Consider the following 72,089-nt stretch of genomic DNA (forward strand, 5'->3'; position numbering starts at 1 on the left):
TACATCAGGTGTCCCAATCAGAGCACCCCCTTACATCAGCTGTCCCAATCAGAGCTCCCCCTTACATCAGGTGTCCCAATCAGAGCACCCCCTTACATCAGCTGTCCTAATCAGAGCACCCCCTTACATCAGGTGTCCCAATCAGAGCACACCCTTACATCAGGTGTCCCAATCAGAGCACACCCTTACATCAGGTATACCAATCAGAGCTCCCAATACATCAGGTGTCCCAATCAGAGCTCCCCCTTACATCAGCTGTCCCAATCAGAGCACCCCCTTACATCAGGTGTCCTAATCAGAGCTCCCCCTTACATCAGGTGTCCCAATCAGAGCTCCCCCTTACATCATCTGTCCCAATCAGAGCTGCCCCTTACATCAGCTGTCCCAATCAGAGCACCCCCTTACATCAGGTGTCCTAATCAGAGCACCCCCTTACATCAGGTGTCCTAATCAGAGCACCCCCTTACATCAGGTGTCCCAATCAGAGTACCCCCTTACATCAGGTGTCCCAATCAGAGCTCCCCCTTACATCAAGTGTCCCAATTAGAGCATCCTCGTACATCAAGTGTGCTAATCAGAGCACCCCCTTACATCAGTGTCCCCATTAGATTTCCCCTTTACATGGATTGTCCCTATCAGAGTGCCTCCTTACATCAACTGTCTGCATCAGACTAGCTCATGGAACAGTGGATGCATTCTGAGGCTTGAGGGCGCACAAATCAAATTGGGGGGGGGGGCAGCACAGCCCACCCCAGCACCCCCCTAGATCCGGCCATGATCCCCACACATTTACTTCCTTGAATCCTGTGACACATATTCACTATGCCCTGGAAGAAGGATTCTGATGGGGACCCTGATGAAAGCTGGGAGTCTCATGTGGACTACAATAAAAGAAGGACCCTGATGTGAGGGGGGGATCTGCTAAGGAGTCGGACTTAAAGTGGAAGTTACCTTCCATGACTGACTTTTATCTATAGGTAAGCCTAAAATAAGGTTTACCTATAGATAGTGTAAATATCTCCTAAACGTGCACCGCTTAGGAGATATTTACTGTACATGCAGCCAGTGACATAACCGGTACATGGGATCTGAAGGAACGGCCATCCGTGCCATTCCTATAGAGCCCTGTGCCATGAACAGCAGCTCCCATGTGCGGGAGTGACATCATCACGAATCCGGCCAGTCACAGACCTGGAGTCTGTGGACCCGGAAGCAAGAAGGGTGAAGATGAAAGTGGCCTCCAGCTCTGACATCTCGGCGCAGGAGGGCTTTGTTTTAAGGTTAACATAATGTGCTAGTATACAATGCAAATTTCCCACTGTGCTATCGCAGTCCCATTATAAGTCGCCGATCTCCGCCATTACTAATATATATATAAAATCTTCTGGAGCTCAAGTGGTTAATCCAAAAGTAAAATGTTTGTTCTACAAGAATTAAGACGTGAACATGGTAGTCGAATAAAAAGTCATTCAAATTTAGTCGAGTCTATGAAGGCACTATCAAATGGTCATGTAGATCGAATATTATTTCCCCCCTTAGAGCACACACAGCCAGGCAGACAGCATTTTTTGTCATTCTTCCAGTCTAGCGGTTTCTTTTGTTTTTATTGGATGAACTTGGATAAGGATAGAGAACATGGGATACCCCCAAATTTCAAAACTTTACAACTTAAAGGACCGCTTAAAGAGGAGCTCCTTCAGAAAAAATTAAAGTCAGCAGCTACAAATACTGTTAATATTAAGACACTTATGCCGCATACACACGACCGGACTTTCCATCAGAATAAACTCTAACGGTCTTTCCGACAAAGTTCCGATCGAATGGACTTGCCTACACACGATCACACCAAAGTCCGTTCGTTTAGAACGCGATGACGTACGACGGGACTAGAAAAGGAAGTTCAATAGCCAGTAGCCAATAGCTGCCCTTGCGTCATATTTGGTCCGTCGGACCAGCATACAGACCAACGGTTTTCCCGATAGGAATTCAGTCCGCCGGAAAGATTTAACCCCTTCCCGCCGAGCGTACGCAGATGTGCATACTCGGCTTCCGGGGGGTATAGCGGGATGATGCCCGCACCTGCAGGCATCATCCCAGTACCGTTTTTTCCAGCGGGCGATTGGCTATCCAGCCATAACAACCAAAGCGCCTATTATGCCGGAGGAGCGGGAGGGGACGTCCCCCCCTCCCGCCGCTGTTACCGGTGCTCCCGCTCAATCGGGAGCACCGATTCAAGCGCCAATGCCTCTGGCTGCTGGGGAGGAACTGGAATGAAGCCGTTATTGGCTTCATTCCAGTATCCTAATAGTAAACACGGAAGCGACATCATGACGTCACTTCCCGTTTACTCGGCTGCCAATGGCGCCGGTTTTAAAAAAAATATACAGTATTCAGAATCGCCATTTTCGGCGATCTGAATACATTGAAGTGTAAAAGACCCTCATCCCTCCATAAAGAGTACCTGTCACCACCTATTACTGTCACAAGGGATGTTTACATTCCTTGTGACAGCAATAAAAGTGATCAAATTTTTATTTATTAAAAAAAAAACATTTATTCATTTTAAAATAAATTAAAAAATTTTTTTTTAAAGCGCCCGCCGTCCCTGCGAGCTCGCAAAGCAAAGAAAATGCATATGGAAGTCACGCCCGCATATGTAAACGGTGTTCAAATCACACATGTGAGGTATCGCCGCGATCCTCAGAGCGAGAGCAATAATTCTAGCACTAGACCTCCTCTGCAACGCTAACCTGGTAACTGTAAAATTTTTTAAACCGTTGCCTATTGAGATTTTTAGGTACCGTACTTTGTTGTCAATCCACGAGTGCATGCAATTATAAAGTGTTACATGTTTGGTATCTATTTACTCGGCATAACATTATCTTTCACATTATGCAAACAAATTGGGCTAATTTTACTGTTTCGTTTTTTTTTAATTCATGAAAGTGTCCCTTTTCCCAAAAAGTTGCGTTTAAAACACCGCTGCGTAAATACCGTGTGACATAAAATATTGCTCTCTAGAGTCTCTGCTAAAAAAATATATATAATGTTTGGGGGTTCCAAGTAATTTTCTAGCAAAAAATATGGATTTTAACTTGTAAACACCAAATGCCAAAAATAGGCTTAGTCATGAAAGGGTTAAAACATGTTCTATTTCTAGGTCCGTCAGACTATTTGAAAAAAAAGGTCTGCTGAAGCCCACACACAATCGGAATATCCGATGAAATGATTCCGTCTGACCTTTTCTGTCCGGAAAATCCGGTCATGTGTAATGCCGTGCTGCATTACAGTACCTGTCCTGGAATCCAGCGGTATCTTCACCCCGGCCTTTTTTCAATCGACTCTTGGGTGCTGCCGCCGCCATTCCTTGTAAGCGAAACTGGCAGTGAAGCCGGCTCCCTACTGCGCATGCGCAAAGTGCACTGTGCTTTGTAAATGGCCTGGCGGCGGGCAAAGGAGGAGGGGAGCCGAAGTTCCTGATGACTTCACCGCAGTAAAGTCACCTGGAAGTGGGGTTGGGTACCTGTCAAAACCAAATACTTTTGGCTGCTCTGCACAACTCCTATTTGTATTGCACAACTGCTGGCTGCACTTTCACAAAAAAGTCCCACAGGATCTCTGAGCTGTCTGTACTCCTCCCATAGTCTCAAAGCACCACACTGTCACTTGTGCAGCACTGGGGTCTTGTACTCATGGTTGCCTTCTTCTGATATCCACCAGGCTCTTCCTAGTAAGGCAAATGTAGACCGCCTCTGGACACCTTGGGCAATGCCCGAGTGGCCCAATGGTCAGTCCGCCCCTGCACATGTCCCAACTTTCTGAGATGGGAATGAGGGACAACCATTAGCAAAAGTATGTAGGCATTGGGCACCCCCCCCTACCACCCCCCCCCCCCCCCCCCACCCTTAACGGAGAATTGTACAAAACAGAAAGATTGGTTAAACCCACAAGTTTTTTTTTTTTTACCACTATGATTCCTTTATATTGGCTTTGGAATTTACAAATGCAGCAATTTAGAAATAAGATGAAAGGTTTAGCCCTGGGAAACACTTTTTGATAGATAAAAAGTGCATTTTATGTACAACTATATGGATCAGACCAAAATGAGGGACAAAATGAGGAGGAAAGAGGGACAGAGTTAAACCTACCCCCAAACAGGTGCCCGCAGATCCCGGACGGCAACAGATTTGTGTATGACTATCTCTGCTATTTGGGGAGCCACAGCCTGGTCTGAATAATGTGTCCAGGTGGACTGAAATCCGGACACATGAGTCAAAACCCGAACTGTCTGGGTAAATCCTGGACAGGTGGCAACCCTAGGTCTCCTGCAAATCTGGACCCGTAAACTGCTGCCCCTGCTGCTCGGGCCTAAGACCATTTAGGGGCTATTTAGGACTATTTATGGGCTCTTCTACCACCTTCTGGGTACACCTCCCCATGGATTGGCTGGAGTCCCATAAATATTCAGGCTGCAGGCTCTGCCCTTCCTCCTACTATGTTCTAGAAATCTCTAGAAGACAGGGAGAAGTAACAGAGCAGCAGTCTGTGAAGCACTGAGCAGCCTTAAGCCATACATCCCTGCTCCTCTGATTACAATGGAGCTAAACTAAATTTGGCCTAGCAGCCTACTCAACTAGGAGGGTACTACAGTCAGACAAGTGATTTTTATAATTTCTCGTCTGGACATTGAAACAAAATTCTACTGAAGGACATGACTGTGGGGGCCTGCTGGTATCCGGGACTACATGTCCCATTACCCTCTAGTTGTTAGCTTTCCAGCCATTGGCCCTGAATGTAGCCAATAGTAGTGGGCATTGCTAGTTGAATGAGAGCTGCTCGGCTTAAGGAGGAGAAGGATGGGTGGAAATCTGCCTGTGCCACTCTCTTCACAGAGCCTGTCAGTTTGTATGCCAGTGCCCTATGTGTCTGTGGCAGGAGCTGCTAGTGGAATGTGCAAGGGGGGGTTTGCATCAGGGGGAGTGCACAGTATATTGTCGCCACTGGTGAGAGATGATGTCAGCTCTCTGCTCGCTCACCTGCGATGGCCTGCCCGCTAAGTCACTATTTTCTGGGGGGAGCAATTACCTCATTGCCCCCCCTGGATCCGCCCCTGACTCCTCGTACATTACCACAAACAATTTACTAAAACTCCACAGCCAATGGGATACACACAAACATATAAAAACAGAGGGCATGTAACATAGATGCTTCACCATGGACGATAAGTCTCATTGTTAAAACATCTGGTCAGAACTGACGCATTTCGGGAGACTCACTCTCTTGCTCAGAAAGAACAATGTTGGTAATGCACGAAGAGCTTGCGTCCTGTTGTGTTGGTCTTTTGCAGTTTACTGAGGATTTGTGGAGGGTTGCATCTGAGGAAACATTACGCACCTAAGCGTCCTTGGGAGCATCTTGTATTAAGTGTTGGAGTGTTTTTGTGGATCTGTTAACTGCCCTGCTGACCCCTGTATAGAACCCTGCTGACCCCTATTCTCTGCCCTGCCAGCAGTGACCACTGTCCTCTGCCCTGCTGACCCCTGTCCATTGTCCTGTCAACCCCTGCCTTCCCCTACTGACTCCTTGCCTTCTGCCTTACTGACCCCTGTCCACTGCCCTGCTGACCCCTGTCCACTGCCCTGCCAGCAGTGACCCCTGTTCTCCGCCTTTCTGACCCCTGCCCTTGCCCTATTGACTTCTTGCCTTTCACATTACTGACCCCTGTTCTCCACCCTGCTGACCCCTATCCACTGCCCTTCTGACCCCTGTCCACTGCCCTGCCAACCGCTGCCCCTTGCCCTACTGACTCCTTGCCTTCCTCCCTACTAACCCCTGTCCTCCATCCTGCTGACCCCTGTATGCTGCCCTGCTGACCCCTGTCTTCTTCCCTACCGACTCCTTGCCTTCCTCCCTACTAATCCCTGTCCTCCACCCTGCTGATCCCTGTCCACTGCCTTGCTGACCCCTTTCCTCTGCTCTGCTGACCCCTGTCCTCTGCTCTGCCAACCCCCGCCCCTTGCCCTACTGACTTCTTGCCTTCCTACCTACTGACCCCTGTCCTCCACCCTGCTGACCTCTGTCCACTACCCTGCTGACCCTTGTCTACAGCCCTGCTGACCCCTGCCCTGACTCCTTGCCTTCCTCCCTACTAACCCCTATCCTCCACCATGCTGGTGTCCTCCACCCTCACAGTCTCTGGTCATCTCCTGTAGTCGAACTCGCAGTTTTTGGTCATCTCCTGTAGTCGCATTCGCAGTCTCTGGTCATCTCCTGTAGTCGCATTCGCAGTCTCTGGTCATCTCCTGTAGTCGCATTCGCAGTCTCTGGTCATCTCCTGTAGTCGCATCCACAGTCTCTGGCCATCTCCTGTAGTCGCATCCACAGTCTCTGGCCATCTCCTGTAGTCGCATCTGCAGTCTCTGGTCAACTTCTGTAGTCGCATCCACAGTCTCTGGCCATCTCCTGTAGTCGCATCTGCAGTCTGGTCATCTTCTGTAGTCGCATCCACAGTCTCTGGCCATCTCCTGTAGTCGCATCTGCAGTCTGGTCATCTTCTGTAGTCGCATTCGCAGTCTCTGGTTATTTCCTGTAGTCGCATTCACAGTCTCTGGTCATCTCCTGTAGTCGCATCCACAGTCTCTGGTCATCTCCTGTAGTCGCATCCGCAGTCTCTGGTCAACTTCTGTAGTCGCATCTGTAATCTGGTCATCTACTGTAGTCGCATTTGCAGTCTCTGGTGATTTCCTGTAGTCGTATTCGCAGACTCTGGTCATCTTCTGTAGTCGTATCCGCAGTCTCTGGTCATCTCCTGTAGTCGCATTCGCAGTCTCTGGTCATCTCCTGTAGTCGCATTCGCAGTCTCTGGTCATCTCCTGTAGTCGCATCCACAGTTTCTGGCCATCTCCTGTAGTCGCATCTGCAATCTGGTCATCTTCTGTAGTCGCATTTGCAGTCTCTGGTGATTTCCTGTAGTCGCATTTGCAGTCTCTGGTCATCTTCTGTAGTCGTATCCGCGGTCTCTGGTCATCTCCTGTAGTCGCATTCGCAGTCTCTGGTCATCTCCTGTAGTCGCATCCACAGTCTTTGGCCATCTACTGTAGTCGCATCTGCAGTCTCTGGTCAACTTCTGTAGTCGCATCCACAGTCTCTGGTCATCTCCTGTAGTCGCATCTGCAGTCTGGTCATCTTCTGTAGTCGCATTCGCAGTCTCTGGTTATTTCCTGTAGTCGCATTCACTCTGGTCATCTCCTGTAATCGCATCCGCAGTCTCTGGTCATCTCCTGTAGTCACATCCGCAGTCTCTGGTCATCTCCTGTAGTCGCATCTGCAGTCTGGTCATCTTCTGTAGTCGCATTTGCAGTCTCTGGTGATTTCCTGTAGTCACATTCGCAGTCTCTGGTCATCTTCTGTAGTCGTATCCGCAGTCTCTAGTCATCTGCTGTAGTTGCATCTGCAGTCTGGTCATCTTCTGTAGTCGCATTTGCAGTCTCTGGTGATTTCCTGTAGTCGCATCCGCAGTCTCTGGTCATCTTCTGTAGTCATATCCACAGTCTCTGGTCATCTCCTGTAGTTGCATTCGCAGTCTCTGGTCATCTCCTGTAGTCGCATCCACAGTCTCTGGCCATCTCCTGTAGTCGCATCTGCAGTCTCTGGTCATCTCCTATAGTCGCATCCACAGTCTCTGGCCATCTCCTGTAGTCGCATCCACAGTCTCTGGCCATCTCCTGTAGTCGCATCTGCAGTCTCTGGTCATCTCCTGTAGTTGCATCCACAGTCTCTGGCCATCTCCTGTAGTCGCATCTGCAGTCTCTGGTCAACTTCTGTAGTCGCATCCACAGTCTCTGGCCATCTCCTGTAGTCGCATCTGCAGTCTGGTCATCTTCTGTAGTCGCATTTGCAGTCTCTGGTCATCTCCTGTAGTCGCATCCGCAGTTTCTGGTCATCTCCTGTAGTCGCATCTGCAGTCTGGTCATCTCCTGTAGTCGCATTTGCAGTCTCTGGTGATTTCCTGTAGTTGCATTCGCAGTCTCTGGCCATCTTCTGTAGTCGTATCTGCAGTCTCTGGTCATCTTCTGTAGTCGTATCCGCAGTCTCTGGCCATCTCCTGTAGTCGCATCTGCAGTCTGGTCCTCTTCTGTAGTCGCATTTGCAGTCTCTGGTCATCTCCTGTAGTCGCATCCGCAGTTTCTGGTCATCTCCTGTAGTCGCATCTGCAGTCTGGTCATCTCCTGTAGTCGCATTTGCAGTCTCTGGTGATTTCCTGTAGTCGCATTCGCAGTCTCTGGTCATCTTCTGTAGTCGTATTCGAAGTCTCTGGTCATCTCCTGTAGTCGCATTTGCAGTCTCTCGTCATCTCCTGTAGTCGCATCTGCAGTCTCTGGTCATCTCCTGTAGTCGCATCTGCAGTCTGGTCATCTTCTGTAGTCGCATTTGCAGTCTCTGGTGATTTCCTGTAGTCGCATTTGCAGTCTCTGGTCATCTCCTGTAGTCGCATTCGCAGTCTCTGGTCATCTCCTGTAGTCGCATCCGCAGTCTCTGGCCATCTCCTGTAGTCGCATCCGCAGTCTCTGGTTATTTCCTGTAGTCGCATCCGCAGTCTCTGGCCATCTCCTGTAGTCGCATCCGCAGTCTCTGGCCATCTCCTGTAGTCGCATCCGCAGTCTCTGGTCATCTCCTGCAGTCGCATTCGCAGTCTATTTTAATGTAGTACCTGCTGTTACACTGCACAAATCACTTTATTAAACTTTATATATAGATCTATGGCTATGCAAATTTATTGAATCCATATGGAGCACTATATTTGATTGGCTGCTAGCTTCTGCTTGGGCCTGGCACACACGCACATGATGAGTTTTAAGTCATCATCATTTGCGATCGTGCGTGTGTGCCAAGCAGAAGCAGCCAATCAAATATAGTGCTCAATATGGATTCAATAAATAGATTTTATAAATAACATGTAATAAAGTGATTTGTGCAACAAGCTCATTAGTCTACATTCAGTGGACTTTGCAGTATATGAACTTCCACTGCATGATGGACTGACCCATCTGGCACTATATATATATATATATATATATATATATAGTAAGAAATAATTTCTTTCTGTAACTGACTGACTCTTTTCTGGGCAGACAGACTAGAAGATCTGTTCTCCCCCCTGACATCCTTATCCAAAACTGACCCCCCCCCCCCCCCCGTCACTCTGTACAGTCAACGTGGAATAAACCAAACCGGATCCTTATTATTAATCACCTACAAGCAATATAACAGACCTGTATCCTCTCTTCTTCTTTAATTTAGTTAAAAACAGCCGGAATGTCGCACTGGAGGTACACCAGGGTTCTCCAATCCCCACTCTTCCTTTGGTGCCCCCCCCGTAGGGCGGTGCGGAGTGGTACGCTCCATTGAAATGCCTGCGCTGGGCTCCGGTGCGGGGGTCAGTCGGAGGAGAGCGGAGAGGAGATCGGACCGGTCCTGCCGGAGGAGAGCGGAGCGGTCACTGCAAATGGTTCTAAAAATCCCTATCCGGAGATCTGTAAGCCTGAGCCCCGAACACCAACCTACCCTCACCCATCCAGAAATGACCGGACCTACCGCCCTGAAGATGGAAGCCAATATCCTGGTGCTGGGGGCAGACGGAGTGGGCAAGTCAGGTGAGTGATGGCAAGGGGCACCTACCGTCATTGTCATCCCACAGGAGATCTTCTGTATGAATGTCATTGGCTGATACTTCCTGCAAAAGTTACAATGTATCTAATAGTGGCCACATACACTTCATCAGTTATTAATATTGTGTGTGTGTGTGTATACACATATACACACTTCTACATTTAGCGCGCGCGCGCGCGTGTGTGTGTGTGTGTGTGTGTGTGTGCGTGTGTGTGTGTGTACTATAATATAAATGTGTGTGTGTGTGTGTGTGTGTGTGTGTACACACACACACACACACACACACACACACACACACACACACTATTCTATAGCTATACACTTATATGTATATATTATTATTGTACAGGACTTGTACAGTGGCAGCAGTTTGCACAGTGCTTTACAGAAACCATTATATTTCTTTCCCAATCTCTCACTAAGGGAATAATCATTCCATTTCGATCAATAATTAGGATACCATTTTAAATTATTGATCACACCTTGGTTTCCATTATGTGCCTTTCCAAACTAAAAAAATGATTGCGTTTGTGAACAAAGTATCTCGGTGCTGCCAATCCATGCAAAACGATCAGTACCGTTTTTCACCCTAGACATTGATTTTTTTTTTTTTTTTTTTTTTTTTTTTTTTCTGATTGATCTCTGTCAGTAGAAATAATCTATGGATCTGAGACACACAGGGGAGTGGATTTTGATTGATCTGATACGATCGGAGGTTTATGTGATGATCACGCTTCAGTTTCCACCAGTAATCTCATCATCTGATCAATCAAAATGTTATCACATTCAGGGATAAAGTATCTCAGTGCTGCCAAAGTCAAACAATCAATAATTTTCCACCTTGTGGTGGCTTTGTACACCATGGAGTGTTTATGATCAATCAATGATCAATTTATTCTCCAATCACTCTCTTCTGATCAATCAATGTGAAATACATGGGGGGGGGGGGGGGGGTGGATATCAGTCAGTAGTTAGGATAGCATATTCAATTGTTGGTCGTATCTGTTTCCACCATGTCATTTCATAATCTGCTTAATCCAAATACGATCGTATTCATGAACAAAATGATCAATAATTTTTTTTCACCCAGGACAGTTGTCTTATGGTGGCCATACGAGCATCAATGAATGATCGATTTGTTTTCTGTTTGATCTCTTTCAGTAGGAATAATCTATTGATCTGAGACACACAGAGGAGTGGGTTTTGATTGATCTGACACAATCATAGGTTGATGATCAGATCTTGGTTTCCACCAGTAATCTCATCTGATTAATCAAAATATTTAGGAATAAAGTACCTCAGTGCTCCCGATCAAAGTCAAACAAACAATAATTTCCACCCTGTGGTGGCCATGTACACAATCAATAAATGGTCAATTTATTTTCCAATCACTCTCTTCTGATGGGAATAATCGATCGATGTGAAATACATGGGGGAACGTGGAAGTCGATCAATAGTCAGGATAGCCTATTCAATTGTCAGTCCCAGCTCTGTTTCTAGCATGGTATTTCATAATCTGCTTCATCCAAATACGATCGTATTCATGAACAAAGTATCTCAGTGCTGCTGATCAGTGCAAAACAATTGATAATTCTCTGCCCTATGATGGCCTTACAGACTTCAATAAATAAATAATTGATGTATTTTCCAGTCGATAGCTCCTGATAGGAATAATCGGTCGATGTGCCACACGCAGGGCAAGTGGATTTCAATCGATTGTTACAATACAGTCATAATGTATGAAATGTAGCAATCCCATTTCTGTTTGCATCATGTAATCTCATAATCTGATCCAAATACGATCGTATTCATAAACAAAGCATCTTGGTTCTGCTGGTTGATACAAAGTTATCGATAATCTTCTGCCCTATGGTGTCCATAAATTCTTTGATAAATTATCGATTTCTTTTCCTGCTAAATATATGCTACACACAGGGGAAATTAAATTTGATAGTTGCAAGATACAATTATATGATCGTAAATTATCTCAGGTTCAAGCAGGCAGCCTCAACCTGTGCGATCAAAATATAATTTAATTTATGACCAAATCCACTCGGTGCAAAATGATCAATCATTTTCCACCATGGAAAATCGACTTATGGTAACCATCTACACTTCGATAAATGATCAATTTCTTTTCTGATCAATGCATGTGCGACACACGGGGAAGTGGAATTCGATCGATGATTAAGATAGGATCAGAAGTTATCCATCACATCTGTTTCCACTATATATTCTGATAGATCAAAATACGATTGTATTCATGAACAAAGTATCTCTGTGCTGCCCAGCAATAATTTTACGCCTTATGGGGGTCGTACACGCTTTGAGCTTTCCTAATAGGAATAATAATTGATCGCCGAAAAATGCACACTATATGCTACACACAGGGAAGTGGAATTTGACTGATAATTGGCAGATACAATCACAAGTTATCCATCATGCCTCTGTTGCCACCACGTGTATCTCTGTTTTTTGTTTTGATCGGCTCACACATCGATCGGATAAAAGTGCACGTGGCCACCAGAAAACAAAAAATTGTATACATTGCATCTTATTGGTCCTTTAGCCCTCGTTCACACAGGTGTGATTTGTCATGCGATTTGACAGTTACAAAGTTTGGGCTGTCAAAAATTCGAACATGCAAATAATGTGTGCGCACTGCTTTGAACCAGTCCTTCGTCTAAAAAAAAAAAAAAAAAAAAAAAAAAAATGCAGCCAGTAACTCTCTGGGTGCAGGTAAGTTGCAATATAGGGTTGCACGGCTACCGGTGCTGATACTAAGCATTTCCACAAGTACATGTACTCAATGGATGGGGTCAAATTGCACTGCAAAGAATCGCATGCGATTTGAACAAAGATGCGATGCCAGCGTCATCTAGAGCCCAAGGTGAACATGCCAAATTGTGCCCCAACCAGATGTATGAGCAAAAATCCCCTCCTCCCGAAAAAAAAACAAGCGCACATCCTCTCACAACACATTTGCCCCCAAAATCCCTCCACCCCCCCTCCCAAATTTCCCCTCCTAACACAAATCCCCTTCCCAAAAAAATTCCCCTCCAAACACAAATGCCCCCCAATCAGCACTACTGGCACAAATCCCCTTCCCAAAAATGCACACCACCCCAAATGTCCCCTCCTAGAACAATTCTTACCCTCTCCCAACACAAATCCCCCCCCCCCCCCAATCTCCTTGTGGTGCCCCCGACCCTCACATATTACCACAGTGCCCAGGGCAGCCACCCCTCCTGCCCATCCCTGTGTGGTGCGATTCCTGACCAAACTGCATGCGTTTCCCCCCAGGCTTCTCATAGTGACTTTAGCCTGGGTTCACACAGAAGCGGTGGGGGAAATCACATGCAGTTCGGACAGGAATCGCACTGCCTTCCTGTTCAAATTCCATGCAATTCTTCCATGCAAGTCTGTTTGAGCCCATTCATTTTTGTATGAGCTCAAATCAATCCTCAAAGGTATCGGTTCTCTGTATCGGTGAGTACTTGTGTACAAGTATCGGTACTCGTACTTGCCGGTAAAAAAAAAAACGTATCGGTGCAACCCTACTGCAATGTATTACATTTTTGTTCTTGGGTGTAGATACACTTTATGCCCAATACTCTGTGCCTTAGATTCATACCTATGGCATTTTTTGTGCTTTTTGCATTTTGCAGATTTGCACTACAGAACGTGTTCCATAGGACACCATGGCAAATGGACTGTAGTGTAAATCTGCAAAATGGGGGAAAAAAAAAAAAAACACTAAAAATGCATAGGTGTGAATCCAGCCTTAAGGGTGGCTTCACATTGCCCTGCCACTCTTTTGCTAAGGCACAGCCAACCTGCAGTTTTCACACGGATAGCTGTACTTTCCCATAGACTTCTATAAGATCCTGCAGTGCTGGTGGGGTTTCAGAAAGCATGGCAAAACTCCTGCATGCTGCATCTTTGGTGCGCCTACTGAAACCGCACCAAAACCGCAGGACCTCATAGAAGTCTATGGGAAAATTGCACAAAACCCACAGGGTTAGCTGGGCTTTGGCCAAAGCACAGCAGGACCACACCGGGGCAGGGTGAAGAGCCAGGAATGCGCACCTACGTGTGTTCCTATTTCTCAGACCCTGCTGTATAATTGGTCACCATACACTGTACAGTCTCCTTTAGATCCACCATCAGCTATGGAAGAAGGGCCTGCCCAGTTGGACATTTATAATAATTATTATTATTTAAGGTACTTGTATAGTACTGTCAATTTACGCCGCGCTTACATATACACTGTACATTCACATCAGTTTCTACCCTCAAGGAGCTTACAATCTAATGTCCCTAATGCATTCATATACTGGGGCCAATTTAGACAGAAGCCAATTAACCTTCCAGCATGTCTTTGGAGTAATTGAAAGTATTGTTTTCTTCGGTCTGCATATTCCATAGTGTTGGTAAATCTAAGGAGAATCAGAGAAGGACAATCAGATTGTATAGCGTATAATGCTTTCCATTTTTCAGGCGGTCCTGATCAGAAGCTCCATGTCAGTCTATGGGCAGCCTGATGTACAGTAAATGCACTTGTGTCCTGTTATATAGGATTACCCCCAAATCCACAAAAAAAACGGGGGGGGGGGGGGGGGGGAATGTCTACATCCTTTTCCTTTTTTTTTTTTTTTTTTTTTTTTTACACAACCTAAATGTGACGGATCGGAGGTAATCAGGTGACTCCATCGTCAGATTACACTTGAACACCAGATCTAAGGCTGGATTCACACCTATGGCATTTTTAGTGCTTTTTGCATTTTGCAGATTTGCACTACAGAACGTGTTCCATAGGACACAATAGTAAATGGACTGTAGTGCAAATCTGCAAAATGAAAAAAGCACTAAATATGCATAGGTGTGAATCCAGGCTAATATTGGACTGGAAAGCTCCGGATTTTAAACCGAAACACAGAAAAATTACCGCATAAAAAGGCCAAGAAGTGGTTTGAGTTCTGCCCATTTTTTTTATTTATACTTGTTTTTGTATTTTGTTTTGTTTGTTTTTGGTATTCATTTATTTATTTTAACTTTTTGTCTGAGTATAGATCTAGGTTTTCACATTGAAAAATAAAAAAATAAAAAACAAAAAAAACAGACCTCGACTTCTCCAAAATGCCATCCGTTCAGTTCAGCTCCGATTCAGCAGAGGATCTGTTCATGGTTTCCCTAATCAGACCCGACACAGGGAACTGATGCATATTGAGGCTTCTAAATTTGGTCTGGACATCTAAACTTCAATGACAGCTGGTTACAAATAAAGATGAACAAATAGCAGCACTGTGGCTAAGTGGTTAGAACTTCCAGCTAGCAGCTCTAGGGATGTCTGTTTGAATCCCAACCATGGCACTACATGCATGGAGTTTGCATGTTTTCTCTGTGCCTGCATGGGTTTCCTTCCACACTCCAGAGACATACTGGTAGGGTACTTGGCTCCTGTCTAAATTGGCTCTAGTATATGAATGTTACATAGTAAGATATAAAATGGGTGGCCTCACAAAATAAGTTATAAAGTTTCAATGTGCACCCTCATCCCAATTGTATATAAACTAGGTATGTCGAGATCTCTGGTCTCCAATCAGACGTCAAGGAGGTGTGAGAGAGGGGACTATTACGGTGTACGGTAGGTAGGTAGGTTACATAGTAAGACACAAGTCCAACCTATGTGTGTGATTATATGTCAGTATTACATTGTATATCCCTGTATGTTGCAGTTGTTCAGGTGCTTATCTAATAGTTTCTTGAAACTATCGATGCTCCCCACTGAGACCACCGCCTGTGGAAGGAAATTCCACATCCTTGCCGCTCTTGCAGTAAAGAACCCTCTACATAGTTTAAGGTTAAACCTCTTTTCTTCTAATTTTAATGATTGGTCACAAGTCTTATTAAATCCCTTTCCGTGAAAATTTTTTATCCCTATTGTGGGGTCACCAGTACTGTATTTGTATATTGAAATCATATCCCCTCTCAAGCGTCTCTTCTCCAGAGAGAATAAGTTCAGTGCTCGCAACCTTTCCTCATAACTAATATCCTCCAGACCCTATATTAGCTTTGTTTCCCTTCTTTGTACTCGCTCCATTTTCAGTACATCTTTCCTGAGGACCGGTGCCCAGAACTGGACAGCATACACCAGGTGAGGCCGGACCAGAGTCTTGTAGAGCGGGAGAATTATCGTTTTATCTCTGGAGTTGATCCCCTTTTTAATGCATGCCAATATTCTGTTTGCTTTGTTAGCAGCAGCTTGGCATTTCATGTCATTACTGAGCCTATCATCTACTAGGACCCCCAGGTCCTTTTCCATCCTAGATACCCCCAGAGGTTCTCCCCCCTGTGTATAGGTTGCATTTATATTTTTGTCACCCAAATGCATTATTTTACATTTTTCTATATTAAACCTCATTTGGCATGTAGTTGCCCTCCCCATTAATTCAGATCTTTTTTGCAAGGTTTCCACATCCTGCGGAGAAGTTATTGCCCTGCTTAGCTTTGTATCGTCAGCAAATACAGAGATTGAACTGTTTATCCCATCCTCCAGGTCATTTATCAACAAATTAAATAGGATTGGTCCCAGCACAGAACCCTGTAATGTGAGTTACGGAAATTAGATTGTAAGTTCCTTGAGGGCAGGGACTGATGTGACTGTACAATAAGCACTGCTTAACCACTTGAGACCCGCGCTATAGCCGAATGACGGCTACAGCACGGACCTCCTTTGCTGGGACTACGTCTATTGACGTCGTCCCATGCACAAGCGGCCTGCGCGCCCCCTGAGATCGGCGAGTCTGAGACTCGCCTGATCACCGATCCGAGCAAGGGGTCGATCCCGACCCCCTTATCACGTGATCAGCTGTCATTGGCTGACAGCTGATCATGTGATACAACGGAGCCGGTAATCGGCTATTCTTCCTTGCGCTGACAGCGCGAGGAGAAAAAAAAAGAGCCGATCACTGGCGGCCGTGATCGGGACATCAGTCCCGATCACGGCCAGCCCTGCCAGTGCCCACAGTGCCACCCAGCAGTGCCCACAGTGCCACCCAGCAGTGCCCACAGTCTGCCTCAACAAAGGTGCTGCACCCCAGTGCCACATATCCGTGCCCATCAGTGTCATCTACCAGTGCCACCCATCCGTTCCCATCAGTGCCGCCTTATCTGTGCCTATTAGTGCCGCCTTATCTGTGCCTATTAGTGCCGCCTTATCTGTGCCTATTAGTGCTGCCTTATCTGTGCCTATCAGTGCCGCCTCATCAGCGCACTTCAATGAAGGAGAAAAATGACCTGTTTGCAAAATTTTAACAAACTATTAAACATGATTTTATTTTATTTTTTTTGCATCTTTTTTTGGTTTAGCAAAAAATAAAACTCCCAGCTGTAATTAAATACCACCAAAAGAAAGCTCTATTTGTGGGAAAAAAATGATAAAAATGTCATTTGGGTACAGTGTTGTATGCCCGCGCAATTGTCATTCAAAGTGCATCAGTGCTGAAAGCTGAAAATTGGTCTGGGCAGGAGGGGGGGTTTAAGTGCCCAGTAAGCAAGTGGTTAAATTGATGGCGCTTCATTTATTACTTATAATAATAAATAAGAAAAAAATAAATACTCTGAGGCAGAGATTGGTGAGGCAGCAGCAGGGGGTGTACACACGCCCTGGAAAGAATTATACCCCCTAGTTCAGGGGTCTCAAACTGGGGGCCCTCCAGCTGTTGCAAAACTACAAGTCCCATGAGGCGTTACAAGGATGACTCCCACAGGCAGAGGCATGATGGGACTTGTAGTTTTGCAACAGCTGGAGGGCCGCCAGTTGGTAACCCCTGCCCTAGTTGCTTTCAGTGGATAAATGTGACCCATTCAAGTGAATGCGACCATGCTGCAAGAACGTGTAATGCACGTGGTTGTAGCATGCTATTTTGGGGATCATGGGGTTAAAAAGGGCCATGAGATGATACAATGCTTGTCAACTGCTCTCTGAAGAGCAATCTGAATGCAGCTCGCTCTTCAGAGTGCATCGCTAGGGTCAACAAGCCCTTAGGATCAGTGGACAGCGACAGCCACATGTAGTAACATATTAGATTATATCCGGAGTGTGGCACCCGGGTCTCCTGGTAGTAGTAATAACGTGTAGCAGAGATTTCAATCTCCTGTCCATTATTTATTTATTTATTTTATTTTTTATTTTTTTACTTAATGTGGATTTTTATTCTCCTCCTTGCAGCACTGACAGTTCGCTTTCTGACAAGACGCTTCATTGGAGAGTATGGAGAGCTCGGTAAGTACTTATTCTTTACATATCAAGTCCAGAGCATTATGAGATGTTTTTATGACCATCATAAATTCACTGTTTTAAGGATTAATTCACCTTTTCAGAAAAAAATGAAGCTATGAAGACCCTACACCAGCGATGGGGAACCTTGGCACCCCAGATGTTTTTGAACTAAATTTCCCATGATCAACTACACTGCAGAGTGCTTAAGCATCATGGGAAATGTAGTTCCAAAACATCTGGGGTGACAAGGTTCGCCATCACTGCCCTACCCCCCGGGTCCCCACCCACTGTCTTACCCCTGTGGGTGATGAGCTGTAAGTGCCCACACAGCCAGTGTAGCGGTCCAAGTTTTTCTTTTTTTTTTTTTTTTTATTTTTTTTTTTTTTTCTTTATCCTGCTCTTCCCCTCAATCTTTCTGCAGGGCTTATGGAATAGATCAGAGTGATTCCAAATGGTCAAAGCTGGTCATGTGCCAGCACTGACCAATCAGAATCTGATCTGTCCCTGGAAATACTACAGGGGGAGATGGGAGATTTTAAATCCATGGACTGCTTCACTGGCTGCATGGGCACTGACAGCTCATCACCCATGGAGGTATTTACAACGGGGACCGGGGCGAGGAAGGTGTAATTACAAATCTCCATAGGTGATGCTTTAAAAATTTCAACAAGTTACCAGTTTAGAGTTAGAGGGGGCCTAGTGCTAGAATTATTGCTCTCGTTCAGACATTCAGGGCGATCCCTCACGTGTGGTGCAAACACCATTAACATATGTGGATGTGACCTACTATGCATGTGTTCCCTACTGCGCGCAAGCACGTGGAGATGGAGGCACTATTCATTTAATTGCATTTTTTTATTTTTACACTGTCCCTTTAAAAAAAAAAGTAAACATCCTTTATGATTATAATACAGCATGACAGCTCCTCTTTATGGAGAGATCTCGCCTTTACCCTTAAAAGCAAAAGATCAAAATCCTCTGTTTAAGCGGCACTTTTTGGCCACCAGCGAGGCGCTTTTAAACCCCACTATCAGCAGGAGAAAGGGTTAAAAGTGCCCTTGTTGTGGCGCTGCCAAAGCTCTTTACAGGCACTTCGGCAGTACTGGCCATTCATTTCGAGGGGCGGTTTAGGAGCGCTGTATTCACCGCCCCAAAGATGCTGCTTGCAGGACTTTTTGTAACGTCTTGCAAGCACACCACCCCAGTGTGAGCGCACTCGGGCTTTTGACACTGGGGAGGCATAAGAGGCTTTTTCAGGTTCTTAACAGGTGTTATTTTAAGGCCCCTTTCACACTGGGGCGGTTCAGGCTCATTTTAGCGTTTTGGTAGTCGGCTGATAGTGGGATGGGTTTACCCCAAACCCCCCGCTAGCATCCGAGAAAGTGTTAAAACCACCGCAAAGAGCTGCTGCAGTGGCGCTTTGCTGGCGGTATAGCAGCGCTGCCCCATTTATCTCAATGGGCAGGAGCGGTGGAGGAGCGGTATACACACCGCTCCTTCACCGCTCCAAAGATGCTGCTAGTAGGACTTTTTTTTTTTTTTTTTTTTTTTTTTTACTGCCCTGCCAGCGCACCACTACACTGGAGTGTGAGGAGCGGCTCTTTCAGGGCGCTTTACAGGTGCTACTTTTAGCAAAGTGCTTCAGTATGAAGGGGGTCTCAGGGTTATGGCATCTAGCTGCAGCCATAAATTCGGTATTTATTGTCGGTCATGACAAAAATTCCCAGTAAGGCGGTCGGCAAGTGGCTAAGTACAAAACAGGACAGGGATTGTATCGTTCTGCTTGTCCTGGTTTGCAGCACTCTCCTTCAAATCAAAAGGCAGAGGTGATGTTTGCTTTTGTAACATATGGAGGCATAACAAGACAATATCCTGTAAAAGTCCTGGAATATGGGCTGCTGGTCTCTTTGTGGCTGAGTTCCCACTGATATACATAAGCACGTTGTGTTTTTATTGATCCTTCAGGATTAAAGGTCAACCTTTTGGTGAAGTCATTAAATAACTACGAGAACCCTTCTGTAAACGCCTTTTGCCTTCCCGTTGGGCAAATGCACTTTGCTATTTTGAGAGATGTTTGCAGAAAATACAATGTATCTGTTACAACAATGTGTAACAATTTGATGCATCTTATGCCCCGTACACACGATCGGACATTGATCAGACATTCCGACAACAAAATCCATGGATTTTTTCTGACAGATGTTGGCTCAAACTTGTCTTGCATACACACGGTCACACAATGTTGTCGGAAATTCCGAACGTGAAGAGCGCGGTGACGTACGACGAGCCGAGAAAAATTAAGTTCAATAGCCAGTGCGGCTCTTCTGCTTGATTCCGAGCATGCGTGGAACTTTGTGTGTTGGAATTTTGTACACACGATCGGAATTTCTGACAACAGATTTTATTGTCAGAAAATATGAGATCCAGATCTCAAATTTTGTGTCTGAATTATGTATACACGATCGGAATTTCCAACAACAGATTTTGTTGTTGGAAAATTTGAGATCCAGATCTCAAATTTTGTGTGTCGGAAATTCCTATGGAAAATGTCCAATGGAGCGTCAGACAGTCGCTATTTCCGACAAAGAGCTCCCATCAAACATTTTCCATCGGAAAATCCGACGGTGTGTACGGGGCATAACTGTGTGCAGTGTACTGCCCTAGTATATGAATGTGAGTGTGGGACCTTAGATTGTAAGCTCCTTGATGGCAGGGACTGATGTGAATGTTCACCGGTTCGTCGCAAAGTTGTGAATGCGCCAGTTTTGGAAATGCACTGCTACCGGATTACATGGTCGTTTTGTACCAATGCAATCTGGTGCTGTAAAGTGCAGTGCATTTGCGACCTGCATTTGGTGTGTCGTTAGGACTGAACTGACCCCCGCCGCAGATCGAAAGGGCAGTTCAAATGCGGTGCGTGAAGTTATTCGGTTAAAAAAAAAAGCGTAAAAAATGCTTGAAAAATGCATCTTTTTAAATCCTATGGAACTCTACACACCAGTCAGCTGCGTTTTTTTTTTTTTTTTTTTTTTTTTTAGATTTTGTTTTTAAAAGTCCTGCTTGCTGCATTTTTGGTGAAAAGGACCCAGCCTTTTGCTAGAGAATTACTTAGAAACCACACACACACACACACACACACACACACACACACCTCAATTTTAGCACAGATCCTAGAGAATAAAATGGCAGTCATTGCTATTTTTTTTATGGCACACATTTTGTGCGCGGCAGTTCTTCACACACAATTTTTATGGGAAAAAATTATGTTAATGAATTAGAACATATGCAAAAAATTGGAGTATATTTTATAACACGAAAGCTGATGTTACGCCGAGTTTAAAATTGCACGCCAAACTACGGTACTTAAAACTCTCCATGGGTGAAGGTTGCGGTGTGGTTTGAACTTCAGCAAGTTGTCTTCACTGCGTCTACATGCCTAAATGCATTGAGTTGCTGCCATGTGATTGGCTGACTAGCAATTCGATCGAACTGGTGTACCTACCTAATAAAGTGGCCAGTGAGTGTAGGTTAGGTGGAAGGAGGGGGAAGGGACAATTTTTAACAATAATTATAGATAGAATGTTCTTCCACGTTAAATACTTTGATCCATTGTCCAGGAACAAGCATACAGATAAGGGTCTCTGATTTTTTTTTTTTTTTTTTTTTTTCCCCCCCACTTTCCTGTTCTATATTGTTCCAGGTCAGAAAATATTCAAGCCAGAGGGTTTAGCCTGACAGCCGGCATTTTCAAATGTAGGTCCCCAATGACAGTCCCTGTACTTGTCTTGTAACAGGTTTCCTTTAAAATTATATATTTATTGCTATAGATTTTTACCTGTACTGTAGAAGTAATAATAGAAGTATTATGTACTAGTAGTATTTCTTGTTTAGGTCAATGGGAATTGTTTGGCTACTACAGGATCACCACCAACAACTTTTTTATTTTTATTTTTTTATTTTTTTTACCCTACGTTCACACCTATGCGCTTTTTTCTGTGTTTGTTTTTTGAAAAATGGAGAAAAAAAAAACACTACAGTCCATTTTACATGGTTTCCGATGGTACGAGTTCACATCTATGCGTTTTTCAGCCGGTGTGTTTTTGGAAAGGGTTGGGGACTTTTTTTCCCGCAGCAGATTGTTTTGCGTGTAATAGGCTTGGATGTCAAACCACTTCCTCAAACTGAATCCATCTAAAACTGAACTCTTAATATTTCCTCCCCCTACCCCCATCCCCCCCCCCCCCCCCCCCCACTTCTCTGTCAAGATCAATGGCACATCTAGCAGTCCGTCCCCACATGCCAAGGTCCTAGGGGTAACCTTAGACCAGGGGCGGACTGACAACTCATGGGGGCCCCCGGGCAATAGGAGATTATGGGGACACACACACACTATACAATCACAGTATACACAGACATGTTTCTGTTGGCTGAGAAGGTTCTGGAGAGGTGGGGCAGCTATAATCTCTGGATTTTTAGACCAAAAGGATGTCGGTAAGGGATATTTCAGAGACAGATGTAAAAAAACTGATTTTTACATACTGTCCCTGGTTTTACTGAGGCTGGCAACCCTGGTGGGGCCTCCTAGTGGCCCGGGGCCCTCAGGCAGTGCCCGAGTGGCCGAATGGTCAGTTCGCCCCTGCCTTAGACTCTGAACTGTCCTTTCAGGCCCACATCCAATCCCTGTCCAAATCATGCCGCCATAGCCTCCAACATTCCCAGAATACGACCCTTTAACTAATTACACCACCAAGCTTCTAATTCACTCCCTGGTCATCTCTCACCTCAACTACTGCAACTCCCTCCTCATCGGATTACCCTTACATAGACTATCCCCCTTCAGTCCATAATGAATGCCGCTGCAAGACTCATCCACCTTACCAGCCATTCAGTGTCCTCCACCCCTCTCTGCCAATCCCTGCACTGGCTTCCACTCGCCCAACAAATAAAATTCAAAGTACTAACAATAAATTACAAAGCCGTCCATAACTCTGCCCCCAGCTACATCACTAACCTAGTCCCAAGATACCAACCAAGCCACTCTCTTTGGTCCTCCCAAGACCTCCTGCTCTCTAGCTCCCTGGTCACCTCCTCCCATAGAATGCATTAAGGTGAAAAAACACGAAGGTTTACAACCCCTTTAAATACTGGCGTGTGGTCCACTTTAGGATAAAAGTGGTCTCCACGGCGCATTTGCCGCAAGATCACTTTTATGGTGCCCCCCCTCCCGTCGCATTCCAGTGGTCTCTGCCGCTTACCGGAGCTGTTGGAAGCAGCGGAGATGATCCTGTCCTGTGCCTGATGGGCAGGAAGTCGAGTGATGGCGTGATGTGGGGGCCCCACTCGACTCCATGCCCTTGGATGACCGGAGCACCACCAAACGTCACTTCCGCCCAATGGACTTGAAGGGACAATTTTTTTTTTTTTAAGGGGGGGATGACTTTTTTTTTTTTTTTTTTCTTTAGCTTTTAAGTGTAAATTTGAGGTATTTTGGACACCACATATCTCATAATACAGGTCCTGTCATGCTTTTTTCTATTACAAGGGATGTTTACATTCCTTGTAATAGGAATAAAAGTGATCCAAAAAAATATTTTTTAAAGGGACAGTGTTAAAATAAAGTAAAATAAATAAGAAAAAAAATAAAATAATTTTAAGCACATTGTCCCTCCGTGAAGCAAACGCACACTTAAGTCATGCCCACATATGTAAACTGTATTAATTTGTTGTTGGTCTAAAACCTAAAAGACACCCAAGACAATTTTAGCACCACATCCCAAAATAATCAAGTGGAGCTAAAGAGGGAAGGTTGGGATTTTAACGGTGCTTACATAAACTCAAAAAATAGATATATTAAAATTAAATTATTTGTTGAAAGATACAATACTGAACAGACACATAAAATTGTGAGGTAGTTTACAGAGCAATTTTATAACGGTTGGGGTCCTGAAAGTTAGTAACGGAGACATTCATTGCACATTATCCCGACATGTTTCGCTGGTAGCTTCCTCAGGGGATGTGGAAGCTATTAAAAAGTACAGCAGAAAAAGAAATTAATTATATTGACATATGCAATAAAGCTACAGGAAATATATATATATTATAATAAAGTTGCGCATTAAACAGCCAGCTCAAATATAGAGTGCTTACCCTCAGCCAAAACCCCAAAGGAAACAAGGTCTTGTTTCCTTTGGGGTTTTGGCTGAGGGTAAGCACTCGTCTTCTGGGGTCCCCCGGCAGCTCCCTCCCACATCAGATTAAAAAGGGGATTAATTCCAGAGATAAAGCGATAATTCTCCTGCTCTGCAAAACTCTGGTCTGGCCGCACCTGGAATATGCTGTCCAGTTCTGGGCACCAGTCCTCAGGAAGGATGTACTGGAAGCGAGTACATAGAAGGGCAACAAAGCTAATAAGGGACTGGAGGATATTGGCTATGAGGAAAGGTTGCGAGCACTGAACTTATTCTCTCTGGAGAAGAGACGCTTGAGGGTATATGATTGCGGGTGCTCTCCCAAGTCCAGCATTTCCGTCGATAGACAGAAATGCCGGACTCGGCCCCGCGTCATTGGATTTGTTTAAGCAGCGGGTGCCAATGGCTCCGCTGCTATCAATCTATCCAATCAAGAGCCGAGAACCCCCGACAGAGGCAGCGCACAAATCCCAGGGCTTGGGTAAGTAAAACGGGGGGGGGGGGGGGGGGGGGGGAGGCGTCACTACTAGGTGTTTTCTATGTATAGGATGCATTAAGGTGAAAAAAAACACAAACCCCTTTTAAGTGGTTCAAGGGAAGACAAAAAAAACCTGCAAAATGCATAAAAAATGCATCAAACGAGGATTTAAAAAGCACAAAACAAGCAGGAGAAACGCACCAAGCGCAGCCCGCATAGATGTGAACATAGACATATAGAGATCTATTGGGATGGAGATTATCTACTGTGCTGATTTCTTCATTAATGTCATTACTGCGGAGCGCACGGTACCCATCGTTCCCCTGTTTGAAACTAATGTCATAATAAAACTATTTTTAGATGATGCAGCTCATCTGAACTAAAGAAGCTGCCTAATTAACTTAGAAACTGCAAGATAACATAATTTGTCTGAGTTTTACTTTGGAATCTTCTGTATAGACGTAATGAAATAAAGCCAGGCCATTAGGATGAACAGAAGCAGATGTGGCTGGGTGGATGTTGATGTAGTCGGGTTGTCCCGAACACGCAAAGAAACCTTTCATGCAAACCAAACACTCGTGCAATATTCATTCCCATGGAGTGAGCTCTGTTGTGACCGCTCGAATGTTTTCTTCTTGCAGAATCTATATATAGCCACAACGTCTTGGTGGACGGAAAGGAAGTTATCTTTAATATTTGGGATTTTCCATACTCAAAGGTGAGTTTTTATAGCGGCTTACCCAACTATTTTCCACAATGTGGGCTTATGAAGATTTATGGCGTGTACTTTGTATAAGGGAAAATCTTTCATCATATTTGTCCACACGCCTGCTGAGTTTAGTGACCCTTATTAACCACTTGACCTCCAGAAGATTTACCCCTCTTCATGACCAAACCATTTTGTTTGCGATATGGCACTGCGTTATTTTAACTGACAATTGCACGATCGCGCAGCGCTGTAACCAAATAAAATTGATGTCCGCCCCCCCCCCACAAATAGAGCTTTCTTTTGTTGCTATTTGATCACCTCTGCATTTTTTTCTTTTGCGCTATGCACCGCCAATTTAAAAAAAAATTAAAAATTTTTTTTATTTTCTGGTATAAAACATATCCAATAAAATAAAAGATATTCCTCATAAATGTAGGCCAATATGTATTCGGCTACGTTTTTGGTTAAAAAAAAAAAAAAAAAAAAATCCCAATAAGCATATATTGATTGGTTTGGGCAAAACTTGTAAGATCTACAACTATGGGATATTTTTTTACTTTTTTTTTTTTTTCTTACCATTAATGGTGGCAATCAGCGATTTTACGTTGTGACAGACATTCGCACACTGACACTTTTGACACTTTTTAGGGACCAGTGACTTTAACCACTTGACGTCCGCACTATAGCCGAATGACGGCCACAGCGTGGACCTGAATTTCATATGATGGCCTCCCCTGTGCAAGATCCCTGCAGGGCGCGTGCGGAAGCATGCTGTGATCACCGAGTCACTGAGACTCGGGTGATCACCGATCCGAGTAAGGGGCCAGTTATGGCCCCTTACCATGTGATCAGCTGTCGGCCAATGACAGCTGACCACATGATGTAAACAAAAACTGACAGCGTGAGGAGAAAAAAAAGACGATCACCAGCTCATCTGCAAGGGACATCGGTCCGGAAGAGGAAATTATGCCTCATCTGTGCACACTAGTACCCCCTGCCAGTGCCACCTGCCATTGCCACCTTTCGGTGCCCACAAGTGCCACCTATCAATGCCCATCAGTGGTTCCAATCAGTGCCACCTAGAAGTGCTGCCGATCAGTGTAACCAATCAGTGCCCATCACATTAGTTTTTAAAGAGGAAGTAAACCCTGATGGGTTTTACTTCCTCTTTTGCTCGCTGCAAATGAAAAGCATAATGGGCTAGTATGCATCGCATACTAGCCCATTATGTGTCACCTGCAAAAGAATCCAGCGATGTCCCCTGTGTAGGCAGCGTCCATCTTCTGGCCCCTCTTCCTTCCAGACCGCAGACTCCGGCTCTGTGATTCGCCGAAGCCGCGTGACGTCACTCCCACACATGTGCACGGGAGCCACGATTAATGGCACAGGCTGGGGAAGAAACGGCACTTCGTTTTTGTTTCTTTCCCACGCATGCGTCACTTCCGCTACCTAATCTGATGGGTTGCAGATTCTGACTGAACACCCCCTCTGCTCTATTCAGCTACTGTCTGCTGAGTGAGGAATATATTTGGTACTTTTGGGTATAAAGAAGTATGCAGCTCACTCCATGTGACCTCACTGGGCCAATCATCAAGCCCCAGTGCTGTCACATGACTATAGTACATAGGAATGTGTAAGCTACAACTTTAAAAGCTCATAGTTTACAAGGGGTGTATTATCCTGCTGAATGGAGTGTTAGGGGAGCAAAGGAAAGAGATAGAGAGATATATATATATATATAATTATTATTATTTTAATATTATTATTATTTTAATTATTGTGCGCATGGGAATTCTTTTGCCTATACCAGGAATCTGATTAGTTGCTATGATCATCCGCTCCACTATAGCATTAGCTTTCATAAATCACTACAACACTATGATTTAAACAATGCATTTAAACTCTGCAAACACAGAACATGATACCGTATCAGTGCTTAGGGGCACTTGTGCACGCAGTCACATGACACCGACCACAATCTCGCTTAATAAGTTACCAAACACTTAATATTTTACTACTGAAGTAGCAATTATCTTACTAGGGGTCTTGCTTAATGACTTTCCTTATCCTACTTGATATTACAACATACAGAAAGTTATCACTGGGTGCTTCCCAGAGACTGCGCTTTTAGCTGATGGAAAAATACAGCTGCTTTAAAACATCTGTAGCAGTGTCTGATCATGAATAGAATGCCAAGGGAGATGAGGAGAATTCTAACCACTAGGCTGCTCTTATCTGAGTACAACTTCACAAAAAAAAGTTTAAATATTTTCCATTTTTATCTGTGATTGAGGAATGTGCTGGATTAAGCAATTGGAAAATTGTATTAAAGCAAAGAATACAGACCAGTATCTATTTAAAACAAAGCGCAAAAAAAATGTGCAAAAAACAACCCTACTGCAGCCAATCAAAAATCGCCTTTTCTTTGACCGCGATTACCTAACAAGGAAGCTTTTCCTAAACGTCGCTTTTTTTATAACTACGTATATATCATTTCTGTGCCCCTAAGAACTCATCCACACGGGCGCAGTCCTACTTGCATTGCAAACAAACTGGCATATTTTAGACCCCTTTCACACTAGGGCGGCGGTAAAGCGCTGTTAGCTTTAGCGGGGCTTTACCGATGTTATAGCGGTGCTTTTCGGCCGCTGGCGGGGCTCTTTTAACCTCTGCTAGCAGCCAAGGAAAGGGTTAATAGCTCCCGCTTTGCAGGCGCTTTGGCAGCGCTGCCAATTTATTTCAATGGGCAGGGGCGGTGAAGAAGCGGTGTATACACCGCTCCCGCACCGCCCCAAAGATGCTGCTTGCAGAACTTTTTTTTTTTTTTTTTTTTTTGTCCTGCAAGCCCACCGTCCCAGTGTCAAAGCAATCAGGCTTTCACACAGGGGTGGCTTGAGAGCCAACTTACAGAGCTAAAACGCATTAAAAGCACCTCAGTGTGAAAAGGGGTCTTAGGGTCTGGGAGCCCCTGGTGCTACATACAGCCGCCCCTAGGCATGAATGGTTGTAGGTGGCTGTAGCCTGTCTGCATTCAGGGACTTATGTCTATATGCATGCATCACTTGATGCAAGTAGCAGCGCTTTCCTGCATGCAGCTGCTTACAAGCAAGCATTGACGTCTGTGGGTGGCTGTATACAGTACCAGGGGCTCCTGGGCATTAAAATGTGCCAGTGTATTTACACTGTAAAGAGAAATGTGTCTGTGTGCACTAACAGTCATGTAGCAAGAGATTTAGGTAATAAAAGATAGGAACCAAAAAATCTCATTGGTTAAAGGGAACTTTCAAGGCACCGTACAGTTTTTTTAAGCAGCAAAACGCAATTAAAATTAACAAAATTAATCAACTATTATTCATCATTAAAGTGATTGTAAAGTCTTTTTTTAGTCTCTCTCCACTCTATCCAAAACTTAAAAAATTTGCCTTCAGTTATACTTCAACTTTGTCTATGCAGTGTATGACAGTGTATATGAAAAGACCACCCAAGACCCACTGATACTCACCTTCCTAGTGATTCCCTTCCAGTCCTTCCTCTGTCACAGCCAGCACCAGAATGCCCAATGTTGGAGCTTAGAGGGGTCGATGGTGCCACTCACTCCACCATGTGACCGTGCTCGGACCTAGTGATTTGTTGGTTGACCTGAGCGCATTACATGGGATGATGTCACATGATCCACCATATCTGGAAGTACCAGGTATTTTGTGCTGGCTGTGGTAGAGTAGGGATCTGAGGAATTGGAGGGGAGTTAAGTAGTTAAAGTGGAACGTCACTCTCTCAATCAACATTGACTAGTTTTAATCCGTATGTCCACTAGTGTTAGAAAATAGTGAAGTATATAATAATTTACTACTTTTAAACTTAATTTTTTATTTTTTATTTTTTTACATTTATTCAGTTATTTCCTGGTTTCCAGGCCTAGGCAAACAATGTCATACATCCCAGATGCTTTCTGGACAGGAAGGAGATATATTGTCAGCTAAGCACACCCTCCTTTCAGCATGCCTGAGTTAAAGACCGATGGATTCCAGGAAGTAAAATGCTACATTAATCATCTACCAATACTCAAGATGGCCACAGCCAGAAATGCTAGGGAGCATTTTTCAAAGTGATTTTATCATCAAAATATAGCATGGGGACATGAATGGATGGGTGAGATTGCGTTGAATATGAAAAATTAATGGAGTAGCATTTTTGGTTTGTGGTGTTCATAGTTTCTCTAAGTATTTTTTTTTGGGGGGGGGGGGGGGGGCGCGCGCGCTCGCTAACAGAGGGCAAAAAGTAACTTTGGTCAAAATGCACCATCTGTTTTGATAGAGTTGCCACCTCCACCTCTTCCCTTTAAACACCTTTTGAATTACACGGGTTCTGAGGCTAATTAAATGCAGATAAGGCACCAAGTGAGATTAATTACCACCTTTAATCGGCCACAGAACCTGTGTAATATGTGTTCCGGTTTAAAGGGATGAGGTGGCAACCATAGCTCCTGATCAGGAAAGGTTTTATTAAATCCATTGATCTCTACATGTTAAAATGCTGTTACTCTTAATTGACTTTTATTTTCTTAATTGCCATAGGAGCCAACTGAAGAAAGCTGCGCGGAGGAGGAGAAGCGCATTCAGTGGGCCGACGGCTTTGTCTTGGTTTACAGCATTTGTGACCGGGCCAGTTTCAACATTATCTGCCAGACTATCCAACTCATCAAAGCCTCCAAAGACTGCTTAGGACCAGAGAAACTGCCCATAGTCATTGTGGGTAATAAGCGCGACCTGCACCACCTACGAACTGTCTCCAGCGAAGAAGGGAGGCTTTTGGCTTTGTCTATGGACTGTGAATTCTATGAAGTTTCAGCAGCCGAGGCCTACCACGGTGTTCTTATGGTTTTCCATGGCTTGGTGGACAAGATTAAGGAGTCCAAGCTGGTGACCAAGAAGGGGACGGGAATACGAGGCATTGTGAAGAGCATGTCCGCAGTGTTTGCAAGGAGGAGAACGGACTCCCTGTAATGCCTGAAATGCTTGGCAGACCATGGCACATGACATGAACTCAACATCTGCAACGCTTCTGGTTTACATTCTAACCATCTGACTTGGTGGTGGAACCGACATGTATTTAGAACTTTTTGTGTTGCTCTTTTAAAACGTGAACAAAATGGTTTACTTTACAGCTTCTAAAGTTGTCGCAGTAACTTAGAAAATGAGGAGTGAAATTAAAAATAACCCCAGCTTATCACCGTGACTCTGCTTTTGTGTGATAAGCTTCGCCACACATTAGGAAGATCTAAAGAGTCTCCAGCTTTCATCTGTTCATTATCTCCTATCAGACATGTCCGCTCTTGTTGCTGCGTTCTTTCAGCTTTGCATTCTATCTCCAACTTTTGGTTTCATCATGTGGCAGATCTGCACAGTAGTGAAAGGAAAGAGTCTATCAGTGATTTACCATTGCTTATTGGAATGAATGTAGACATACTACTGTCCTGGCATTGTTTAGGTGCTCTTTTGTGTGTTCACAAGCTCCTTGGCTGTGTGCACTGGGAGGAATGCGTTTTTTATGAGGGTCGTGGAATGTGTGTAGCCGACATTCCATGCTGGGACAATACAGAAGCACCTCATTGCTAATTGCAGAAATCACAATAAACAGATCCCTGTGCTCACAGCAGTTAAGCCATAAAATGAAGTAGTTCATCAAAATCCGGGAATTTTGGGTGTGAGGAGCACATACAAGAGGACTTCTGATCTCTCCGTCAAAAACATAAAGGCCTGTGATTTTTATTTTATTTTTGCCTTTTGGACATTCGTATCCAATTATAATGCATTCTAGATGAAGTCTTATACACTTAAAGGGTTTGTAAAGGTTCATTTTTTTTTTATTTTTTTTTCAGAAAAATAACAAATGTTATACTCACCCGTTCTGTGCAACGGCTCCTCTTCTTCACTCCCTCTTCTGTGATCCTGGCCCCTCCCTCCTGTTCAGTGCCCCCCACAGCAAGCAACTTGCTATGGGGGCACCCGAGCTGAGTCACAGCTCCCTGTGTCCATTCAGACATGGAGTCCCCCCTGACCTGGGACTCCTGGCCCCTCCTCCTTGAGTGTCTCCATAGCAAGCTGTTTGCTGTTGCATCCCCGCTCTCGAGCTGCCTTTGTCTGAGACACACTTGGCCCCGCCCCTGCTCCCTTCTCACTGGCTGTGTTTGACAGCAGCAGATGCCAGTGGCTCCCCTGCTGTGTCTCAGCCAATAAGGAGGGAGGGACCTGGGAGAGCTTCTGCTCACGTGCACATCGCTGAATTGGGCTCAGGCTCAGGTAAATATAAGGGAATAGCAGGGGGTTGCTGCACACTGAAGGTTTTTTACCTTTATGCATAGAATGCATGAAGGTAAAAAAAACCTTTTGTCTTTTAGAACCACTTTAAATACACTCGGTGCCTAATTATCTCTTTTTGATCGGCACAGAGGAATAAGAATTGCCAAAAACTGGCAGCTTGGGTCTCATTCACACTGTAAAAAAAATATTGGCTGCGGCAATAATCAAGTGAATTCCTGTGGCTGGATTCACAGGTGGGGACAGCAAATAGAGGGGCGATTATCTGTCCATAAGCACAGGTAATTGCTCCATGTGTGATTACATCCAAACACCGACAGCAGCATTGCTTCTTACAGTCTCATTGCCTGCAACTATCTGCATCTACCCTATCAACCGCTCAGTGTCGGCTGCCTCTCTTTGCATATCCCTTTAATGGCTTCCAATTGCCAACAAAAATAATTCAAAATACTAACGACAACATACAAAACCAATTACCACACCCCAGCCACATCAACAATCTTTTCTTAATAGATCCCCCCACACCGTCCTATCCAGCCTCTCCCATCCTTTGGAGCTCTCTATCCCAATCTGTCCAGCTGTCTTCTACTGTTCTATTTTAGGCGATCCCTAAAACTTTTTTGGAAAGCTTATCCCGCCTTCACCCAGCAACTAAAGTTTTAAAGTGGTTCTAAAACCAGAAGGTTTTTTTTTTTTTTTTTTATCTTAATGCATTAGGATAGAAAAAACCTGTGTGCTGGAGCTCCCCTCAGCCCCCCTAATACTTACCTGAGCCCCATCTAGATCCAGCGATGTTGCACTATGGACTCGGCTGTCTGGGACTCTCCCTCATTGGCGGAGACAGAAGCCGTGCACCATTGGCTCTTGCTGCTGTCAATCAGTCAGTGAGCCAAAAAGGGGAGAGGGGCAGGGCCAAGTCGCGACTCTGTGTCTGAATGGACACACCCAGAGCAGCAGCTCGGCTCGGGTGCCCCCATAGCAAGCTGATTACTGTGGGGGAACTCGGCAGGAGAGAGGTGCCAGGAGCACAGACTGGGGACCCGGGAAGAGGATCTGGGCTGCTCTGTGCAAACCACACACAGAGCAGGTAAGTGAAACATGTTTGTAAATTTTAAACAAAAACAGAACAAGACTTTAAAGTGGAGTTCCAGTAATTTTTTTGTTTATTAAAAGTCAGCAGCTACAAAAACTGTAGCTGCTGACTGTTAAACACACACTCACCTGTCCCACGGCAGTGCACTCACCCCAGCTGTGTTCTCCCCGTGTCCTCTCTCGGTGCCACCTGTATCTCTACTACGGGCACCCGGCTGTAACAGCTTGCGGCTTCACAACCAGGTACCCACTGCGCATGCACGAGCGGCACTATGCTAAGACTGGTCCCGAAGTCTTCTAGAACCTGTCATGTGTCCCAGAAGACTTTGGGAGGGGGGAATATGAACTTCTGCTTTCGATTGCCTAAGGTGAACGGAAATGGGAGCAGGCACCTGTTAAAATCGGGTACCCCCCGAAAGCTCAGTTTCACAATCATGAGCCGCGAGGCGGCCTTAAAGTGGAAGTTCCACTTTTGGGTGGAACTCCGCTTTAACGCTACAGCTTTTCTCACAATTATCCCTTTTTATACAACTGGCCCCTTCCCTTTTAAGAATATAAGCTCTTAGAAGCAGGCTCTCGTAACCCTCTTGTATTGAATTGTATTGTTCCTGTACTGTCTCCCTTTATAATGTAAAGTGCTGCACAAACTGTTGGCGCTGTATAAAGCCTCTATAACTATAATATTAATCGATCTGTGAATCCAGCCACAGGAATCAGCAGGATTCTTGCAGCTGGGGACATTTTTGCTGCATGAATGAGAGTGTAATGTCCCAGTGGGCAGTGTTGGACTTTTGGGGGGCTGCTGTCAAACGCTGGCTTTTGCAATCATGCCCCTGGGTGCTTGAGCACAAAGCACAGCAAATGTCTGTTTGGCCTGTTTTAACTTGAACACAAATGCGATTGAATAGAACATGCTGTGCCCAAAGAAACACTACAAGCAGTTCAGAACTGTCCTCTACAGTGTTTGAAATGCACGCCAAACACAGAAAAACAACTCCCATGTATGGAAGCCCTTGCTCACATTTGTATACATGATCATATTTTTGTACTTGTGTTGCATAGAATAATCTGGATCATAGAACAGTTTGTGCCTCTATATTTCTACTCTTAGTTCAGCTATGCTTGAGCCATTTTTCACAAAGGGATAGGACCAATATGGACATCACTGGGCCATACAGGTGGCCTAGCTTTTAACAAGGACGAATCCCTTCACTACATAAGCACTGACGTAACCTGTACCCAGGCTGGGACAAAAGCCTTAGCGGGCACAGCAAACGTGACCAGAACAGGCAAACCCCTAACCCTCATCATGACCTAGGAAAACTCTGCCCATCTACAGAAGGCCTGAGACCTCCATACTTGACCATATTGGTCCTAGAGGTCATTAATCACGAATATTTGAGCCCAAATGGTTTCCATTGGTTTGTTTGATGCAAGCCAACAAGTCCAGCAAGGTTTCACCTCCTGGATTAAAAAAAAAATAAAAAGATTACAGAGAGTGAGCCCATTAACATGGTTGTAAACCTCCTGAAATAAAAAAAATGAACAAAGCATATCCTTCTATAGTGTGTATATGTACTTGCCTAAGTCTATACCAGGGATATGCAATCAGCAGACCTCCAGCTGTTGCAAAACTACAAGTCCCATCATGCCTCTGCCTCTGAGTGTCATGCTTGTGGCTGTCAGTCTTGTATACCTCATGGGAGTTGTAGTTCTGCAACAGCTGGAGGCCCACTAATTGCATATCCCTGGTCTAAAGCTATAAGTGTGGTTTCTGTCTGCTCCTCCCTCCCTCCCTCCCTCTATCTGTGAGTCCCTTCTGACAGGTTATGCCAACTCTACAGAATACAAGCAGAGGCCCCTGACCCCCCCTAACCCCAGCACACAGCAGGTGATTGACAGCCTCAGCTGCTCATGTTTCCCTATGAGATTATTATTATACAGGATTTATTTAAGCGCCAAAAGGTGCTTTACAACATGAGGGCAGGCAGTACAATTACAACGTAATTCAATACATGAGAAATCAGAGGGCCCTGCTCATTAGCGCTTACAATCTAGGAGGGAGGGTCAAGTGATACAAAAGGTGATAACTGGGGGGGGGGGGGAGTGAGCTGATGAAGAAAATAAAAGTACAGTTGTTAGGTTTGGGCAGAATAGGCTTCTTTGAAGAGTGTTTTCATAGAACGGAGAGAGAGAGAGAATAAGACAGATTGGGGTAGGGAGTTCCATAGGATTGGAGAGGCTCTGGAAAAGTCCTGGAGTCGAGCATGACAGGAGGTGACGAGGCAGCTAGAGAGCAGGAGGTCTTGGGCGGAATGAAGAGAACGATTAGGTTGGTATTTTGAGACTGGGCTAGTGATGTAGATGGGGCAGAGTTGTGGATGGCTTTGTAAGTTATTGTTAATATTTTGAATTAAATTTGTTGGGTGAGTGACATGTGATGTAGAAGAGGGGTGTGTCCATTCCCTGCTCTTAGGTGTCAGGTTACAAGTAGCTCCCTCCTGTAAGCTGTGCAGGGTGGAACATCAGATCCCCGCCCCCTGCCTTCCCTATTGGAGAAATGGCCTTTGATCTATGTACTTTGAAGTGCTTTAGAGGAGAGAAGGCTACAGATAAATAGGTACAACTTTTTAGGCGGTTATTCGTTATAGCTCTGTTTATTAACAAAGGCCAGTCACTTCACAGGGTAAATGTAATGCCTTGTACACACGGTCGTAATTTCCGACGGATCTTGTTGTCGGAAAATCCGACCGCATGTGGGCTCCATCTTACTTTTTCCGTCGGAATTTCCGAGGGAAAAAATGTGAAGGCGGAATCTAAATTTTTCCAACAAAAAAATCCGAACGGACTTTTTCCGATCGCTTGTAGAGAATTCCGATCGGACAAAGTGCCACGCATGCTCAAATCAAATTACGAGACCGAAGCTATTGGCTACTAGCCTCTACGTAGTCCTGTCCTACGCAACGAACGTCACCTCATTAAGAATGATGGACAACTTTGTCCGACCGTGTGTATGCAACACAAGTTTCAGACAAAATCCGTGGCAAAAAAATCTGATGGATTTTGTGGTCAGAATGTCCGACTGTGTACAAGGCATAAGGGTTTGCAACCACTTTAAGACCCCCCCCCCCCCCCCCCACTGTGATGTCTACCTTATCTTCAGGGTAAGGGATAATAAGGCTATGAATATTGTAAGCATTTTAAAAAGAGGCCACGCCATAATTTTGTGCAATATTTTCTTTGTAATGGTAATATTTTTGCAGTTATTGAGAGTTGTCTGTCTTTTATCTAATATTATTGGACATTTTTTTTTTTTTTCAAGATACATTTGATGTAATAAAGGTGCACAGTTATTGCTGTAGATAAGCAAAGCAAATATGTTTTATGAGCGCTATGATGCCTTCCACTGATAGAGAGCGTCCATTGTATTCCATCACAGCACTGCCTTCATTTAATACATAGATCTGTGAAAAAAATACGTCGGGTGTTATTGTGTCAATTCAGATGTACTACCAGTGTCCTCACTATGTAACATGTATATGATTTTCTGTGTAAAATATATTATGTACATTATGATTGTATATTTGTACAGTTCAGATCTCTGCCATTATATCTGTATTGCCTTCATTTGAAAATAGAAAAGTATATGTAAATAGCAAAGTAAAATCTATTTTAAATGGTTTGTATAATATATCAATAAATATTCTTTATGTGTATAAATATATCTGCTCTCTACTGTGTGGTATTTGGTATTTTTGCATTTACAGGCGCTTTGAACTCCGAAGGCCTAGAGGGACATTGAAAAACACTGGAGTTTAAACATCTTTAAGCTTAATATACATTGGGGTAGATTTACTAAAACGGGGGCACTCAAAATGTGGTGCAGCTGTTCATGGTAGCCAATCGCCTTTTAACTTCAGCTTAAACTTAAAGTGGGGTGCCCCCTAAAAAAAATAAGTCAGCAGCTACAAATACTGCAGCTGCTGACTTTTAATAACCGGACACTTACTTGTTCCAGGATGTGGGAGAACAAAGCCCCCCCTCGTTGCTCCGCTGGCGGCGCCGGCATTCTTACTGTGGGCGCCTGGCTGTGGCTTCACACCTGGGCACCCACTGCACATGTGAGAGTGGCGCAGGGCGCCGTGATATGCCGCACAGTCACCTGGGACACGAGACAGGTCCCAGATGACTGTGCGGTGCAAGGGGAAGTGATGTCACCAGCCCGGGCATTGAAGAAGGCAGACTACGAGGGACCCCCTAACAGGCATTTAGAGGTGAGTAAAAATCATTTTTTTTCCAATTATTTTTTTGGCTTTTTTTTAAATTAATTTTAAACGATTATTATTATTTTTTTTTTTTTTGGTGGCGATACCACTTCAAAGTGATACTAAAGGATTGTTTGTTTATTTTTTTAAATAACAAACACATCATACTTGGCTCCACTGTGGAGCTCTTTTTGCACAGTGTGGCCCCGAACATCCATTTCTGGGGTCCCTCGGCGGCTGTCGCAGCTCCTCCCTGCATTAGATAATCCCCTTGGAGAACCGCTCTCCTGAGGGGGTTACCTTGCGGCGTGCTCCAGAGTCCAGCATGCGGCGTCCATAGAGGCCAAATGCGGGACTCGGCCCCGCCCCCTGAAGCCCACATTGGATTTGATTGAGAGCAGCGGGAGCCAATGGCTGCGCTGCTATCCATCTATCCAATCAAGAGCTGGGAACCCAAGGGACGGCGGGGATGCGCCAATGGAAATTTGAGGGTTCAGGTAAGTAAAACGGGGGGAAGGGGGGGGGGCTAGGAGGCCGGTGACTGCAAGGTGTCTTTTCACCTTAATGCATTGGATGCAGTAAGGTGAAAAAACATGAGCCTTTACAACCCCTTTAAGCTTGTGCAAAAATAAATCTTATTAGGCTACTTCGCCTGGGAGAGACCTTGCTTGCTGTGACATGAATGTGTCTTCCAAAACCTTACTTTAGTAGCAGAGTTCGCTGTTCCTTGCCCAATTTTAAGGCTCCTACACAGCTGTTCCTGCTTTAGTTAGGCTGGCCATACATTATACAATTTCCCTTTAGATTTACCAAAACTATATAATATGAGGTCAAATCTAAACACTTTCAATTTGTATGCAATCAGGCAGGCCCTTGTGCTACATAATTGAAGTTAAATCTAAAGGAAATTGAATGAGGAAATTGTATAATATATGACCAAATTTAACCACTTGACCACTGGGCACTTAAACACCCTTAACCAGACCAATTTTCAGCTTTCGGTGCTCTCGCATTTTGAATGACAATTACTCAGTCATGCAACACTGGACCTATATGAAATTTTTGTCCTTTTTTTCACACAAATAGAGCTTTCTTTTGGTGGTATTTAATCACCGCTGGGTTTTTTTTTTTTTTGTGCTATAAAAGAAAAAATACCGAAAATTCTGTAAAAAAACGAATTTTTCTTTGTTTCTGTTAGAAAATTTAGCAGATTAGAAATTTTTTCTTCATAAATTTTGGCCAAAATTTATACTACTACATATCTTTGGTAAAAATAAGTACAAATTGGTGGATATTATTTGGTCTTTGTGAAAGTTATAGAGTCCACAAGCTATGGTGCCAATATCTGAAAATTGATCACACCGGAAGTACTGACGGCCTATTTCAATTCTTGAGACCCTAACATGCCAGAAAAGTACAAATACCCCCCAAATGACCCCTTTTTGGAAAGAAGACATTCCAAGGTATTTAGTAAGAGGCATGATGAGTTTTTTGAAGTTGTCATTTTTTCCCACAATTCTTTGCAAAATCAAGATTCTTTTTACTTTTTTTTTTTTTTTCACAAAATTGTCATATTATCAGGTTATTTCTCACACACAGCATATGCATACCACAAATTACACCCCAAAACACATTCTGCTATTACTCCCGAGTATGGTGATACCACATGTGTGAGACTTTTACACAGCGTGGCCACATACAGAGGCCCAACATGCAGGGAGCGCCATCAGGCGTTCTGGAGCACCCAGGACAATTCTGACATTTCTCTCCTACATGTAAAAATCATCATTTATTTGCTAGAAAATTACATAGAACTCCAAAACATTATATATGTTTTTTTAGCAAACACCCTGGAGAATACAATGGTGGTCTTTGCAACTTTTTATCTCGCACGGTATTTGCGCAGTAATTTTTCGAATGCTTTTTTTTGGAAAAAAAACTGTTTTGTGCTTAAAAAAAAAAAAAAACACAGTAAAGTTAGCCCAATTTTTGCATAATGTGAAAGATGAAGTTACGCTGAGTAAATAGATACCTAATATGTCACTCTTCAAAATTGCACACGCTCGTGGAATGGCGGCAAACGTCGCTACTTAAAAATCCCCATAGGCGACGATTTACATTTTTTTTACTGGTTATATGTTTTGAGTTACAGAGGAGGTCTAGGGCTAGAATTATTTCTCTCGCTCTAACGTTCGCAGCGATACCTCACATGTGTGGTTTGAACACCGTTTTCATATGTGGGCGGGACTTACGCATGCGTTCGCTTCTGCATGCGAGCACATGGGGACAGGGGCGCTTTAAAAAAAACATTTTTTTTTTATTGTTCATTTTACTTTATTTATTTTAGTTTGACATTTTTTTCCCCAAAAATAATTTTTTTGATCACTTTTATTCCTATTACAAGGAATGTAAACATCCCTTGTAATAGGAATATGGCATGACAGGTCCTCTTTACAGTGAGATGTGGGGTCAATAAGACCCACATCTCACCTCTAAGCTGGGAAGCCTGAAAAAAAAAAAGATTCTGGCTTTGATCGTATTAGCGATTCGGTAGAAGCACCGGAGGGCGGAGGGCGGCGGGAGATGTCTATGGCTGGGTATTGCAGGGTATCACCGACTATGGCTGGGTATCTCAGAGCATGGTGTTGCAGAGTACTGCGTTGCAGAGCATTGCAGGGTATTGGCGGGTGTTGCAGAGCATTGCAGAGTGTTGCAGGGTATCGGCGGGGGTTGCAGAGCATTGCAGAGTGTTGCAGGGTATCGGCGGGGGTTGCAGAGCATTGCAGAGTGTTGCAGGGTATCGGCGGGGGTTGCAGAGCATTGCAGAGTGTTGCAGGGTATTGCAGAGCGTTGCGGAGTGTTGCAGGGCATTGCGGAGTGTTGCAGGGCATTGCAGAGTGTTGCAGGGCATTGCGGAGTGTTGCAGGGCATTGCGGAGTGTTGCAGGGCATTGCGGAGTGTTGCAGGGCAATGCAGAGTGTTGCAGGGCAATGCAGAGTGTTGCAGGGCAATGCAGAGTGTTGCAGGGCATTGCAGAGTATTTGCAGGGAATTGCAGAGTATTTGCAGGGAATTGCAGAGTAATGCAGAGTATTTGCAGGGAATTGCAGAGTAATGCAGAGTATTTGCAGGGAATTGCAGAGTAATGCAGAGTATTTGCAGGGAATTGCAGAGTAATGCAGAGTATTTGCAGGGAATTGCAGAGTAATGCAGAGTATTTGCAGGGATTTGAGGGGTTAATTTTCGGTGAGCAGCGATGTGGGCACTGCAGATGCAGCCCACATCGCTGCTGACACCGATCTCTTCCCCCTCCGCTGTACCGATCGGTACAGAGAGGGGGAGGGAGGAACCGGCGTCATAACATGACGCCGGCTTGTTTACAAGTGATCACTCCGTCATTTGACGGAGCGATCACGTGGTAAACGGCCGCGATGAGCGGCCGTTTACCGTGATTCGTGATGCGCCGGGGTCCACTGGACCCAGCGGTCACGGATGCTCTCGTGTGCGCGCCCCAGGGGGCGCGCGAGAGCAGAATTCTAGGAGGCCGTTAATTAACGGCCTCTTAGAGTTAAACAACCGCCCTGATGCCGTTAATCGGCAATGGGCGGTTGTTAAGTGGTTAATGACTGCGTTTAAACGTACATATGAAATTGTGATCATTAGCACCTGCTTGGTATAATTGGTTAATCAACACCTGAATCTAATCCTTCAAAATCCCTGACATTGTGCAAGTGTAAGAATTGATGGTTTGAAGCCAAAGGGCGGTCGCACCAAATATTATTTTATATATGTTTCGATTTTTATTCTATTCCCTCACTTGGCATTTTGTAAATTAATAAAAAATAAACAATTTAACCACTTCCAACTTCAGCCCCGGAAGGATTTGCCCCCTTAATGACCAGGGCATTTTTTTTTTGCGATACGGCACTACGTCGTTTTAACTGACAATTGCGTGGTCATGCGACGCTGTACCCAAACAAAATTGACGTCCTTTTTTACCCACAAATAGAGGTGGTATTTGATCACCTCTGCAGTCTTTATTTTTTGCACTATAATCAAAAAAACAAGACCGACAATTTTGAAAAAAATTCTATAATTTTTTTTTACTTTCCGCTATAATACATATCCAAAATATATATATAGTATAGTTTAGGCCGATATATATTCTACATATTTTGGTTAAAGTATGGTTTGGTTAAAGTATATTGATTGGTTTGCGCAAAAGTTATCGCGTCTACAAACTACGGGATAGATTTAGTGACTTTTTTTTTTTTATGTTTTTTTTTTTACTGGTAATGGCGGCTATCTGCAATTTTTAGTGGGGTTGCGACATTGTGGCGGATAAATCTGACCCCAAATTCGGGGACCAGTGACATTAATGACACTGACAGGGAAGGGGTTAACACTAGGGAGTGATCAAGGAGTTAAGTGTGTTCCCTCAGCGTGTTCTAACTATAGGGGGGGGATGGGCTGCCAGGAACATGACAGAGATCACTGTTCCCGATCACTAGGAACAGAAGATCTGTCATGTCACTAGGCAGAACCAGAAAATGCAGTGACGGGCGCGTGCCCACTATTCTTTTACGAACCGGTATACAGGTACGCCAGTTCGCACAGGAGAGCCGGTCTGCCGCAGTATATCTGCGTGAGCAGGTTGGTAAGTGGTTAAAATATATATTTTGGAATGCATTCTTAATTTAACCCCTTCCCGCCGACTGCACTGGGCTTTTTTCCATGTGGCCACATATATGCGTATCTCCCTTTGTACTGGGAGCGCACAGCAAAATGACCGGGGTCTCCCGATTCTGGGTGACCTAATCACTGTGGTAGCCTCTGATTGGCTACCACAGTGATCAGTCACTGTGAAGCCTGCCCCTGTGTTTTTCTTTTTCTGTGAATGGAGAGGAAAGATACAATGTATCTTTCTTTTTCCTTGCAGAGAGGTAAAAAAAAGAAAAAATACCTAGATCAAAGTTTGATCTAGGTCAGTTTCAGGGTTAGTGTTTGGGTCAAGTAAGGGTCAAAGGTCAGGGTCAGTATATTTTGGGCGGGATTTTATTTTTTTTATTGGCATCAGTATCAGTAAAGGCCCGTACACACCATACAAATATCGGATGGAAAAACTCATACGACGATCTGTCTGGTGATTTTCGGATCGTTAGTACGATGCTTTCGACAGTCGATTTTGCTTTTTCATCAGACAAAAGCTGGATGGGCAGACTAAATTTGAATTTGACGTTCAATTTTCGTTTCATTAGCACGGGTTTGGTACGAAAAAAATCGTAAGGGCAAGACTACGCAGACTCAGAAACAAAAGAATACATGCAAAACTTTTCAACATATTACGTCACTTCTGACTTTGAATTCTGTCGTCTGAAAATTTTCGTATTGCGAGTAACCTCTTCACTTTCGACATGAGATTAGCATGCCACAAAAAAAACGGACATTCGGTCGTCTGAAAATCTGATCGTGCATGCGAGGCTTTAGTGTCGGTGTCTTTTAGGTAGGTTGTACTACGGGTACATACAACAACTATCATACATATATCTGGTATCGCTGCGATCGTCAGGTGCAGGAGAATTTATTTTGGGTTGTTCTTTGGTGGTAGGTGGTAGGTTATGGTAGTAACAAGAAATATACAGCTAAATTTTGCAAAAAAATATATATATTTTTACTATTTTGGGCCAGTTTTCATTTGATAATAAAAAACAAAATCAAGAGATGTCTAAAACTATTTACTACCAAATGAAAGCCCAATTTGTCCTGAAGAAAAACAAGGTGTATTTTACCTGGATTCACAAAGTAGTTGTGATGATAGTAAAATCGTACCTAACACATGTCAAAATTACAAAGTTGTGCTTAGGCATTAAAGTGGAGTACTACCCAAAAAAATAAATTTCATTAATGTGCAGGAAAAAAAATTTTTTTTATTTTTTTTCTTTTACTTACCTTATAATGCCTGTTGCTATGTGGTCCCTCAAAATCTGCCTCCTTCAGCGCCTGGGCTCCTGATGTCACTTCCCTTGGTGCAGGAAGGGAGATCACCTCTCCCCCCTCCCTCTAGGCAATCATCTGGGACACGTGACAGGTCCCAGATGATTGCGCGGCCAGTCAAGGCATGCAGCGCGGCTCGCACATGTGCAGTGGGTGCCCAGCTGTGAAGTCACAGCCGGGCGCCCACAGTTAAAATGCAGGTGCCGCCGAGAGGAGGGGGAGGACGAGCTGGGCTTCGATCCCCCGCATCGCTGGACCCTGAGACAGGTAAGTGTCTGATTATTAAAAGTCAGCAGCTGCAGTATTTGTAGCTGCTGACTTTTATTTTTATTTTTTTAAGCGGAACTCCACTTTAAGATTTGTTTCATCCTTAGGCGTGAAGGGGTTAAAGCCTTTCTTTACACCTGCCTGAAACTATGGCACAGTACATTAGATACAGTCCTGAGTCCTATCAGGCTTTTGTTACAGAAAAAAATGCAATGGTGAGCTAACACTGGACACCCCGTCCCCGGGTCCTGCTGTACCCTTCTACGGTGTTGCTGGGCTGGCACTCCAGGGATTTCAAATCTCCCAATCTTCTCCATCAGCACTTTTGGGATAGATACGATCGATTCACTTGAATATAGAAGTATGTGGCGCTAACTCAAAGTGTAAAATAATCAAAATAATAAACAGAAATAAATTGTGATAAGCACACTCAATGGATAATGGTAATAAACAATCATCAATTCTAGTAAAGTGCAAACGAAGTAGTAAAGTGCAAAGGTGCTCCAAACAGTGCTAATAGTGCAATCAAAGTCCAATAAAAATTAAAATAATCTCCAAGTGACAGTTCATATAAAACAAATAAAGTGCATGTGCAGCAGAGCCGAACAAAATCTACTTTATCCGGTTACTATCACCGACCCTGGTGCGCCACTCGTTTGCCCCAGCCTCTCACCTCATAGAAAGACCCCTATGGGCCAAGTTGAGCCTTGGTATGGATATAACCTGGATCCTCAGCAATCGATTGATTTCCACATTCACAGCGGTACCGGAACCAGGATAAACTTCAGGCTCACCCGCTAAGTGTGGTCATTTAATAAAGAGGGGGGCTCCATAGTGCAGTATTTTAATCCAATCTATTAAAACAACAAGTAGTAACTTACAGTTACAGCTATGTAAGGTATTTCTGGTCTCGGCCGCGACCAAAAGTGACGACACCTGGCCCCTCTCTGGCGCGTTGCGTCACTGAACACGTGACTTCATCAAAGGGCACTGTGATGGCACTTGGCAATCAGAATCGATCTGGTCTGTCCTGGAAGTGCTGCACAGAGAAGAGCAGGAATTTCAAATCCCTGAATTGCTGGGGCAACTACAGGGGTGCTGACAGCTTGGCAACCCCAGAGGTTGGTACACTGGTGACCGAGGTGTTGGGTCAATTTTACATATTTTTTTCTGTAGGGTATACCAAGGCCGCGTACACACGGGCGGACTGTTCGCCCAACTTAGTTTGTCAAACAATCCGACAAACAGTCCGCTCAAAATTTGCATGAGCGGACTTGACCACACACGATGAACGAACAGTCCGCTGAAAGCGTGCGCGATGACGTGAACGGCACGTACGATGGGACTAGAAAAACGACGTCCTATACACTGCAATGCAACCTTCGCCGTGTAAATTCTTTCTGAGCATGCGCGAGACTTAGTTTGTCGAACAAGCCTACACACGAGCGGACTGTCCGCTCAAACCAAGTTTCAGCGGACTGTCTTACGGGAATTCCGAAAAACTTTGTTCGTCAGACTGTCCGCTGAAACTGTCCGCTGAAGCGCACACACGAGCGGACTGTCCGCTGAAACACTGTTCAGCGGACAAAGTTGGGCGAACAGTCCGCCCGTGTGTACGCGGCCTAACACTTTAATATTTGCTTACATAGAAAGGTTTTCTGCACTAAATATTACTCTGCGTGACTCGCTGGTCTATAAACAAATGGATAGCATGCAGAATATCTATGTTTATAGCATATATATGAAAAGACGAGAGTGTGAAACGTTCTAATCTCAGTCGGAATCAGTTACAGATGTGAGCAGGCACAGCTCCCATAAAACAAAATGCCGGGCCTACAAGTGGAGGCAAAGGTTCTTGTTTACTTTTGGCGTCATTATTGCAGAACCAAACTGTGAAAACAAGGCCTTCTTATGACTGCATTCAACAACCATCTGACATCTTCCTATAAATTCAGCATTGCTCAGGAAGGTTTGTAAATAGAAGACTGCAGAGCGGGGATGTCTGGAAGTAAAAGGCACTTTAGCCCTGAGTGCAGAGCTGTCGTGACAATGGGTAGTTAATTTGCTCCAAAAAAAAAAAAAACGCAACAAAAATCAACAAACACAGCCGTGACAGAAATGTTTATTCACAGCGGAGATGGAGACTTGCTCTGTCTTAACAGGATTTTAATGTCTGGCATGCGTCATCCAGTTAGATGTTATTAGACCTGTAGTAGACACATTTAGGAACACTTGAGGCTTCAATAAAGCCAAAATCCAGGAATCTTCTCCCCCAGACCTTTAACCCGCACCCCAATCTAACTAATTGGGTCTGGATAATGTGCAGAGTGCAGGAGTCAGACGTATGTAATGTACATAGTACAAATAAAACAAAAATTCTCAGCGCTGCCCTAGCCTGTCAGGATCCTCCACAAAGCCCATTCAGGCACAGACTATCTCACTGCATACACCATGTGAGTTGAACCTGTCACTATGTTTTTTATGAACACCTAATAAACCGATTTACACTATTGGCTGCTTGGTGCCTTTTCTCCTTCCCCTCTTCTTTTGTAATGTACATAGTACATGAGGTGGTTAATGTGCATAGTACAGGAGTCAGAAGTATGTAACATAAATAGTGCAGGGGTCTGGGGTGGGTAACATACATAGAGCAGGGGTCTGGGGTAGGTAACATACATAGTGCAGGGGTCTGGGGTGGGTAACATACATAGTGCAGGGGTCTGGGGTGGGTAACATACATAGTGCAGGGGTCTGGGGTGGGGTGCATACATAGCGCAGGGGTCTGGGGTGGGTAACATACATAGTGCAGGGGTCTGGGGTGGGTTACATACATAGTGCAGGAGTCAGAAGTATGTAATATACATAATGTAGGGGTCTGGGGTGGGTAACATGCATAGTGCAGGGGTCTATGGTGGGTTACATACATAGTGCAGGGGTTTGGGGTGGGTTACATACATAGTGCAGGGGTCTGGGGTGGGTAACATACATAGTGCAGGAGTCAGAAGTATGCAACATACATAATGCAGGGGTCTGGGTTCGATACCGTACATAGTACAGGGGTCATGTATATGTAACGTACATAGTGCAAGGGCCAGAATTATACAAAGCCCAGTGCACAGCACCCCCTGTGATTCTTTTCACCTCCACCCTCTTACAACAGCAGTACCACAGATGTATACACAACCAAACTCCATACATGCATACACACTGCATACAATATACATACATATACTGTACGTACAACATACAGTACATACACAATGCATACACAAATATATAACATATATGTAACATACACACTGCATTGCTTTCCCCTTCTCCTTTTCCTCTGGTGGCAGCTGGTATTTACTGGCAGAGAACAGCATGCATGACTCAGTAAAATGACATCACACTGCACTTTGTTTACATCTCCAGAATTAAAATTCCCGGGATGTAAGATTGCCTAGCAACCGGAGCTAAATTCTGGTATTGCCCTGTCAAAACAGGCAAATTCCCAGCCATGGCGCTGATGGATGGATCTTCCACTGAGGCTAATGTAGTGTGACGTCTGGTGCTGGCGGCTGTCAGAATACAGTTGGCGATGGAAAACATTGATTGTAGCAAATTGGCTGCAGCCGCTGTTCAGCCCAAAATTTCCTGCCTAGCTTCTTCAACTTTCAGGACAAAGGATGTAGAGCGGTAGGGTGCCAACAGGGTTACCCACTGGTTGAATGTTGGCTGGTTCATCAGAAACCAGCCAAAATTTGATCATTGTATGGCCAGTGTTTGGGTCCTTTTTTTTCCCATGATGGCCGACTCAAGTTAAAAAAAAAATGCTAGTGAGTTCTTTTGGTGGGAAGGAGGTAGGGGGCACAACATTTGCACAAAGATCGACTTCAAGTGTATCTAAAACCAAATGGGGAAACCTTCCAGTGGGGACATATTTTCCGGTGACAAATGTCTAAAAGGAGATTTCCTATCATGTTCTCTACAGCACTGAAAGGAAATCATCCCGGTGGGGTACAGATAGGAAAAACAAGCCTGACAATTGCTAACTCTGTCTAAAATTTTAAAAATAAAATGATTTTTCTTTGAATTTAATTTAAAGAATATCTCCAGTCAACATATATTTTTTAATTAGGAAATGTAGAACCTCTATAAAGCAAGCAAATGAGACACATGCAGCAATGACAGGTGCTCTAACCTCAACCCTAAACCAGGGGTCTCCAATCTTTATACACAAAGGGCCAGTTTACTGTCCTTCAAACTTTAGGAGGCCTGTCTTTGACCAGTGGGGAAAGAAAATGTCATGGCATCAGTGGGTGTAAACAATGCCCCATGATTGGTATTAGCTGGAGTAATAGTGCCCCATCGTTAATGTCAGTGGGAGATATAGTACCCCCTCATTGGTGTCAGTGGGAGGAATAGTGTCCCTTTGTTGGTGTCAGTATTGTTGTTCCAACATTGGTGTCAGTGGGAGGAATAGTGCCCTATCATTGGTGTCAGTGGGAGGATTAGTGTCCCTTTGTTGGTGTAAGTATTATTGTTCCAACATTGGTGTCAGTGGGAGGAATAGTGCCCTATCATTTGTGTCAGTGGGAGGAATAGTGTCCCATCATTGGTGTCAGTGGAAGGAATAGTTCCTCATCATTGGTGTCCATGGGAGGAATTGTGCCCCCTCATTGGTGTCAGTGGGAGGAATAGTTCCTCATCAATGGTGTCAGTAGGAGGAATAGTTCCTCATAATTGGTGTCAGTGGGAGGAATAGTGCCTCATCATTGGTGTCAGTGAGAGAAATAGTGCCCCGTCATTGGTGTCAGTGGGAGGAATAGTGCACCATCATTGTTGTCAGTGGGAGGAATAGTTCCTCATCATTGGTGTCAGTAAGAGGAATAGTTCCCATCATTGGTGTCAGTGGAAGGAATCGTTCCTCATCATTTGTTTCAGTGGGAGGAATAGTTCCTCATCATTGGTGTCAGTGGGAGGAATAATGCCCCATCATTGGTGTCAGTGGGAGGAATAGTGCCCCCTCATTGGTTTCAGTGGTGGGAACAATGCCCCACTTTTGCTGACAGTAGGGGAGGGGTGGGATAATGCCTCAAGGGCCAGATGAAAGCATGCATAGGGCTACATCCGGCCCCAGGGCTGCAGTTTGAAGACCACTATGCTAAACAAAAAAAACCCCATATCATTAACGTCTGTGCCCATGGTTGGGCGGGGGGGGGGCAAACAAGGGGGGGGGGGCAGCCCAGGCAGTAGGGGGAATCAGCATCGCACATAGCACATAGGTATTATGATGTACCCAGCCCACACCAGGAACACTCATTGCGCACGCCTGTGCTTGGTGCTCAGACTCTTAATTCAGTGAGCAGAAAAGGTCTACAATTGCCTGGTACTATGTTCATTCTAAACTAATTTACAGTTAACCCAAGGAAACAAATCTATACAATTTAGGTTTCTCAAGATGATAGTAAAATAACACATGCACACATTTCAAAAGAATAAAAAAAAAAACACTTACTTAACTGATAAGAGATGACAGACCACATAAAATAGCCGTCTCTGGTCTTTTTCTCAGGTTCTGTCCATCTCGTCTCGGAGACTCCATTGCAGGCAGCTGAGTTTTGATGGTCATGATGGCATGTCTCCCATCATAAAGCCCTCTAGACATGACACTTTGGGTCTTGGTATTATTAAATGTTAAAAGCATTAACTCAGCAGTAATGTAAATTCCAAATCTGGAACTCTAGTACCAGCTCTACTCCAGACACTTAATATAAAACTGAGTTAGCTTTCATTACTCCATAGTAGGTAAGACCATTGCTCTGTGAATTCTAAAACTAGTTGAGGTTTGAACCTAATAATTTTAATATGAAGATTATATGTTAACCTTGCAATACAGGGTGAAGGCTGGAAAAAGATATGCACATTAAAATGCACTTATCCTTTAATAAACGAGGCCGCTATAGGCCAATATTTTCTCAAGACTACATGACCCATGATATAATCAAACCATTTAGTATACTGTATACATACTGTATATAGTGTACAGGATGCTAGGGATAAGTTCCTCAATATTGGGGCTGTGGTCTCTTTAAGGGAAAGGCAACAAACGTTTTGTGTATTCAGGGCTTCTCACCCTTGTGAGGGTGAAGCATTCCGGGGTAATTCGACTGGAGAAGAGGGTTTACTACAGACAATCGACTCCCTTTAAGCGAAATACGGCCTCCCCAATTCATATCTGTTCAGGTACCTTCAGTTGAGACATGCCTTTCAGATGCAATTTGGCAATCAGCCCATAACCTTAACCTTTTCCAGAAATGAAGCTATGTAACAGGAGTATAGTCTAGGTAAACCACTCATCAATATATAAGTCTCTTTAACCCTCCGTTCATGTTGGCCTTGACAAGTTATTGTGACACTGGTGGGAGAAGGTCCCAGTGTTAGATTCCAAAGACTGGGAGGATGTTTTGGACTACCCTATGCATAGCTTGATATCAGCCAGAGACAGAAGATTAATCCAATTTAAGATTCTTCATAGAGTTTATCTCACACCTCAACGGTTACATAAGATTTATCCCTCACACTCCTCACAATGTTGGCGTTGTAGAGCTGACCCTGCCACATTCTGGCATGTGTTTTGGGAATGTCCGGGCATAAAATTATTCTGGACAGGGGTTTTCTGATGTATTTGCACAGTCACCACAATTCCGGTACCATTATCTATTAATGTTTGCATTTTAGATCTCGTTAATCTACTGGCTAACTCTAGATCTATGAGAATTTTGATAGGCCTCTTATTTTTTAACGCACTAGAGTATAATCCTTAAATGGAAATCTACCCAGCCTCCTATCATAGAGTATTGGAAGTGTTGTCAATAAAACGGTTCCATTGTAAAAATATACATACAGTGGTGTGAAAAAGTGTTTGCCCCCTTCCTCATTTCCTGTTCCTTTGCATGTTTGTCAAACTTAAGTGTTTCGGAACATCAAACCAATTTAAACAATAGTCAAGGACAACACAAGTAAACACAAAATGCAATTTGTAAATGAAGGTGTTTATTATTAAAGGTGAAAAAAAATCCAAACCATCATGGCCCTGTGTGAAAAAGTGTTTGCCCCCCTTGTTAAAACATACTATAACTGTGGTTGTCCACACCTGAGTTCAATTTCTCTAGCCACACCCAGGCCTGATTATTGCCACACCTGTTCACAATCAAGGCATCACTTAAATAGGAGCTGCTTGACACAGTAAGATCCACCAGAAGATCCTTAAAAGCTACACATCATGCCGAGACCCAAAGAAATTCAGGAACAATTGAGAAAGAAAGTAATTGAGATCTATCAGTCTGGAAAGGGTTATAAAGCCATTTCCAAAGCTTTGGGAATCCAGCGAACCACAGTGAGAGCCATTATCCACAAATGGCGAAGACATGGAACAGTGGTGAACCTTCCCAGGAGTGGCCGGCCGCCCAAAATTACCCCAAGAGCGCAGCGACGACTCATCCAAGAGGTCACAAAAGACCCCACAACAACGTCCAAGGAACTGCAGGCCTCACTTGCCTCAGTTAAGGTCAGCGTTCATGCCTCCACCATCAGGAAAAGACTGGGCAAAAATGGCCTGCATGGCAGAGTTCCAAGGAGAAAACCACTGCTGAGCAAAAAGAACATCAAAGCTCGTCTCAATTTCTCCACAACACATCTTGATGATCCCCAAGACTTTTGGGACAACATTCTGTGGACCGATGAGACAAAAGTGGAACTCTTTGGAAGGTGTGTGTCCAAGTATATCTGGCGTAGAAGGAACACTGCATTTCATAAAAAGAACATTATACCAACAGTAAAATATGGTGGTGGTAGTGTGATGGTCTGGGGCTGTTTTGCTGCTTCAGGACCTGGAAGACTTGCCGTGATAAAAGGAACTATGAATTCTGCTGTCTACCAAGAGATCCTGAAGGAGAATGTCCGACCATCTGTTCGTGTACTCAAGCTGAAACGAACTTGGGTTCTGCAGCAGGACAATGATCCTAAACACACCAGCAAGTCCACCACCGAATGGCTGAAGAAAAACAAAATGAAGACTTTGGAGTGGCCTAGCCAAAGTCCTGACCTGAATCCTATTGAGATGTTGTGGTATGACCTTAAAAAGGCCGTTCATGCTCGAAAACCCTCTAATGTAACTGAATTAGGACAATTCTGCAAAGATGAGTGGGCCAAAATTCCTCCAGGACGCTGTAAAAGCCTCATTGCACGTTATCGCAAACGCTTGGTTGCAGTTGTTGCTGCTAAGGGTGGCCCAACCAGTTATTAGGTTTAGGGGGCAATCACTTTTTCACACAGGGCCATGATGGTTTGGATTTTTTTTCACCTTTAATAATAAACACCTTCATTTACAAATTGCATTTTGTGTTTACTTGTGTTGTCCTTGACTATTGTTTAAATTGGTTTGATGTTCCGAAACACTTAAGTGTGACAAACATGCAAAGGAACAGGAAATGAGGAAGGGGGCAAACACTTTTTCACACCACTGTATGAATCTAGGGGATGTCCAAACAAATTCTCCAAAGTATGGGATATTTGGACTGAGTCCAGAGATACTGTCGGTTCCTTGGCAACCCCTCCCCTCCAAAACAGATGCTCTATTTTGCTTTTGTTTAATTCTTAGATGCCGATCTGTATACAGGAAGAGTACCACTTGATTTTTATTTTGCACACTCCAGAAACCTTGATTCCAGTTCCCTTAAGCCTTGATTACCAACCATATTGCTTTTGTTGTTTTTTTGTTTTTTTTTGGGGGGGGGGGTGTTTGTTTTTGTTTTTTGTGTGTGTCTAATTCCAAGCCTGGCCCAATAGGCTTTGTTTTATATTTCACTTTATATTCTTACAATAAAAAGAATAAAAAAATAAAAATAAAAGTAAACTCAGGATAGGTAAGTCCTCATTTGAGACCAAGAATTCGGAGGCTCGGAGAGACTTTGGATTAGAAAGAATCTCCAAACACTGGTTACAGGGACTCTGGTCCTGAGGTTATTAACACACCTGCATAAGAGTCCTAGAGAGGAACAGGAAGCCATCAGCAGGTGTCTGTGAAGTGGAATATGTATCAGGACACACTGAGGAGTCAGAGTGGTGGACTGCTTATGACTTAGACTCTACTTAGTGGCTGGAAGCCATCTCTTTAGGAACCCTGAGGCAGGTGCGGACCTGACCCTGTTAAGGGGCACGTTTTGTGGGCAGTGAGGCAAACCTTTAATTTTTGTACCAGTAGTGTGGACTGTTTTGTTTTGTATTGAAATCAAGTTTTTTTATCTTCCCTTTTGAATAATAAAAGACTGCTTTGCTTTTACCAATGTGGCTGGCCGATGATTCCAGGCCCTCCAATCTTACATTTTTTACAATATACTATATACTGTGTCTACAGTTGTGCTCATAAGTTTAGATACCCTGGCAGAATTTATGATTTCTTGGCCATTTTTCAGAGAATATGAATGATAACACAAAAACATTTCTTTCACTCATGGTTAGTGTTTGGCTGAAACCATTTATTATCAATCAACTGTGTTTACTCTTTTTAAATCATAATGACAACAGAAACTGCCAAAATGACCCTGATCAAACGTTTACATACCCTGGTGATTTTGGCCTGATAACATGCACACAAGTTGACACAAAGGGATTTGAATGGCTAGTAAAGATAATCATCCTCACCTGTGATCTGTTTTCTTGTAATTAGTGTGTGTGTGTGTGTGTATAAAAGGTCAATGAGTTTCTGGACTCCTGAAAGACTCTTGCATCTTTCATCCAGTGCTGCACTGACGTTTCTGGATTCTGAGTAATGGGGAAAGCAAAAGAATTGTCAATGGATCTGCGGGAAAAGGTAGTTGAACTGTATAAAACAGGAAAGGGATATAAAAAGATATCCAATGAATTGAGGAAGCTGAAATGAGGGGTTCTGTTGAAACCAAACCACGGTCAGGTACACCAACTAAAATTTCAGCCACAACTGCCAGGTGAAATACAGGACTCTCTGAAAACACGTGGCATGGTTGTTTCAAGATGCACAATAAGGAGGCACTTGAAGAAAGATGGGCTGCATGGTTGAGTCACCAGAAGAAATCCATTACTATGCAAATGCCCCAAAGTATCCCGCTTATAATACGCCAAACAGCACAGAGACAAGCCTCAAACCTTCTGGCACAAAGTCATTTGGAGTGATGAGACGAAAATTGAGCTTTTTGGCCACAACCATAAATGCTACATTTGTAGAGGAGTCAACAAGGCCTATGATGAAAGGTACACCATTCCTACTGTGACACGCAGAGGTGGATCTCTGATGTTTTGGGGATGTGTGAGCTACAAAGGTACAGGAAATTTGGTCAAAATTGTGGGCAAGATGAATGCAGTATGTTATCAAAAAATACTGGAGGAACGTTTGCATTCATCAACTAGGAAGCTGCTCATGGGATGTACTTGGACATTCCAACATGACAGTGATCCAAAACACAATGTAAAAATTGGATCAGGGTCATTTGGGTAGTTTCTGTTGCCATTAACACAGTTGATTAACAATAAATGGCTTCAGCCAAACACTAACCATGAGTGAAAGAAAAGTTTTTGTGTTATTCATATTCTCTGAAAAATGGCCAAGAAATCATAAATTCTGCCAGGGTATGTAAACTTATGAGCACAACTGTAGACACAGTATATAGTATATTGTAAAAATTGTTTTTACAACATGACAGTTCCCTTTATAAGGCATGGTGTTATAAAATACCATATTTACACAGTATATATATATATATATATATAATATATATATATACAGTATATATATATATATATATATATATATATATATATATATATATAACTTGTCGGAATTTCTGAATATAGATCACAACTTGTGCTTGATAACATTAACTATCCATGTTCCTCTCCTGGCCACCAGCTGAGCAGATGGAGCCCAGAGCCAACCCTAAGTAAGACTCGGGGCTATGGACCCCAGATTCGGGGCTATAGCCCCAGTAGCCACCCCCTAGCGACACCACTGTATATATATATATATATATATATATATGCATATATATATATATACATATATATATATATATATATATATATATATATATATATATATATATATATAGATGAGGAGACAACACCAAAAGTTTGACTCTTCTAGGTCTCCTTTATTATTGATTTAGGCTAGGTTCAGACTGATGCATTGCAATTTTAATGAGTTTTATAGTGCGTTTTAAAGGATCAGAGGCAGTGCGACTTCATTCTCGTTCCTCTGCAATTGCAATGCCTCCAATGACACTCAAAATCATACCGATTTGCATTGTGTTAGGACCACATATATGTGAGCGTCCTCCATAGAAACACACAATTTCATTTGACGTGATTTGGTGCATTCTGGAAAACATCTAAAATTGCATCAGTGTGAACCAGGGCTTAATGAACTTTTTCTTTAGCTTATTGTTTGGTGTGCACTGTAACGTCTTTATACATGTGATTTTTTCCCCTCAATTATTTGTATAATATATATAAGCATACCCGATAAAGACATCCTAGCATTCCAGAAATCTTATGCTACAAAGTTTATGGTCAGCTCACAAAACATATTTCCAGCTACTATCTATAGCTAACCTGGAACAGCACTTTCTTGCTAGTATCACCGTTGACTGATGCATGCAAGACTCACTGTAAAGCTTACATTATATATAGTCTAATGTGTTTTCTGTTTCAATAAAGAAGGAACCACTGACAATATATATATATATTTTTTTTTTTGCGTTCTGTGTTCCCGCTTGGGAGATTCACCAGATTTGTCCTGGTGACCATTGTTGCTGGGACTGAAAGTGAGGAAAATCTATTCAGGTGTCTGGATCAGCAGTAGGGGACAGGGTTTTAATTTAGTCATTTAGATTTGTTATTTTTCCCCACTATTTTCTTTTTCCAATATCTGTTCAATCTATAAGCAGAGAAGGATTTTTCCAGCTTTTTAGCAGCAGCGTATATACATATATATATATATATATATATATATATATATATATACATATATATATATATATATATATATATATATATATATATATAATGTGTTGTATATATATTTTATCAGCACTGGATAGTATTGACTAGCAGTGGTGGCTCCATTTTTGGGGGGGGGGGGCTGAAAACAATTAATCCGCCCCCCCCCCCCGGTTGGTTGGTTGGTTGGTTGGATCACCACCACCCCGCCCGCCCAAACCTATCTTCCCCCCAGTCATTCTAATCCCCCCCCCCTGCAACCCAAGCCCACCCTCAGACACTAATCATGTGCTTAAAAAAAAATCCCATTGAAACCCATGCGTCCAGTGTCCTGCATGTAGATTAGGGGCCAGATGCATGGATTATGGGGGTTGCACCCCTGTTCCCCCTATGAACGGGCCGCCACGGTTGACTAGTAACATACCGAAGCTATTTTACTTATAGGATTTGCTTTTCAGTCCATCCAGTCCCGAGATTTACACACATCATACCCAGGCAAATAACAGCACTCAAGAACATAGTGGTGTTCTTTTTCCACCTCCAGCCTGTTGATTGGATAGTGAAAGTGCAGCAGCAGACTGAAAAGGATATGTCTCTGCTCACTCTGCTCTCTCCTGCTATAAGAATGTACCTTGCTAACAGATCTGCATACCTGACTGACTCCCAGTTCTGCTAAATCGTTTTCCACCATGCTATACAGGGGCTGATACCAATTTAAATTCAGGTATTACTATTTGCTCTAGTTGCATTAAGAAAAGAAAAAAAAAACACCAATGTGTCTTGTATATCTGCCTTAAGTTCAGCTTTAAGCGTCTCAATCATTGAATCTCAGGTGGCACCCCACCCCCCCAAAACACATGAACACCTTGAGTTCAGTTTTATGCATCTCAATTATTGAATTTCAGGCAGAACCCCTCAAAATACATAAACAACCATTTTGATAATACACTTTTTGGGTTATAAATATATATATATATATATATATATATATATATATATATATATATAGTGCCTTGCGAAAGTATTCGGCCCCCTTGAACTTTTCAACCTTTTGCCACATTTCAGGCTTCAAACATAAAGATATAAAATTTAAATTTTTTGTGAAGAATCACCAACAAGTGGGACACAATTGTGAAGTGGAACGAAATCTATTGGATAATTTAAACTTTTTTAGCAAATAAAAAACTGAAAAGTGGTGCGTGCAAAATTATTCGGCCCCTTTACTTTCAGTGCAGCAAACTCACTCCAGAAGTTCAGCGAGGATCTCTGAATGATCCAATGTTGTCCTAAATGACTGATGGTGATAAATAGAATCCACCTGTGTGTAATCAAGTCTCTGTATAAATGCACCTGCTCTGTGATAGTCTAAGGGTTCTGTTGAAAGCGCAGAGAGCATCATGAAGACCAAGGAACACACCAGGCAGGTCCGTAATACTGTTGTGGAGAAGTTTAAAGCCAGATTTGGATACAAAAAGATTTCCCAAGCTTTAAACATCCCAAGGAGCACTGTGCAAGCGATCATTTTGAAATGGAAGGAGTATCAGACCACTGCAAATCTACCAAGACCTGGCCGTCCCTCTAAACTTTCAGCTCAGACAAGGAGAAGACTGATCAGAGATGCAGCCAAGAGGCCCATGATCACTCTGGATGAACTGCAGAGAACTACAGCTGAGGTGGGAGAGTCTGTCCATAGGACAACAATCAGTCGTACACTGCACACATCTGGCCTTTATGGAAGAGTGGCAAGAAGAAAGCCATTTCTCAAAGATATTCATAAAAAGTCTCGTCTAAAGTTTGCCACAAGCCACCTGGGAGACACACCAAACATGTGGAACAAGGTGCTCTGGTCAAATAAAAACCAAAATCGAACTTTTTGCCCACAATGCAAAACGATATGTTTGGCGTAAAAGCAACATAGCTCATTACCCTCAACACACCATCCCCACTGTCAAACATGGTGGTGGCAGCATCATGGTTTGGGCCTGCTTTTCTTCAGCAGGGACAGGGAAGATGGTTAAAATTGAGGGGAAGATGGATGCAGCCAAATACAGGACCATTCTGGATGAAAACCTGTTGGAGTCTGCAAAAGACCTGAAACTGGGACGGAGATTTATCTTCCAACAAGACAATGATCCCAAACATGCAGCAAAATCTACAAAGGAATGGTTCACAAATAAACGTATCCAGGTGTTAGAATGGCCAAGTCAAAGTCCAGACCTGAATCCAATGGAGAATCTGTGGAAAGAGCTGAAAACTGCTGTTCACAAACGCTCTCCATCCAACCTCACTGAGCTCGAGCTGTTTTGCAAGGAAGAATGGGCAAGAATTTCAGTCTCTCGATGTGCAAAACTGATAGAGACATACCCCAAGCGACTTGCAGCTGTAATCGCAGCAAAAGGTGGCTCTACAAAGTATTAACGCAAGGGGGCCGAATAATTTTGCACGCCCCACTTTTCATTTTTTATTAGTTAAAAAAGTTTCAAAAATCCAATAGATTTTGTTCCACTTCACAATTGTGTCCCACTTGTTGGTGATTCTTCACAAAAAATAAAAATGTTATATCTTTATGTTTGAAGCCTGAAATGTGGCAAAAGGTTGAAAAGTTCAAGGGGGCCGAATACTTTCGCAAGGCACTATATATATATATATATATATATATATATTATTTTATTGAGCTGAGTTGACCAAAAATATGAAATAATAGCTAAAGAAGACTGCTCAGTCATCAGGACTCCAGCAAAGGTCATCATCAATTAATGGAACAAAAGTCCCTCTTCCATATCAGGGGAGTCAAACCACATATAAAGTGCCTGTAACATGGGTGGGAGGGAGGGGAGCATGCTGTATTGTCGCTGGTACACTGAAGTGGATCTAATGGTCCTGTCCTTACATAGGGTACTCAATGTGCCATTGCTATGGCTAGTAGGGGCACGCGGAGAACTCTCCCTGATGGACAGTGTCTAATTAATAGTGGAGATTAGATGAGTAAAATAAGCAGAAAAAAGGGAGCAGCCATAAACCCATGGAGGGGGGCCCAAATGAATTGTACCCCCTAGCCATTCTGTGGCCACTGTTTAATTGCAACATTCACATTGTTTTTATGGGGGTTTTTTTGTGTCTCTTTTGGAACTTTATATGTATTCCCCATGAATACAGTAGAAATAGCTGTTTTTATTTAATCAGTAGATCTATTATGGATGGCCTGTAAAGAACATAGCCTTGGAGCCAGATCAAGAGCAGACACATCTTGGAAGTACACAATGTTTCCAGCAACGCTCCAGGATCTGTTCCTAATGGGTCCCTATTAGGATTCCTTCTTTCACTAAATGAAATGCAATGTTCTTTCAACATACAAAACAGCAGTAGTTTAAACATGGGAGATTTCAGAATGCATGCTGAATGCGTCATCTGATAATTACTATGCCGTGGATCGGATCATTGTAACATCATCTATGCCATATTTACTCTAAAAAATGCAAAGCACTGGGCATATATATCACTATAGTTGAATGAAGTTAAAATAACTATGATTTGAAAAGACTGGTCAGCTGCATTTCCCCATGCATAATTATTATTATTTATTTAAGGTACTTATATAGAACTGTCAATTTTACGCAGTACTTTACATATACATTGTACATTCACATTAGTCCATATCCTCAATGAGCTTACACTCTAATGTCCCAACTCACATTCATATACTAGGGCCAATTTAGACAGAAGCCAATTAACCTACCAGCATGTCTAATGGAGCAGACAGAACCACTTGTAGTAACGTTTGGGGTGTACTTGAAGCATTTTATTAAAAACAAGGTGCTCAGATAATAAATTAAATTAAAATAAAGTGAAAATAAATGAAAAACTACATATAATTAAAGTAGCAAACAGGCAAAACTTTTTTTTTTTTCATTTTGGATAAATTTACACCCCTTTCACACCAGGGCGTTTTGCAGGCGCTATAGCGTTAGAAATAGCGCCTGCAATCCGCCCTAAAGAAACTGCACCATTGTGTGTAGTGTGAAAGCCCCGAGGGCTTTCACACTACAGCGGTGCGCTGGCAGGACATCAGAAAAAAGTCCTGCCAGCAGCTTCTTTGGAGCGGTGAAGGAGCGGTGTGTTTACCGCTCCTCCACCGCTGCTCCCCATTGAAATCAATGGGGCAGCGCTGTAATACCGCCGGCAAAATGCCGCTATTGTGGCGTATTGCCGGTGGCTTTAACCCTTTTGCGCCCGCTAGCGGGGGGGGTAAAAGCGCCCCACTAGTGGCCGAAATGTGCCGAAAAATCCGCCGCAAAAATAGCAGCGTTTTACCGCCGACGCAATGGGCGGTGTGGTGTGAAAGGGGTCTAAAGGGAGGATTAAAACCCCTGTCGGATTTTTCTTTCGCCATCTGTGTCCCATTGGGGAGGTTTTCCTTTACTTTGTGTCGCATAGCCAAACAGGAAGTGGGGGAGAATCCCTATAAAATTAAAAGAATTTCTAGGAGACCCCCAGGTCATCAGAACTAGGGACCCCATTGGAAGATTTCCCCTCTATCAGTTTTCTGGGAACAGCCCAAAATTTGGCATTTACTATTATTTTCACTTTCAATGGTAATGGTAAACAGTAAAAATAGAGAGAGTGAATCTCCATAACGGGGACACAGACAGCAATAAAGACATGACAGCTGTTCTAGTGTCTCTCCACTCTATCTAAAAACAAAAAAAAGTGCTCTGATCCGGAAGTGGGTAAAATCTTCCGGGGCTAAAGCGGTTAATAGCAGTAAAGCAAAAAGGAAGGAAATATTCTTTGGACTGGTTTCTAGTAGGTAATTGATTTTCTGTGCTCTCTAGTCTTTTATTTATTTTTTATTATTAAGATGGAGCAAGTGCAAACTGGAATTGACAATTGTAATTTTTCTATCTTTACAAGGGTTTATGTTTTATGATTTACAAAAGAATACACAGAGAATAAAGGTTATAGGTAAACAATTCCAGTGTCTTCAATGTTGCACCGTAAAACATGTCATCATGTCTGACAAAAGAACATTTCTATGCCCTCCGGGGTGCCCTTGCCTCTTTTGAATTTTTTTACCTCTGATCTTTTATATTAGGTATTGCTGAGGTAAATGTCAAATGTGGCACATACCACAGAAAAAAATGCCCGTGGGACTTTGAAAGGATCAGGCCATACAAGAGGTTACAGACCATTGCAGAAAAACAATGGAAAAATAAATGTAGCCTCTATAACCATAATAATAGTAGAAGAAATATAAAAAGTTGTACCATCATCCAGAAATGTAAAGATATGGAAATCAGGAGTTTGGTCCCCAACCAAACCTCCCTAGAGAACAAGGACAAGTTAAGCTAAGATAGATTCAAATGTATAAACACGTATATAGAGAAATATATAAAGTTTTATTAATACAAAATCAATAAAAGAAAACACATAATCAGATACACATAAAAAGCATGGTAACAATCCATGTATATCACCAATATAATGGTCCCCAAAAGGGCAGGGTCACAGTGGGATAGTTGGTCACGGATAGCATCTCAACTAGTTTTGTGGTTGAATGCCGCTTCATCAGGAGAAAATCTGTAATTTGATTGACAAATGATCAATAAGAGTACAATTGACCAAAATAGAAATACAATCCCATACAGTGATATCAATAACAATATGTACATGGGGGCAGCAAAGCTGCTTACCTATAACCCTGGCAGGCACAGGGTAAAGGACGTCACCAAAAAGTCCCCTGTAGGGGGGACGTGCAAATCAATGTACTGGTATCTTGATAGATAGGGTAGAGCGATTGAAATGGGTAGACTATGCACTTAGAAGGGATGTGGGTAATTCACGTCCCTTCCAAGTGCATAGTCTACCCATTTCAATAATCCAATTGCCCTTGTTCTCTAGGGAGGTTTGGTTGGGGGCCAAACTCCCGATTCCAATAACTGTAGAAAAACAGTTGACAAATTTATTCACAATAAATTATTATAAAAAAAAATACATAGTGAGAAACACAGTTTTTTTCTAAAAAAAAAATGTATGGATATATTGCAATACATTGGAGTGTGATTGCTGAGACATGTACAGTGCCTTGAAATCTATTCACACCCCTTGAAATTTTCCACATTTTGTCATGTTACAACCAAAAGTGTAAATGTATTTTATTGGGATTTTTTGTGATAGACCAACACAAAGTGGCACATAATTTTGAAGTGAAAGGAAAATGATAAATCGTTTTCAAATTTTTTACCAAATTAATATCTGAAAAGTATGGCATGCATTTGTATTCAGCCCCCCTTTACTATGATACCTCTAACTAAACTCTAGTGGAACCAAATGTATTCAGAAGTCACCTAATTACTAAATAGAGTCCACCTGTGTGCAATTTAATCTCAGTATAAATACAGCTGTTCTGTGAAGCCCTCAGAGGTTTGTAAGAGAACCTTAGTGAACAAACAGCATCATGAAGGCCAAGGAACGCACCAGGCAGGTCAGTGATAAATTTTTGAAGAAGTGTAAAGCAGTGTTAGGTGATAAAAATTTTAAACCTAAGCTTTGAACATCTCATGGAGCACTGTTCAATCCATAATTGGAAAATGGAAAGAGTATGGCACAACTGCAAATCTACCAAGACATGACCTTTTACCTAAACTGACAGGTCAGGCAAGGAGAGCATTAATTGGAGAAGCAGCCAAGAGGCCCATGGTAACTCTGGAGGAGCTGCAGAGATCCACAACTCAGGTGGGAGAATCTGTCCACAGGACAACTATTAGTCGTGCTCTCCACAAATCTGGTCTTTAGCCCTGGTTCACAATGATTGGGGGAATGAAATTGTGCGAGTTCAGCTTGCATGTCAGGCCCGACTTTGGGGGCAATTTTAGAGACATCTGTGCGGGTTTCTGCACAAATTGCCAAAAGTAGTACAGAAACTACTTTTGGGAATCGGTGTGGCGTTGCACCGATTCGGACACTGCCATTGTCGGCAATTGCTGCTGATTTGGCATATCTGATTAATATTGAATTCTATCCTTAAAAAGAGAGGCACGGTTTTTGGGGTGGAGGATCTATGTGCAATATGGGTGAGCACAGAATCAAACCAAACGTTTTGGGAAAAGTTTAGGAGAATGAGAATTATAATGTGGACATTTCCTTTTCCTTAATTTTTATGAATCTAATGGACACTCAGACTACAATAGACTTTTTTTGTGCTTTTCTTTGGGACTATTTTTATTTGGCCTAAAGGCTGTCATGCCTTTCGCACTTGCTTTTATGGACTGTCATGCCCCTTCCCCCTTTATATTTCATGGACAATTGCTATGCAGCTGAGATCATGTGTTGTTTTTTTACATGCTTAGTGTGGTGGTAAATTTGTGGGAAAGTAGTCCAGGTGAATGTCGGGGGCATATTGGGTTTGTGTTTGTCACGTTTGTGACAAAAGAAAGGATTGTAGTAATATGCCCAAACCATTGTGACTGATATGCTTTCGTATGCTCTGCTATTTCAGTATACAAGAAAGCTTCAATTTGCAATTGTAACAGAATGCTTAGAAATATGTGTGCACAAGCACTGTACCCTATATATACATCATTGTTGGTTGGTTGGCTGTGAGACAGCATGACTTATGACTCATAGCCAGACAGCCTGTTGACCCGTGTTAACTTGTGATGAAGTATCTTGGAAGGTCACTGACTTGTATAACCATATAACTATATATTTCTATACAAATACATCATTTGCCAACCACACCCCCCTCCCCTTTCTACTGGTATGTTGAACAATATATAAGCTGTAACACACCTAATAAAGACAGACATTTTATGAATGTGGCGGGGTTGAGTCTTTGGCAGTAACGTCATTGCAGATCCAAGTGGCATGTGAGTCTTCCGTCTTAGGCCTCATGCACACTGGAGGTTTTTGAACCTTTTTACAGCAGCTGTTTTTGGCTTTAGACGTTTTTTTCTACAGTCAATAAACTCCCCATCATGTTATCCTATGTGTCCATGCACACATAGGCTATCAGCAGTTTTTAGCTAGGGAGTTTTTTGGCTTAAAAACCCCCAAAACTATTGGGTTCTGACAGGAGTTTTTCAGTACACTACTACTTACTAGGCCAATGTAACAATTCCTAAACAATGTCTTTAACTACTTGCCGTCCAGCCACTGTCATTGTACTGCAGCAGGTCGGTTCGTTCATGTGAATCGCCATCATTGTACGCCGGCTCGGGAATTATAGTTTGTGGGAACGCCCACTGGCTAGCGGGGGAGCCAGTCAGCATTCCCCGCAGTGACAGAACGGGGATCTGCCTGTGTAAACAAGGCAGATCTCCGTTCTGACTGGGGTGATCACACAGATCCTGTCTTTCTGCTATGCAGGAAGACGGATCTGTGTGTTGTCCCAGTGAGCCCTTCACCCATATGGTTAGAACACACAGTCAGGGAACACATTTAACCCCTTGCTCTCCCCTGATGTTAACCCCTTCCCTGCCATTGTGTCATTAGTACAATAACAGTGCATATTTTTAGCACTGATCACTGTAATAATGTCACTTGTTCCCCAAAAAGTGTAAAAAATGTCAGTTAGGTGCCCAATCTGTCCGCCGCAATGTCGCAGTCCCGCTAAAAATCACAGATTAACGCCATTACTAGTAAAAAAAAATAATAATAATCAAAATGCCATAAATCTATTCCCTATGTTGTAGATGCTATAACTTTTGTGAAAACCAATCAATATATGCTTATATGTATGTAGAAGAATATATAAACTGAGGAACAAACGGAAAATTCCTATCAAAATACTTACCGTAATTTTCCTTTCCTGATGGACTCCATGGCAGCAACGTGTGGGTTAAGTCCCGCCTCCACTACCCTATAGGACACTACTCCCATAAATCTTTGCTCCCTGCCCATGGCCGTGTTCGATAACTAGCCTACTCCAGCCATTTTGGGAGGGAACTCCTGCTGCCATGGAGTCCATCAGGAAAGGAAAATTACGGTAAGTATTTTGATAGGAATTTTCCGTTTTCCTGACAGACTCCATGGCAGCAACGTGTGGGAAATAACTCGCCAAACACACTCGGGTGGGCAAAAATGCTGAACCAAGATTTATTTAACACTGTCCACTGACAGCACCTTTAAACCAAAATCAACAGAAGATAAACTGGCAGGTTCGACACAATAGTGAGCCATAAATGTATGAATGGACGACCAAGAGGCAGCCTTGCAGATAACCTCAGGAGCCACATGACGTGAAGCTGCCCAAGAAGTAGAGAGACTTCTCGTGGAATGTGCCGTAACCGCCTCAGGAGGAGCCAAGCCCTTCTCTTTATAAGCCCACTGGATCGCCTGAACCACCCACGTGGAGATGGATCTGACCGAAGCCCTAAGGCCTTTGTTTTTGCCATGAAAAAGAACAAAAAGGTAATCCGATTGCCGGAAAGAAGCTGTCGCCTCCAGGTACCGTTTCAGAATAATTCCCATGTCGAGAGGATGAAGATCCTGACTCCCAGCAGAATTAAAGGTAGGAAGAGTAATGTCCTGATTTTCGTGGAAGACCGAGGTAACCTTTGGGTTTGAACCCAGCATTGGCACTAGGACCACTCTGTCAGGGAAGAATGTGAGGAAAGGTTCCTTTGATCCTAAAGACTGAATCTCAGAGACTCTCTTCGCTGAGGATATGGCTACCAAAAAAGATGTCATTAGGGACAATTCTTTGACTGAAAGTGATCTGTCCAGTTGAGAGAAGAAGTCGAGAACTAAGGGTAAATCCCACTTGGGGAATCTGGGTTTCCTCTGTGGTCTAAGTCTAATTGCTCCTTTAAAAAATTGCTGAACCAAAGGATGTTTAGCCCAAGATACTCCAGAAAAGGCTGAAATTGCCGAGACTTGCACACGAAGAGCGCTGACAGATAGGGGAATGTCTAGTCCGGACTGTAAGAAACTCAGAACATCCTGAACCGTCAAATTACCATTGGAGCAAGACCTGGAAGATAAGTGATTTGTGAATCTAGACCAAATCCTCTCATACACCTGGTTGGTACTTTTCCTTCTAGCACTCATGAGAGTAGGGATGGCCTCCTTTGGACAACCCAGAGCCTCTAACCTTCCCCTCTCAAAAACCAGACCCTCAGACATAGATGGGCCGGGCAGGGATGGAGCTTCGAGCCCTGGGACAGAAGATCGGATCTGAGAGCTAAGGGAATCGGATCCCTGACACTGAGGAGCATTAGAAGCGGAAACCATGGCCTGTTGGGCCAATAGGGTATTACAGCTATCACCTCTACTGCTTCTGATTTGAGTCTCCGCAGGAACTGTAGAATAATAGGAGTTGGAGGAAAGGCGTAGGCTTTGTTGAACCACCATCGATCCGTCAGAGCATCCACTCCGTAGGCCTGAGGATCCCGAAACCTGGAATAGTATCTTGCCAGTTTCTTGTTGCAAGGGGAGGCAAATAGGTCGACCTCTGGGACGAACCACAATGTTAGAATCCACCTGAAAACTTCTACGTGAAGGGACCATTCGTTGTTGTCCAGACTGACTCGAGACAGAAAGTCCGCCTGGACATTCTGTGTTCCTGGAACATAAGTTGCTGTAATGTTGACCAGGTTCTTCTGAGCCCAAGACATGATTGGCTCTACCTCCTGAAGAAGGGAGAGACTCCGAGTACCTCCTTGTCTCCTTATATATGCCACTGCTGTTGTGTTGTCTAGTCTGAGTAGGACCGAGGTTCCTGAGACCAGATGACGAAAGGCCAGGAGTGCCTGAAAGGCTGCCCTCAATTCTAGAATATTCGACACCGTCCCCCTGGAAGGGAAGTCCCAGGTGCCTTGTGCTACTTCCGACAAACAGTGGGCGCCCCAGCCCCTGTTGCTGGCATCCGAAGTTATTGTTATCCACGAGATGGGGAGAATGGAATGACAATTGAATAGGTTCACCTTCTGAAGCCACCAGGGCAGAGAGATTCTCATTGAAGATGTGATCCGGATAGGTTGAGTCTTGTCGCCTAGCCATTGGTGAAGAAAACCTTTTTGAAATGGTCTCATCTTCCATTGGGCCCACTTCACCATCGGAATCGTTGCCACCATGGTGCCAATAATTCTCAAGCACTGAAGAGCCGGAAGATGGGAGGCTGAGAGGGCCGGACGGATTCTGTCCCGAATTACCACTACTTTCTCCTCGGGTAATGAGATGGTACCCCTCACTGTGTTGAAGAGTGCGCCTAGGAATACCAGCGACTGGGAAGGAATTAACTGACTCTTTTCTAGATTCAGGATCCAACCGAATTCTTGAAGAGTGGAAATGACCTGCTCCTTGTGCACTAACAGACGGTCTCTGTCCTGGGCTAGCAGCAGAAGATCGTCTAAATAGTGGTGAAGACGAATTCCCTTGGTTCTCAATAGAGCCACTACGGCCAACAACACTTTTGAAAACACTCGGGGGGATGTTGAAAGTCCGAACGGGAGACAAACGAACTGGAGATGTAGTTTTCCTACTGAAAATCGCAGAAACTGCTGAAAATCTTCTGCCACAGGGACATGAAAGTACGCGTCCTTTAGATCTATTGAAATCATCCAGTCGCCTGACTGGACTGACTGTTGTATTGTCGACAAGGTTTCCATCTTGAATCTTTCCTTTCTGATAAAATGATTCAGATGTGTAAGGTCTATGACTGGTCTCCAAGAAACGTTTTTCTTTTGGACCATAAAAAGAGGAGAATAAATTCCTCTCCCTCGTTGATCGTCTGGCACGGGTACGGCAGCGCCTTGAGCCAATAAAGATTTCACGTAGGCCAACAAGATCTGCCTTTTTTCTTCTGAGGCTGGAAGGGAGGTGGGAACAAACTTTAGTCTTGGGGACCTGCTGAAGGTCCAAGAATGGCCTGAAGAGACCGTTCTGACGGTCCAGAAGTCCTTGATTGAGGCCGCCCAGACATGCCGAAAATGTAGAAGACGAGCCCCCACCTGGCCTATCTGAGCGGGCCCAATCTCAAAAAGATTTGGTTGGTTCCTTCTCTCCTGTCGCACTGCTCTTGGCAGATTTCTTGAAGGATGACTGCCTTGATTTCCATGATCTAGAATATTCCCGACCCGGTCTATAGCTACGGGCCTCCCTGGCTTGCTCCTGATACTGTTTTTTAGGAAAAAATCTCTTCTGGCTTTTTAGACATCTGTCCTGAGGAAGAAACCCCGATTTACCACCAGTGGCCCGGGATATGGCGCTATCCAATTTATTCCCAAAAAGGGAAGAACCTTCGAAAGGGATACGGCACCACACCTGTTTTGAAGCTGGATCAGCCAGCCAGGGACGGAGCCATAGGGCCCGCTTTGCGGTTACAGCCGAAAGCATAACCCGGGACACTAGGCGGATGATGTCAATCAAAGCCTCCCCCAGAAAAGCCGAAGCAAGCCGTAACTCCTGAATAGGAGAACTTTTAGCGACTTCCTCCGAAATGTTTCTGAGGGTATCATCCACACCGTCCGTCCAGACTTCCATGGCTTTGGACATTGCCGCTAAAGCCAATGCTGGCTTGCATGCCATACCGGCAGTGAGGTAGACTCTCTTTAAATCGGAATCAATCTGTCTATCTAAAGCATCCTTAAATGAAACTGTATCCTCCAAAGGAAGGGTCACATGTTTTACTAGTCTCATCACCGCTGCATCCACAAGAGGAGCCGATTCCAGATGCTTGACCTCATCCTCCTTAAAGGGATATAACCTTAGGACTTTTGAGAGCATACTATTCTTTTTCTCCACTTTACTCCATTCATCCGTGATGACCTCACCAAGTTCAGACAGAAATGGAAAGTTAAGACGCTCCCTTTTAAGTTGCTTAAAATACTTCCTTTGCTTGGAAGGATTAGCCACCTCATCTTCCCAGTTCAAAGCCTCTCTGATGGCCTTCACCAAGGGGGAAAGTAAAGCAAAATCAAAACCCACACAGGGACTATCTTCCTCAGATTCACTGTCTGAAGCAGCAGCTGAATGATGGCTGGTTAAAGAGGATTCCCAGAGCTCTTGAGCATGCGACTCCCTGACTGGTGACTGAGGTGACTCTGATTGAGGCACAGGGGTCTGATTGGCCCCGATCCCCTTGAGGGACTCCTTCACTACTTTTTCCACAAGGGATCTTAGTTGCTGGTCCGTACCCCCTCTCTCACTAGAGGCTTTGGAAAAGCAGAGGTCACACAGGGATTTTCCAATGGGAACTTGTGATCTGCATCCCCAGCAAGAGTTGATAACTGAGTGGCTGGAATGAGCCCTGGAGGAGCGAGATCGATCCTCGCTACGGCGCCCAGATCTAGAGGGTGAGCCGTGATGCTTAGACTTGGAATATGAGTGCCGGTGGTAAGATTTAGAAGAATCGCTTCCTCTGTGCGTTGAGCTGCGTTGCTGTTCTGATCTAGATGGGCTAAGACAGAGATAGAAGAGACATACAGATAAGGAAAGATAACAGACTGACTAATACCGGACCACTCCCCCCCCCCTTACTTCCCCCCCAGACAGTACCTATTATGAGAGGGCTGGCCACATACAGGCGGAGGTGAATCCGTATCTCTAAGGGTCTCCATAACTGCTGCAAAGACATATAAGTAAGGCTGAGGATGCTATAAACACACACACATGCCCACCCCCATCTTCCCAGAAGGCCACCTACCTCCACAGCAGAGAACCTGGACAAGGGGAAGTCACGAAATAACCTGCAAGCATTCCCAAGGCTTGCAGGCTATATCCCATGTTTAAATAAGGCGCCTTAATGACGTCATCACCGCGTCCCGTGCGCCGCTACCGCGCATGCGCGAATAGCGTCACTTTGCCGCTATCGCGCATGCGCGAACCAAGCCTCGATCCTGAGTCGTACTCGCGCATGCGCAGAACGAACGTGTTAACGAAAACCAGGAAGTGAGCGACGGCTGGAACGCAGGCTAATCCGACCGCAATGTCTAAACCCATATACCTATACACAGGAAAAAACGAACAGAAAAGAAGGGAAGAAGGCAAAGAACAAACACAAACTGCTGCCATGAAAAAAGAGGAACAATCTTACCGCTCCCACACGAACGTCTCCAGGCCGAAGGTAAGCACAATACATACCGGACTTCTTAGGGCACAATAGGTCACCTGCTATTTAGCTGGGCTATCCGACCAAATGCGCAGCCTGCCTGCCAGTGGCTAGGCTCCTGGCTTTCCTCCAGCGCTTATATCCAACTGCCCACTCCATACCCCGCTAGTAGCTAGGGCTTAACGGAGATATGCGACAACTTCGTCCACAGTCGCTTTTCGGCCAAACCAACGACGGAACCGTGTGGGAGCAATCTTCAGGTAGAAAGACCATACGTCTGGTCCTACGGAGGAGGACAAAAAAAGAACACGGCCATGGGCAGGGAGCAAAGATTTATGGGAGTAGTGTCCTATAGGGTAGTGGAGGCGGGACTTAACCCACACGTTGCTGCCATGGAGTCTGTCAGGAAATTTTTTTTTTATTTATTTATTTGAGATATTTATAATAACAAAAAGTAAAAAATATTGCTTTTTTTTTCAAAATTGTCGCTCTTTTTTTGTTTATAGTGCAAAAAATAAAAACCACAGAGGTGATCAAATACCACCAAAAGAAAGCTCTATTTGTGGGAAAAAAGGACATCGATTTTGTTTGGGTACAACGTCGTACGACCGCGCAATTGTCACTTAAAGCGAAACAGTACCGTATTGCAAAAAATGGACTGATCATTAAGGGGGAAAATCTTCCAGTCCTTAAGTGGTTAAAGCAACATTAAACCCAAAAACAAATATATATTATATTGCAACTTATGAATCCATAAATGTGGTGGCTACATTTGTTTTCTTTATTTCGTTTTTTTCCCCTTTATTTTCACCTGGTTATTTGGCCATTAATACATTGGGGTTGATTTAATAAAACTGGAGCTGGCAAAATCTGGTTATGCTGTGCATGGTAGTCAATCAGCTTCTAACTTCAGCTTGTTCAATTAAACTTTGACAAAAATATCAGGAAGCTGATTGGTTTCAATGCAGAGCTGCACCCAATTTTGTAGCCTCGAGTTTTAATAAATCAACCCCAATGTATTAATGACCAAACAACTAGGTGAAAATAAAGGGGAAAAAAACGAAAAAAGAAAATGAATGCAGCCACCACATTTCATGGATTCATAAGTTGCAATATATTATATATATATATATATATATATATATATATATATATATATATATATATTATTTTTTTTTTTTTGTTTTATAGTCAAAGCTTAATTGTACAAGCTGAAGTTAGAAGCTGATTGGCGATCATGGACAGCTGCACCAGATTTTGCGCTCTCCAGTTTTGGTAAATCAACCCCTTCTTGTCTAAGGCCTCAGTCACACTGGACGTTAAAATAAAGTTATAAAAACACCAGTAGCTTTGCAGTGAGTTTTACAACGTTTTTGCAATAGCGTTTTTAGTGTTTATTAGCGTTTTTTAGCTGTTTTCCGCTTTAGCGTTTTGTTCGCTTTTTTTAACCACTTCCGGACCGCCGCACGCTGATGTACATCCCTACTTTGGCGACGAATATCGCTGCTTACCGGAGCCATCGGAAGTGATTGTGTCTGTCCCCTGGGCTCACATGGAGACAAGTGAGGGGAAGATGGCTCCCACCCATCTCCATGACACTGCAGAGCGGAAGCGACGTCATAACGTCACTTCCGCCCATAGCTCTTAACCACTACAATACAGGGCACTTTCACCCCCTTCCTTCCCAGCCCAATTTTCAGCTTTCATCGCTCTAGTGCTTTCAATGACAATTGCGCGGTCGTGCTACACTGTACCCAAATGAAATTGTTATCATTTTGTTTGCACAAATAGAGCTTTATTTTGGTGTTATTTATTCACGACTCCGTTTTTTATTTTTTGCGATATAAGCGCAAAAAAAGCGGAAATTTGGAAAAAAAACAATATTTTCTTTTTTCTATTTGAAAAGAAATCCAATAAAATCAAATTTTGTCATAAATTTAAGCCAAAATGTATTCTGCTACATGTTTTTGGTAAAAAAAATTCCGTTAAGTGTATAATAATTGGTTTGTGTGATCAGGGACATACAGTGGTGTGAAAAAGTGTTTGCCCCCTTCCTCATTTCCTGTTCCTTTGCATGTTTGTCACACTTAAGTGTTTCGGAACATCAAACCAATTTAAACAATAGTCAAGGACAACACAAGTAAACACAAAATGCAATTTGTAAATGAAGGTGTTTATTATTAAAGGTGAAAAAAAATCCAAACCATCATGGCCCTGTGTGAAAAAGTGATTGCCCCCTAAACCTAATAACTGGTTGGGCCACCCTTAGCAGCAACAACTGCAACCACGCGTTTGCGATAACGTGCAATGAGGCTTTTACAGCATCCTGGAGGAATTTTGGCCCACTCATCTTTGCAGAATTGTCCTAATTCAGTTACATTAGAGGGTTTTCGAGCATGAACGGCCTTTTTAAGGTCATACCACAACATCTCAATAGGATTCAGGTCAGGACTTTGGCTAGGCCACTCCAAAGTCTTCATTTTGTTTTTCTTCAGCCATTCGGTGGTGGACTTGCTGGTGTGTTTAGGATCATTGTCCTGCTGCAGAACCCAAGTTTGTTTCAGCTTGAGTACACGAACAGATGGTCGGACATTCTCCTTCAGGATCTCTTGGTAGACAGCAGAATTCATAGTTCCTTTTATCACGGCAAGTCTTCCAGGTCCTGAAGCAGCAAAACAGCCCCAGACCATCACACTACCACCACCATATTTTACTGTTGGTATAATGTTCTTTTTATGAAATGCAGTGTTCCTTCTACGCCAGAT

The 72,089-nt window shown here is 43.6% G+C and overlaps 1 protein-coding gene across 1 annotated transcript; it reads left to right on the plus strand.

Annotated features, from left to right (window-relative positions):
• The first annotated feature begins 9,394 nt into the window (after positions 1–9,394).
• Positions 9,395–36,459, plus strand: LOC143963080 (ras-related and estrogen-regulated growth inhibitor-like protein). Its single transcript, XM_077472637.1, has 4 exons — positions 9,395–9,653; positions 17,903–17,956; positions 25,261–25,337; positions 29,903–36,459. Exons 1-4 carry the CDS (start codon positions 9,410–9,412, stop codon positions 30,329–30,331), a joined length of 804 nt encoding a protein of 267 aa, XP_077328763.1. The 5' UTR covers positions 9,395–9,409; the 3' UTR covers positions 30,332–36,459.
• The last annotated feature ends 35,630 nt before the right edge of the window (positions 36,460–72,089 follow it).

The sequence above is a fragment of the Lithobates pipiens genome, unplaced genomic scaffold (genome assembly GCF_037356315.1).
Source record: "Lithobates pipiens isolate NorthernLeopardFrog02 unplaced genomic scaffold, aLitPip1_a1.2 Scaffold_8, whole genome shotgun sequence".
Classification (NCBI taxonomy): domain Eukaryota; kingdom Metazoa; phylum Chordata; class Amphibia; order Anura; family Ranidae; genus Lithobates; species Lithobates pipiens.

Coding starts and splice junctions, on each gene's coding strand:
- LOC143963080 (XM_077472637.1), top strand. CDS start 9,410: ATGCCTGCGCTGGGCTCCGGTGCGGGGGTCAGTCGGAGGAGAGCGGAG. Junction 17,957..25,260: donor TGGAGAGTATGGAGAGCTCG/GTAAGTACTTAT, acceptor TTCTTCTTGCAG/AATCTATATATAGCCACAAC. Junction 25,338..29,902: donor GGGATTTTCCATACTCAAAG/GTGAGTTTTTAT, acceptor TAATTGCCATAG/GAGCCAACTGAAGAAAGCTG.